Here is a 72089-nt window from a genome sequence, read left to right as displayed (position 1 = left end):
AGGATATGAGTTCAATCATGAATACAATGTGTTACATTTAGAAAAGAAAAGTTCAAAACTCAATCTTCTAGAATGTTTAGAAATCAATAGATTCAAGAATTCAGATAATTTACTGAATACTCAATTAGAATAAAATAAATTCCCGTTACTAAATATTTTTTCAAATGTGGAAACAGGGACGCTCAGGTAATTCAATTCATCACAAACTTAGGTAGAAATAAGGTACTTGAAATCCAGCTACTTCAAATTGTATAATGAGTTATAGTAAGCATTGAATATGTATGATTAGTTAGTAAAGAAGCCATTGTATGGCGAAACACGTGTTGCGTTTTTGTAAAATCGTTTAGTGAAAATCTCACAATGAAGTATTTTTTGAATACGTTGGAAAATATCATACCCTAGTCATGAAAAAAATCCATTAGACACACGGTAAAATGAGGAGACAAAATGTGGGACCTCGACATTGGAATGGATATTGTTATTGCATCACTGATTATTACCTTGAATAATATCGATCGCGATAATTTGCTTATTATCGAGTATTACGAGTTTTCTTCAGACAATAATGAATAATACCTTACTGTAGGTAATATTGAACTTCTTGCGGTGGTAGTGGTTCATGTGATCATTTCTTTTTGCGACTATTTGCAGAATTTCTCAAAAAATCAAGATAGACTACTTAGGGTTGATTTTACATAAATGAGATGCGCACTTTTGCTAAAACGACTTGCTTCATTCCTTCGTGAAATGCTACAAATAATTGCAAAATCCAAATGCTACATATAAATTCAAGAATTGGAATTTCGGTCTGAAAATTTGATTTCATGCCATATTCCAGATTATGAATATCATTCATCGTTTTACAAAACTTTGTGTAAGATAATAGTGATGTCTACTATTCTCATGAAACATTTTTACATTTTATCACCTCACCAACACCTTGCACATCCATTCTGATATTTTTTTGTCAATATCATTTCCAAAAGATGCAATTTTATGTAAGAATGACTTTTTGTCATAAAATTAATAATAAAATATTTTCCTCTTTCAGCAACTCCATCCGTAGACACACTGTATATTTTTCATATAATTGATATATTTCAGTACACTTGAAATTAATTTTTCCTCATCTGTTTAATATAATTCCTGTATGTTATTGCAAGAGAGAAATTAAGGCAAAAACTTGAATAGAACTGGCCGATACTTGATGAAAACTACAACACAGCAGTGTATGCACTCTTCTCATACACCAAATATGAGAAATGTGTTTTTTACCGTGAATTAACCTTATTATACTTTTTATTTTCATAAACGGAGCCTAATACTATTTATCAGTCAAACTCACGCTCTTCCATAAGTACCCTTGATTTGAAAACGTACGTTGATGTTTGTGGCTCATTAAAATATTCGATCATTAGTTGCTAAACTGAATGGAATTGGGGAAATTATACATTCGAAAAAATGCTATGTCGGATTATGAATGGCTCCGTACTCTTTTCTGACTACGAAATTATTAAAAATTATGGTTTTTGTGAATTTGGAAAAGGAATTGCATTTTTTATCAACAAAGGAGAAACCATTATCCGTTAAAAAAACCTCACAAATTACATTATCGTTCAATGATGAATAATGGACGTCTGAGTTACTTATCTCGAAATTTTATTTGATTTCATTCTCACAGGAACGTGTAGAGTAAAGAATTAAGAATCCACAAAATATTTTCCTGGTTCATTTGAAACTTGCAGAAAAATGTAAATAGTAATCAGGTGATCAGATACGTGAATGATAGATATGATGTAAAATCATCTAAAAGAACAATTCGTTCAGGTCAGTCTCAACTTCCTAGACTATACATATGTTAATGGAGTGACACCTATCAGAAAACAACTACTCCCCTGGCTAATAACATGAAGGGCATCGGATTATATTCGACAGGTGTCAGGCAGTATTCTTCACTGAAGTTATTCCTGCATATGCTGTTGGCGGTACAACGGCCGCAATCGATTTTCAATTATTGGAACACACTTGCAGACCAGTTTCAGTTTCGGGCTGGTTGGCCACTCGTCATTAGCCAATATAAAGTCGATGATTTTCGATAATTGAAAATCGAATTTCTTCATAGTATCATTCCTCGAACTAGGCTGAAGCGAACAACAAACAACAGGTTTGTCATCGCCCCATCTGCCTGTGAACGAGGTAACCAACCGCATATACAAAATTTGCCCAATTCTTAGAATGAAGAAAAGCAACTTTTCACATATAATCACCGGGCATACTTGAAAACTGACTATAAATCATGATTCAAGTGTGCCTACTGACTATATGTCAAAAATAATGTATTCGAATATCCCATAGACGGCCCTCATACCTATATTATCGAAACACTATCGAGTTTGATCAATACATCATATACAATAGTATATATATATATATATATATATATATATATATATATATATATATATATATATATATATATATATATATATATATATATATATATATATAGGTTACTGCAGTCAAGCTGGTGGAAAATAATTCCATGAAAATCGAAAGATAATAAGATTAGTACTTTTTGATCATTTCCATATTGATTTCAATTTAAGAGCCACCGGTATACAGTTGTTTCAGCCTATTGGGCATCGTCAGTACCGGGCAGGCGGTCCTCGATTGAAGACAAAATGAGAAAAACCAAGAAAGTATTTGATAAAAATAGCTGCGTAAACGCAAGCGTAACGTAAGTGGAACCACCTATAGGTGTGACACCCAAGTCAACTTGCCAAGTTTTTATGTCAGTGTTGGTGGTTTGACCAATCAACGGATTTCATATCATTTCTAGAAACATGTGGATTCGTTTTCTGATGACATTTCAGGTTAGCTTCCCAAATTTCTGCCACCTCAGTTGCCACCGCAGTTGCCACCGCATTTAGTCAAGCTAGCGTAGAGATATGTAACATATGGAAAACTCTAATCAAGCGAAAAACGACCAACTTCCGCCAAACGGTCATCTCCCCCCAAAACCAGTGAAGCGGTAAGGGGGAAGAGGGGATAGGTGAAAGCACTCGAATGACCTATAAATAGTCAGATCTTGAAGGAATAAGTCCAGTTATCACCCGTAGACGATTGTGGATACTAACAATCAGAAAGTTGTGACATAACTTGGTTTGAAATCTTTTAATTTAAATTTTTTCATTTTTTGTTAATATTTTTATTTTTTTTAATTTTTTCAGCTTTTATTTATATTTAAATTTTTGTTTGTTTGGTTGCTGTTGTATGTTATTTCTTTGTAATTTCAGTTTTTCGTTTGATAAAATTGTTATTTTCGGTTAATCTTTTTGATTTTTTCAGGGTTATCAAATCAATTTATATTATATTAGACAATGGAAGTCCGAACTGATGAAATACACCTCCTTCCTTTCTTTGGTAGATTACCACATTTTTTTGTAACAAGATGAAGTAGACGGTAGCCAAAAACGTTCTTTTCCAAAAATTAGTCACTCCTAAAAATATAACCCTTTCAATATCATCTTATTGTGCAAATGCGTGACCTTAAAGCCTGTTGCTAGGAATCTCAAAGTAACTGCACCCGCTCCTGTTATAAAAACAAATGCACAAGGACCTTTTTCAGTGTGTGCATCTAAGCAATGTAGATAAGATAACTTCAACTGTTGCCGGATCACCTTTGATAATATGTGCCGCAGTGGCAGGCGAAACTTCAGATATAAAAACCTGCGGCTGTTGAACCCGGAAACACCGGACAATTTGTTAGACACATGGAATGAAGGCCTACACACCATGCTCCGTTGCAACTTGTTCCAATGGTAAAATGACTTTCCTAATAATCGTACCCTAAATGAATAGTGAAACCGATACAATAAGGTGTTAAAACAGTTGTTCATCAAGTTGTCTTCCAACCATTGTTCAATTGGAACTGATCTGTGTCTCCGCATTTTCCTACTCTTGATGATCCAAACAGCAGATTGTTATTTTATTCTCATTCCAAATCACAATTTGTTTCATTTTCCGTCATTATAGTATTAAATTCCATAGTCTTCGATCATTCCTTCCTATAATATTGATTTTTTTGACTCAGTGAATTATTTTGAAGAAATTCCATCCACTTATTATCATCTAAATGAATTATTTACCATAGTTCAGACAATGAAAGTCCATATCTCCTAATATTCCCAACTATATTTAATCGTATTCAAAATGGGCAAAGCAGTGTCAAATTTCGAGGATGAGATAATTTCACGAAAGAAACGTTTTGGCTTTCTACTTTTCCATCTTAAAACAAAAACAAGTGGAAATCTTTCAAAGAAAGGAAGGAAGTAGTGTTCGACCGAAAGTTCGGTTTCGGGATTTTCAAATTGATTATCAATGAGTAAAAAGACTAACTGATTAAAATAACCTTCTCTTTATTTTTCCCTCAAAACATAATCCTGGTAAGGAAGTTTCGGTTTCGGCCGAAACTGAGACCGTTGTCAAACTTCGTTTTCGGTTTCGGTCGTAAAAACCAGTTTCGGTGGGACACTAGAAGGAAGTGATAAATTTCGAAAAAGTAACTCAATAGAAAGACATGTAGATCATGCAAAGAAGTAACTTGCAGACCCAAACTGGAAGAAAAAGCCCTCTCGAAACAATTCTTTTATATAAATATTGAATGACTCGAAAGATAACTTCGGGTCATCATCCGAAGACGGTTGTGGATACCGACAATTGAAATGCCGTGAATTTACTTGGTTTGGAATCTCTTAACTTTTTAATTTCATTTCATTAATTTTTTGTTCAATTCGTTTCTTTTTTACTTGTATTCTATTTCACTATTTTTTCATTTCAGGTTTTTTGCTTAATAAACGTCTTTGTAAAGAGTTGATTCGAGAATCAAATACTTTTTTATTTTGTCGGAACTTTCCCACATTTTTTATATAAAGATGCAGAACTAAAAAGCCATAACCTTTTCCATATTACTTCTCGTGTCTCAAATACTCCAATATTCATGTTGTCTTATTTATGTGTCTCATTATAAAATAAAGAGCAATATATCGGTATAATTCGGTATCGTGTCATACACATATCGGAAATAGTCCCAAAAACAACCATACAAAAGTTATAGTTTACTGCAGTGCTTATTTTGGGAAGTTCCATACTTCGGGGAGTAAACCCATACCATTCCATTCTACGATGGTGTAACATTCGCGATTTGGCAAGGAAACAAGTCTGGGCGACAGAGCATTAACCCGCTTTTTCATAAACTTGTCGAATGGCCAAATTTCCCCGACCCACTTATGTATACCAACAACCAAAAAACAAGCGAGACTGACGAATGCGACTCGATATACACATCCTTCTTGGAATGGATCGTAAAACTGTAAGAGAGCGCAAATTTCATTTTATGCAATCTCTAATGTGGGGTACGAATGTTTTGTTATTTTATTTCCGACTCATCTCTTGCGTCTTAGCTGGGGTTGTATCTAGATCGATCAGGCGGGTCGAGAAACATAACAAAATTTGATGCCTTCCAATTGAATACATAAAAGTTAATTGAATCGGATGACTCACATTTGATACCCTGATGATTATATGAGAGATAATTCAGGATGACTAATTCGGGAAATTAATAAATAATTCGATCACTTCATCATTTGCCTAATTTATTGTGAAATTATAACAATGTATGAGCAAAGAGTGATATATTTGTTTGGTGGCATGGAAGTTTAGCTGATATTACTGAAAATATTTTTTTCGTATTAAAAAATTATAAATTTGGCACTATTAGTTGATGAAGAGGCCAGTATATTCATAAAATTGCAGCTGTTGGTATTTTTACTGTAAGTCCAATTCATCAAGGAAAAATAGATCTAGCTCTGCAACTTTTACATTATACAACGAATGCTATATCAAGTTGATGATTATCAAAAATATCGGGAGTTTTACATGAAAATTATTTTTTTTATATTCGCAATTTCGAAAAAGTATTTCGACTCCACAATGGGCGTCCATTTTCTAACAGCCTCTATTTGTCTGGCATGAAACTCTACAATACGGGTAAGTCTGAGTCATTCATTTCGTATTCAGATGGAATAGTAGAAATGATAAAAAACTACGAAGTTACTTCAAATGAATAGCTTTTTCTGATTGATTCGGCCGTCACTTGATCCATAGTAATTTCAAAACCTACGATTTGGTTCTCACAAACTTTATTAAAAAAAAATATATCACGACATGTTTCACTATCACAGTAGCCTCTTCATAGCGAATGACACACTGCAAGTAGATTCTATCATATTCTTTAATTTTCATATAGTCCACCTAATCATGAGTGAGATATACCTACAGCAAGCGCCAAACGTAATGGCGAGACACGCACCCATGCGCACAAACTCATTTTCAATGTAGACTCCACTACAGCTCTCGCAAGACATTCGAATGCTCTATACAGAGGCGTATATCATTGTCTGAATAATTTGTGTTGTGTTGTAAAAATGTGAGTCGGATACGTTATCAAATGTGAAAAATAAATCATCTCCCATTACAGGTAACATTGAATTAATTGAAATAATAACTAGTTTAAATAAATCTTTATTTTATATTAGGTAATTCGATAAGGGAAGCAATTAATTTCTGGGGAACAATTAATTTTTACAAATGACGAAGTAGTAAAATTTTACACCCCAAGAAAGAAGTGGCCTACAAGAGCACCACAACTGATATTCCCGAGTAGGAGTATTCCAATATTGGGAGGATGATTTAGGACTTTCATAAGACGAAAAGGTGTCGTATTACGGTGAAATTGTGGCTTCCAAAACATCTATTCGTAGAATTTTGAAGGAAATTTGTTTAAAATGGAGAGGAACTGAAAATAATAGAAACATTTTTATAGAGAAAATGGACATTACAACATTGAGGATCAAGTCGTCACAAAAATTCAATTATTTTCGTAGCCAACAGCGACCAATTGCGTTTCTTCGTGAAACATACCTCCAGAGTGGACATATATCTTCAAAGAACTGGACGGATGAATCAAACAAGCGGTTATTTAAAAATATTGCTCATTATTGTCCATGCAGGAGGTGACATGGAATGTATACCTGATTTTCCGCTCATATGCGAATCAGGCACAACATCAGGAAATTATCATTCAGAAATGACTTTTGAAAATTATGGTAAATTTCTACAAGGAAAGTTATTACTAAATTGACATATGATTTCGGTAGTGGCGACGAATAATGCTCCATGCTATAATATTCAAATCAATCAAGCCCCCAACTCAAATACTAGGAAGCTTGATATGGTGGATTGGCTGCACGGAAAAAGCATTATCTTCACCCCTAACATACCTAAACCCGAAATATACGAGTTGATGAAGGTAAATGAAAAGCACCATATTAGATACAAATTTGATGAGCTTCTGCTTGACACGTCCATAACGTTTTGCTACTTCTACCCCACCATCCGGATTTGAATCCCATTGAACTCATTTGGACTACTGTCAAAAACAACGTGTCTCAAGAAAAATATAGCTTTCAAATTGGAAGATGTGAGGAATCTGGCGGAGCACGAGTTTAATCAAATCACTTCCAATGAATGGCAAAAGCGTTGCCAACATGTAGTAGATATAGAGCAAACATTTTGGGAAAATGAAACATCCACAGACGTTCAAAAACAGAGGTAAATCCAGTGATTATGAATTTTAATGACGATAGCAGCACAAACACAAGCAGCAGTCAGGTTGAAGAAAATTTGTATTCAGAAAGTGACTGATAGAAGTTTATTTTTGGATAAGTGTATCATTATATAACATTTCAATGAACTCTTTTATCTAAAATACTGAATAAAGTATTGAAAGAAATTACAAAAAGTCTTGTTCCATTTGCTACCTTAATTGAAACTATTTATAGGTACGACACTGGTCGGCAAGGGAGTTATCACAATCCAATAGAAATGTAGTTGGGGGAGTCTATACCTGCGCGATTGCTCGCCATCAGACGTAGCGTGTACTGTACTTAGGAACTTCTTCGATCATAATTACCTAAAACATCTACTCAACTTTTATACCTAAGGTACATACTCAAATTATGATTACCTAGAGCATATTATATCAATTCTACATCAATTATACAATGTTGGCTTCTAAGAAAACAAGTTCAGTAATGATGATCTATTTAAATTCGATTGGTTATTCCGAATTTTTAAGTTAATTAATCTCCAATTCTTCCATATAATCAGTCGTTAAACCATTATTTTCTATGTGTAAAATTTCAAAATCTCGTTAATAATTTTATTTCCTCCAAATAGATGATTTGAATATGTTGAATTTGTTTTCTGATTTATATAGCTCACATGATGTTCTTGTATGCGATTCCTAAATGTTCTGCTAGTCTGGCCAATGTTTACTACAGGAAAAATTCCACAATTTGATTTATATACCCCTGATTTCTTGGATGTTTTGTCTTTATCATTTTCAACTAACTTTCCCAGCGTATTACCTGTTCTATATACAATTTTAATATTACTATATTATTCAAAAATGAAGCTACTATTTCTGAACAGATACATTCTTAGAAATCAGTACCATAGTTGCCGTTCTATAAAAGAAACTTCTAAAAAGCTGTTCAGTTTTCAATTATATACACCTCCACCAAATTTCAACTTCATAATGATACTTCAAATTTTTCAAATTTTTTCCAGTTGTCTCAAATTTTTCATGTACGAATTTGAACAACATATAATTTAAAGTCCATATCTCTGATTATTACGAGACTAACTTGCTATGTCGTGTTCAGAAAATACTTTTCTCGGCCTATTATCATAAAAAAATAGTTAGATCCATGGAAATGTGGTCATTTTAGGTGAAAAGTTCTTCTTACTTGCTTGAATTGAAGGTGAATTGGAAGGAGATATATTCTCATTATCATTTGAAGGAATCAATGTTCATTGAGACTTGATGAGAATTTTGTCAAATTTCATTCTTCAGATATGTGATGAAATCGGCCAATACTTGATGAAAATACAAAAATTATTCAAGTTGGTGTGGAGCGTGTTCATACTAATTCAGTAAAAAAACGCTTGATAAAACTATTTATAGTAAAACACGTGTTGCTAGTGGAAATTTTACAATAAAGTGTTACCTGAATTCATTCTTTAGATGTATTGATATTGTACATGGAATTCACTAAATTTGAATTTGCTAAAAAGTACCATTTTCTAAGCAATTATCTGACTGTTGATATGAATCACACCAAAATATCATGACATCAACTACAGCTGGATTCTCAGTCAAAATATAATTGAAACATTTGATACAATAGAAAAAAATGTATACTTCAGAATGAAAAGCAAATTCATTTGATCAATCAGTCATGTATTTACCTCACGACAAAACAAATTTGAGTCATTTTCTGATTGAATTATTCGATTGAACTTGTGATGCACTGTTTGGAGCATTTGGTGTAGTAATAAACATTGCTGGAGTTGATTTTCAACACCAAACCGTTATTTTCAACACCTCAACTCGGTATTTCAATCACCAAGTGATCATCTTCAAGAGGGAGATTGAACTGTTTGATCTACCTTTCAAAGATGATCCCTTGGTGATTGAAACACGTATCTAGGTGTTGAAAATAGTGATTTGATGTTGGGATTGAATTTCAGTAATATTAATATGATTGTTTCAAAAGTTCAGTCCATTTTTATGTCAAGTATTTTTTCAGGTCCATAACTCATAACTCATTTTTTCTCTATGGATGAAAATTGAACCAAAGCGCTGCCGAAACAGACCAAAACTCAACCAGCATTTGGCAATGATAGTGTAGATGAAAGCACTGATAGACGTCTATTTGAGAGATTTCGTTTCAGAGATTTCAGCCTATCGTGATCCAAGACGAGGATTTGAGGACCTTGGTGGAGAGTGATTCATTACAAACGGTAGGATAGCGACAAAACTGGGAGTCAGCTCCCATGCGGTGTTTGATAGTTTAAAACGTATTGGTAAGGTCGAAAAGTTCGAAAAGTGGATGCCTCACGATTTGAATGATCCACAGAAATTTTCACGTTTCGAAGTCTATTCTTCTTTGCTTTCGCGCAACCAAAACGATTATTTTTTGAATGGGATCGTCACGTGTAATGAAAATTGGATGCTCTATGACAACAGGAGATATTTGGGACAGCGGTTGGACACCGATGAACCACCCAGGTACATCCTGAAGCGAAAACACACCAAAAAAGACCATGGTTATTTTATGCTGGTCAGATTAAGTGTCAAAGTTCTGCCTCACTCAGCATACTCCCCAGACCTCTCGCCAACCGTCTTTTCAATTATTTCAATGACTCTCTCACTGAAAAATCCTTTGCCAATCAGGACTAGGCAAGAACGGCCTCCGTCGAATTCATCAAAACCCGAGCATACTATTATCATGCTGACGAAATTGCTCGACTTGTGTTACTTTGGAAAAAATTTGGCTGACTCAAATGTCGCCCATTTTGGTTGAATTGGATGAATATTCACTGAGATATTACAGTTTGAAGTAGACTGATAAAAACAGACCAAACTTTTGAAACAATTTCATATAATAAAAACTATAATTTGCACCAGAAATTACTCCTGAATAGCATATGTATATCATTTCAAACGGAGCTCATATATTCAGCAAGTTTTTAATCAAAAACTGATTGCAAAGTCATATTTCATTTGAAACTCATAATAGAAAAATCCTCTTCGGTGCACTCTCCCTCCATTTTAGCGGATTCTATGTATTGAGTGGAGTGAGAAATACTCTAGGTAGGTGTTTATCACAATGGATTCAAAATGAATTTTTCCAAGTGAATCATAGGATTTCATCAAGAATATGAATTCTGTGAAAACATTTCACATCATCAAAATCATGGATTATACATTTGACGTATGACTTTAAAACAGCTGAACGCAGCTGAATGTTGACGTATTGAGTCATGTGAAACTATTGTCGCTGTTGCCCATTGAATAATTGGAATAATATCGTGTGAATGGACTGACTGTACTTATTTTCATTGGAATGATCAATACATTCAAACTGATTATTTTGAAAATGAATAATACAGCAAGGACACCCTGTACATATATTGAAACCCACAGCTTTGACCATATATATATATATATATATATATATATATATATATATATATATATATATATATATATATATATATATATATATATATATATATATATATATATATATATATATATATATATATATATGGTTAGAAAGAAATGTCAGATAAAATTAAATTAACATCTGTGATGAAAAAACGAAAAAGGCATGATAAACTAATTGTTATTATTTAGGAATGATGTAAAATTCAAAATTCATTATTGTGAATTATTACTGTGATGCTTTCAAAAAATATTTATATTTACATGAAAGTGAGGTTAACTATTTTTGTACGAAACTATAAAATGAAAATGTATCTAAATTTAAGAGCCAATGTTAAATTATTAGAATAGAAAATTTTCCTGAAAAAGAATTTGAAAATTTGTATATGTTAAAATTGATAGATGGTAACTGGGGAAACGAGATAGATTTTCAATTTTTTTATCAACAACGAGATTCTTCTTGAGGCAACGAAAGAGACGCCAGGCTAAATTTTTCTCTTCGTAAAATTTGAATTATATAGTACATGAATTAAGAATTAAACTGAATAGTAGTGAATACTGATTAGTAATAATAAATTCAGTGAAAAAACCTACCTGTCCAGCCAAGTCGAGTAAGAAATCCATGAGTTCCAGCTTTACAGAAATATCACACCACACACACACACCAGCGTTGGAGGAAAGTAAGGTATTTACTTAAACCATTTATAAACAATATATGCATATATTGATGAAAAGACCTACGAACTGAATAAGAAAATAAAAAGTACTTGAAATCAGAACCGGAAATTGGACTCTGCCGAATTACGGTGACCTGCAATTCATAAACTGACAATTACCACATTTGTTTGGTGTTTCTATATTTAATAGTTCGTTGTTCGGTGTAGATTTAGGACTTTCTTTGAATTAAGGAATTTTCTCTTTTGGCAATTGATAAATTTATATATTTCTGAATCAAACATATTTTTACTTCTACAATTAAAACTGTTCTATATTTCCTAAGAACAATTGTGTCTTTTTCCAAATTTGCCCACAGGTAAAATCTATTAGAAACATCAAAGTTTGGTAATTGTTGTGTTTTTGCCTGAATCCAACTGAGAAGGTATGAAAAATCTCTATACACTGAGGTATAGGATTTAAACTCAACGTAAGAGTCTAGCCGATTAAAATTTTCATAAAAAAAATATAATAACAATGATAATAGAAGTAAAAAAAAATTATATTTTACAAAACCCAAATCAATTGAAAATCATTTATCAACATCTTCATCATATAATATATATATATATATATATATATATATATATATATATATATATATATATATATATATATATAAATATTAAATTCTACAAAAACGATTTGAAGCTTTATATCTTCTATTAATTATCTGCGAGCGCTTTCGACAGTTGGTAGTACTGTCATCTTCTGGCACTCCTCAATAGAGTTTGAGGTATTTCACTGACAATTTCATAAGGACCTTCAAATATTGGAAGTAGCTTTGCACATATTTTTTTTCAAATCAGTTACTCTATTTGCCCTTATCAAAACCAATTGATCTTTTTCAAAGACAACATTTTTATGTGTTTTCTTTTTATTCATTCTTTTTGAATATTTCATATTATCAAATCATCATGCCCATTGAAAAATGACATTTATGTGAAGGTATGACATTTGTTAAACCAAAAAACTCCATTAATGTTTAACTTTTTTTGTCGATTTATATGTTCAATTAATTGTTTTTTACTCATTTTTACTGTAAGTATGATTTTTAATTTCATTCATTGGCAAAAAAACCCCCAACTCAATAATTTTGACTGAGAGACCCCGTTATTCCTTTCTATTATTATATATATATATATATATATATATATATATATATATATATATATATATATATATATATATATATATATATACATATATTTATATATAGTTTGAATCCTATACCTCAGTGTATAGAGTGTATATAGTGTATACACCTCAGGTGGATTCAGGCATAAACACAATGATTACTTACCCAAATTGATCTTACTTGCAGATGTTCCTGTGAAGAAATTTGAAAAAGACACAACTGATTCCAGAAAATTTAGAACAATTTTGATAATAAATGTAAAAAAAATTTGGATTCAAAAATATATCAATTGCCAAAAGAGAAAATTACTTAAATCTGAGAATGTCCTAAACCTACACCGAACTATTCAAGTGTGAATATTTATAGCCTATATCGGTTATCTGTTTTTCGAATCCAATGAATTTTGATGCACAAATCTTGAGATATAAACCAGAAGTTTCATCAGATCCAAATTATTCATCCTTTTCTCTGATTTCTTTAGTTGATATGAGATATTGGTTGATTGAAATGATTTTTTCCAATTATAACAAAGTTGTAACAAAATCGTTAATCTCAAATTCAATGAAAATTTTCAATGGCTTATTTTTGACAGAAACGTTCCTCAATGAAATTTTTATATCACTATATCAATTGACAGACCGTGAAGACACACATTCGAAGAAATATTTATGAATTACAGTGTAAAAGTTTGTGAAAAATTGACAATCGTTTGTCGTTTCACTACTCAATTCTGGTCTCATGTATTTCAACATATGACTTGTGGATAAAATCTCACCATGGATGTCCTATAAAATCCACTCAACTGTCTTGATTATAAGTTTGCTGAAAAACTTTTATTGAGTACTAAGTAGTGTACAAGTTTTCAAGTAATGTTTCTGAAAGTACTAGCGGTTTCTACCGTCTGAATGTGTCCCTTGCGAATCGACGTTAATTTTTCCGTTACGCCAGACTGATCTAACCTCATCCTCTTAATTCCTTATCCCTCCACCGCTTTCCTCAACACCTTCCACAACCCACCTTTAATACCTTCCGTGTCATCGAGCACATGTTTTATTTCTGCGTTGCCGCCGGTCTACATCTTTTTTCTTATTATCTGGTTCTCATCTTCGGGTATATTCATTGAAGCAATTCCCAGATATTTATTTTCCGCACGCCCATAAAAATTATTACTCTGTCGTCCAATTTTATCGGGACGACATCATTTGGTTCAACTATAAAATATTATGTATATGCCTATGCTACGATGATAGCGATATGGTTTGGAAAATGCTGCCCATAAAAGGGTCGCATACGAACTCATCAGTCCGTTGTTGTATAGATTCATTTTATTTCATTTTCGTATACTGCGCTAGGTGGACCAGAAGATGATGCATGTTCCTGGTGGAAGATTTTAGAATATCATGTTTCCGTTCCGCATATTAGACGTATTGTTAAATCTCTAAGTAAGACTTCCCATTTGAATACAAGTTAATTGAAAAAAAAAATCAGTTCTGGAAGTTACGAGGAACATTCAATGAACAAAACGTAAAACGAAAAAAATACGGACATATGATAGAGAGATGGTTCGAAGATATTTTAACGAATAAAAATCAATTTGAAATGAAAACAATGTAGCAGCTCCAAGTTATTGATTACCAAATAAAGGTATTTGTTCATTTACTCATTCATTTGCACTTCGAGAAAGAAACAGGTGAACCCAATATAGTATCTAGTAATAAATACAAAAAACGTTCGATGTCTAAAGAATCAATAACATTGGAGAACGAAATAACTGTTGACCAACTGATGATTATAAAACAAAATTCAATGACTGAATATAATTTGGGAAGTTCTTCTAAAAGCCAATAAAGACAAAAATATCGAGTTTACTTTTGAAGATTCACACATTGAAAAAATATTTTATAATTGAATCAGTGGATCATAGTGGTTTTTTGGGATTCCATAGATGAATAATAAATCTAATTCTACGTTGTACTAGAGAGAAAACATAACATCGAGAACGGATTTCACTTATTCCTGTGGTGAGATAAACTATCGTTGATTTGGAGTGCAGAAATCTCAGTGATTTGTTATGAAGTTTCTCTAGCCTCAACTCATTGAAATTATGATGTGGATTCCACATAACGCTCCCAAAATTCAACTCACAATAAACGAATGCGTTGTGAACAGATTTTACTGCTGCTTCATTATTGAAGTTTCTGCATGGCCCATAGAAAAACACGTAATCAATATGGTAATTGGAGATCATTTTCGAATCAAAATGTATACCCAAACCTTTCATTCGGCCAACTCTTTTAGCCACTCTGTTATCGAGAGTGTATTGGAAAATTATAGAAGTCTTGATTCTAAGTAATGAAATCTAAACAGATTCATTCATATTGAGTTTCTCATTAAAGTTGCAGTATACAAAGAATACTTTGAGACAGTCAATTTTCATATAGCAAATAGTAGGATGTTTCAATATCTGAATTGGAATATTTTGAATATTTTTAAATTATTTATTTCGACTGAAAACAACTACGGACCTAGGTGTGATCTCTTCGGAACATCCGAAATGAATACAAAACTTGCAGATCTGTATCTGTTAATGTTTACAATTCAACTACGGTTTTTGTTTTTTTTAAGGAGAAAACAAAAGCGATATAGGAAATTTCTCAAGGCGCTATCAGGGCGGTGCCTTTGCAAAAGTAGCGATTTACATTGGATCGCTGGAGATTAAATACATTTGGAAAAACGTTCTCAGGAAATTTATTCCACATAAACGCAGTTCTCCAGATGGAAGTGTTCTCAAACAGTACAGTTCGAGGTGTACTGACTTAAACCTCAAAACGATGTGCAGCCATAGTCCTTCGCGAATTTTTTATATGTACCGCTATTAGTGGAATCAAATGGGCCAAGTCACCTCTCGTGAAAGTATCTATAGAAGAGAGACAAATCTCCAACCTTTCTTCGATGTTCCAGGCTATCAAGGTGATTTTCGCGTCTCCAATCAAGCGGATGACTCTTTTCTGGATGGAATCCAACAAATTCAGGGTATGTTTGGGGCCAGAGCTACATACATGAGAACAATACTGCAAAGAAGGTTTGATCTGATCAAAAGTTGCTGAGGTGTGTACAGTTTTCTGATTCGGAACAGTCTTCCAAGCTTTTGAGAAGCAGCCTTTGCAATTCCAGCGACATGCTTGTGCCAAGGATGATTGCCATCCCGAAAGATCACTGTATACCGAGTTTAGTGAGTTTTGAAATGAGCAAGTTATAATCAACATTGTAAAGAACTTTACTGAAATCGAGATGCAAAGAATCGGACTGATTCCGGTAATCCAAGACAGGGACGATGTTTCCAGAGTTCTTGGGCTGTTCAAAATATAAGGTGAATGTTCAACTTTCAGGGTTTTTTTCTTCGAAAAAAATTGTTCAAAGAATTTGCATGAAATTTTGTGTTAAAAATAGAATTAACTGCCTAAAAACACATAGAATGATGACACTCGCATACGGTGATTGTACTCAGAGTAAGAGAAATGTTTTCACGTGGCGCAAGCTTTTCACAGAAGGTCGAGAAGATGTGAAAGACGAAGCTCGCCATGAACGCCCAGTACATCAACAACCGATGAAAATATTGAGAAAGTAGAGGAAATTGTTATGGAGAACAGTCGAATCACTATTAGAGGAGTTGAATATTACTGGAGTTTTATCCCAACACCAAACCGTTATTTTAACACCTCGACACGTGTTTCGGTCACCAAGTGATCATCTTCAAAAAAAAGTTTAATCCTCCTCTTGAAGAAGAACAGTTTAGTGTTGGGATAAAACTACAGTAATATTCATTACTATATCAAAGGTTCCAAACAGTGCATCACAAGTACATTAGAGGAGTTGCTGAGGATGACGGCATATCATGCCATCCAATTTTTTCGATAATTTTGAGCATGAACGTGAGGCAGCAAAGTTTGTTTCAAAATTGCTGAATTTTTAACAAAAAAACGTCGCATGAGCATCGCTCAGGAATTATTGAATGACGTCAACGGCGATCCAGATTTGCTCAATAGGGTCATAACTGGTAACGAATCATGGATGTATTGTTACGATATCGAAACCAAAAACCAATCGTCGTAATGGGAGAACCCATGAGAGTCAAGACCAAAACAAGCACGCCAAGTTCGATCGAATGTCAAGGATGTGTTCAATGTTTCCTTCGACTACCGTGGCTTAGTGCATCAGAATTTCTTGCCACATGGTCGCACGATAAATAAGGAGGATTATCTTGAAGTTATGCACTGCTTGCGAGGAGCAATACAGGCAAAAAGTCCGGTGTTTTGGCTTTTGCATCATGATAATGTACCCGCTCACTGCACATTGCTTGTTCGTAATTTTTTGGCCAAATATAACACCGTAATCATGTGAGAACCCGATCCACATTTTGACGTTATTGAAGGACAGACAGTTTATGGTTTTTGGGAAAGTTTGGCATTATGCATGATGTTCTGTGGTAGTAACATGATTTGACAGATTTTATTCTCGTTATTTGCGAAATTGTGTAACATCAAGGAATGTTCAAAAAACGAACTTTATCTGAAACAGTGAGGAATAGTGATTCAACTATTGCAAAACAAGAAAGATCTCATTTCTGAGAAGTTCACACGATATTTCACATTCAAATATGCTCAGAAATATTCGACAAGAATTTGCAATAGTTTGAATGCAATTCCTGAAACTCAGGAGGCAGAAATTAATGTGAAAAGGTGAATATATTTTCTCTGGAACCTGGTACCTCAGATGTGAAATGATTTCCTGTGAATAAATGGTAGAAGCAAAAAATCATTATAGAATATGAGGGACAATATCTTTCTGAATTCTTCACATTGTATATATTTTACAGATTGAATTATTTCAGTTGAAACGTCAAGAAGAGTACTTCGACCACGCCACTGGAGATGACTGCCGTAGTAGCAGTTGAAAATTTTTTTGGTGATAACCAATGAAGCTAAATGTTTTGAAATTTGTAAGTGATACCTTTATCTCAAAAATGATTTTATGAATAAACATACTCCCAATTTGAATTGGTCAGATTTTTGGAATTGCATAATTTTTCCATTGGTTGATATAGTCGATAAATTGATTTTTATACTTCGTGAAGTAATTCTCTGGTGGAATATGAGAAGCAATATATATGGCTTTTCATTAAAAAAACACTTTGATATCCCTCACTTTCAGTCGATACTCTGCATATTTATGAATGAATGAAAATACTGATATCTTGAACATTTTCACAAATAATTTTTCCATAACTCCAAATCTCTACCTCGAACTTCTGATGTCGCAACAGAACAACGTATTCAGCTGTTGAAAATTATCATTTTGTATCTATTTCCACTGCCACTACTCATTGAAATTTTCATTCAATATAAATTCTGTAGTTATAAGTCTACCAACTGACAGAGAAAATTCTACAAATTTATTTACTATATGGAATGATTCTTTCACCTGCTTTCATCTACACACTCATGGACTATTTATGGCTAATATACCCCTTCAATTTCAGGAGAAACGAGAAGAGATTGAGCGTATCATTTACTAACTTGATTACAAAAGCAAGAAAAGCAACAGCAATTCAGAAATCATCACCATTTGACGTCGTATTTGGAATACCATTGAAATTATATTCAACAGTTTCGAGAAAGCAGGTGGCAACAATTTTATCTGAAAATAATAACTGTTCATTTTACCAGGCTGGTACACCACGCATTGTTAATTCACGGCCAAATCTCCATCGATCCGATGAGAAAGTTCAAGCATGTGATCAATTTCTAAGGATTACCTCTGGTTTTCTGAAAATCATCTGGTAACTCAATTACAATTGAAAACTTCTCAACTACTGATTATTTCTGGCCAAGATGGTTCATAAAGTATTTGCTATCAGCGACATCTCTCAAGATATTGGTACAAAATTGGCAGTATTATTCAGCTTCGGAGCCAAATTAGTGGGCTACAACAGTATCTATAATAAATGAAGCTGAAAATCGTCTTCGGTTACGATAACGACTGCCAAAGTATATATGCAGATGGAATAGGGAGAATAATTCGTCACAGAAATTGTCATTTTAAATTCCCTCAATAAATTGCGTGAAACTCATTATCTAATTGAATTTTTGTAACGACTCCATCCGAAAAATAATTAAAATTAAGTCAAACCTATACTGATTTTGAATGAATCGTACCTACCAAATGGTCGATGATATTCAAATCATTATTCCATAATCAGATATTTGATATCCCGCTAATCGAAACAGTTGAGTTTCAATTGTCTGTTCAACAGGAACCATTTTAATAATTCCAGGCAACTCAAGTTTTGCTTATGATTCATCAGAATTATTCAATTTAATGACCTTGGGAGTGAAATTTCAGGAACCAGTGAATCAGCAATTTATTATATTGACACAGATATTTAGATTCCTTATGGGAAACCAAATGATCCAATAGTGGAACATTTTTTGTGAATTCAAAGACCAATCAATAATTTCTTATTCTGATATAGATGAGTATTTTATATGTCGTGACTCTCTTACTGGAACAGGTGGGTGATTTTTTTGAATATTTCGATAAAACCAGCCACTGAGATGAAGTTGAATTTTTCAGACATGAAAACTATATTATTTTTGAAATGAGTTTTTGGATATCTAGTACTCCGACTTGATACCAAAACATGTGTGAATCTTCTGAAGAAAGGAAGAAAGCAATTAATTTCAAAAGAAGTTGCTCTATACATAGATGTGTAGATCATGCAATGGAGGAACTTTCAGACACAAACTGAAAGAAGAAGCTATTTTCATATCAACATTGATTTATAGGAAAAAAAATTCTTTCGAAACAAATGAAATTACATCAGATATCATTCACACGCCATTCAAATATATGTTCATAGTATGATTTTCACCATGGAGGGTTTTACAAAACCCCGCGACACGTGTTTCGCTATACAATATCTTTCTCAAGCAACTGAAAATCTTACAATAAACTGTATTTATTAATTTTTTAATATGGATTTTTATCAATTATCGGCGAGTTCTATTCACACATATATATATATATATATATATATATATATATATATATATATATATATATATATATATATATATATATATATATATATATATATATATATATATATATATATATATATATATATATATATATATATATATATATATACATATATATATATATATATAAAGTTGAGAATTTTAGCGACTGGAGAAATGTACAGTAGAATGGAATAACGAGGTCTCTCAGTCAAAAAATCAAAAATCAAAAACTCTGCTTTACTTTGCCAAGCTTTCGCTTCTAGTGGGAAGCTTCTTCAGGGCAGTAAAAATGAGTTAAAAACAATTAATTGAACATTTAAATCGATGAAAAAAGTTAAACAGTAATGGAGTTTTTTTTAATGGTTTTCCTTCTGTGTATGTTTTGTGCAGTGAAAATTGTGTCTCCACTGGATTCTCCCCTTGTCTGCTGGAAATTTTCGAAGTAATTAGTTTCCTTATAAGTTCCTTGGTCGGAATTAGCTTATTCAGTTCAGTATTATTCGAAACTTCTCCCAAGTATTATTTTATGATGTCTCTTTCAATTTTATTCACCAGATGTTTCCATTTGACATCATTTTCCTTCTTCTGCCCGTTGTCTATTTTGTGAAAATTATAAATTATGATGATTTACATGAGTTATAATTCAAATTTATAAATTTTAAGTTCGAATAGTTTTGATATTCTTCTCATAGGGCAATGATTTTCTACATTATCTTTCCGTTCGTTTTCCAAAATGGATATTACTCTTGCTGCTTTCCAACTGACAGGAAAATATCCACAATGAGGAGACATTAAAAAGAATTGTTGAAAGTGTACATAAAGTATGAGCACAGTTTTTGCAGAAAATTGCAGGTATTCGATCAGGACCTGATCCTTTAGTATTTCTGATAAACCTTGTTCGAATTGCTCAATACCTAAAATAATTTGTGAGAACTTAAAACTATCATCCGTTTCATTAAATTGGTCCTGAGAAATTCTGAAAATAAATTTGTTATCTCATGTTATCTCATGAAGCAGAAAATCTGCTTCATGATTATTTTACTGCATTTTTTGGGAAATCTTTCTGACTTAGTACTTTTCAATTGATGAAAATTTCGAAAATCGTTTGGGATTATTTATTACGTCTGCCTCGACATTCAAAATGCAATTGTAATTGTCGAAATCTTTCTTTGCTTTCATTGCTTTTGATCTAGTGCGGAGGAGCTTGAATGACTTTGAATGGTTTAATGCAATACAATATTATATGAAAGTGGTAAAAACATATAAAGTATTATTATTCATTTTTCATGAATAATCATTTTTTACAGATGGTACAAGCTGTGTTGGAACAGTTACTTATCATTGAAATTCCTGAGATAATATTCATGTGTATTGAAAATGAAAAATGTTTCAGAAGGATTACTGTTCCTGAACTAACAGAATGTTTTTCCTCCCAATGAATTTTACTGACTCAAGAGCTGAGAGTTGTTTTAATGAGTATAGTTCCGGGATAATTCTCATATCAAGCTAGTGAAACATTGTTTCAGCAATGAGCAGAGCCAGCACAACGACAATTCCATTATAATAATATTATTCGGTTATGAGTTTCACCGGTTTTGAAGGAAAACTTTGTTACGAAGTTGTACTATATTAATTCCGGAGAATATTTGTTAACATTTATAAAATTCGAGAGAATGGAAGAGAAACTTGGAGACTTATCATGAATGTATGTATGATGCGAAAGTTCAAGCCAAGTTATAATAATACAGGCTGCGTCTTCTCTCCTTCACTCGAAAACTTGGCCGGACTTAATCCTGTCTTAGATAAGGCTAACTTCACACCCGGTTTGGCGTTGCTGCTAAGCTACCGGAATTATTCATGAGTTTAAGCTAGTTTTAGAGCCCACTTTCACCAGATGCGCGAATGCAAAGATTTGATGGTAATTTGCAGAAATGAATGCATTCTTGTATCGAATTTGTATTTTTATCACTTCCGAGAAAACTACACTCATTGTGGGATCGAATTGTATATATCTTGAAACAAAAATTTTTTCAGATAGAAAATGCAGAATAGTTACTGAAGTTGAAACATTCTATAAAAATTGAAAAAGTTATTCGGTCTGGGGATCCTTCGAATAATGTCGCCGGTTTTGAGTAAATTCATTAAAAACAAAAAAAATACAGTGTCGCATAGATCGGAAGTACATGAGTTGACTTGTGGTAGTTGTTCCAAATTTTATATTGGATAAACCAGAAAAATTATCTTCAAAAGAATGAAAGACCACAGTGGTAGGTTTTTTAATGAGAAGACCACTACAACTTCTGCAACCAACCTGCAACGGAGGGGCACGAGTTCAATCTTGATCATGACATATTGCATTTGTGAGAGAAAAGTTCAAAACTCACCCTTTTGTAATGCTTGGGAATCAATAGATTAAGGAATTCGGCATTATTGCTCAATGATCAAATACATTTGAATTGTTCTTCTCTATTGAATTTAGTTTGCAATGGGGAAATTGGTGATTAGGATAGGTATTGAAAGTAGATAACATGAGGTTTCAGCTGAAACTTTTATTCATTATTCTCCAGTTTGATGAGCTGTTCTCAGAAAAATGAATATTTCGTATAATGAATTTGTCATGTGGAAATTTGTCAGGTAGTAATTGTCATTATTCTTCAAATTGCTGCAAAAGCATGACACAGAGTTTGTTTAGTCAGTTCTGTGACGCCTGAAGATGCTTTTGTATAGCGAAACACGTGTCGAGGTTTTGTAAAATGTGAAGTAGCAATCTCACTTTGAAGTGTTTTTCTAACACGGGATACGAACTATAAATCTTTTAATTTAGAATGAAATCTACTAATGAGATATAAACTGTCATAAATGTCCTTACGTTCTTCCTAATTATTTTGTCAGATCAATTTTTTTTTTGTTACCACTTGATTCAATCAAAGTTGGGTGCGATCAATTTTCTGAATATATTTTTGAAAAAATAGATATTTGTGGAGTTACTGACACCACACTGTAGGTTTTTTTGAGTTCGGATGAAATTGATCAATTCTTATTAGTAGGTACATTCTGATAGAGATAGTCATGGTGGAGAATGCCTTCTAGATGAGTAAACAATCTCAAAACATTAAAACAATACACTCTTATGGTCTCTTGCATCTCAAGCAGCTTTAGATCTCTATGTGTTTTCTTACGTTTTCAAAATTATATTTCTGGAGTTTTATATCGTCCTCCTTCCGATGATATAAATCACTATATGGACGAACTTGACCAATTTGTGATCAATCTATTACCTTTCTCTGATTTACTCACAAATGACTGATGTTGTCAACTCCCACTGATTAAAAAAGAATCTATGTGGAGTTTGACTCCAAAAAGTTACACCAAGAGTATTCAGAGATATTGGTAACAGTACTCTTCAAATCAATATCAATAATGACGTTCTAAATGGATAAAAAAACACAAAAACAAAGCGGTGTTGTATTTTTCTCGGTATTATTGGCTGTGTTGCCCAGTGAGATGCCACTGGATCTAATAATTTCAATTCATTTATGACTGAATAAGCTCCTCATCACTTCAGATGACTGTATCAGATTGTATCTTGTATCTTAAAAACTAAGCTACTCGTAGTACATGATCATAGAAGCTTTTTTACAGAATAACCGTACAAATTACCTTCTGAAGTTTTGAATCGAAGTTAGGAAACACACTATATATCCGTTCGAAAACTTTCCGTGTTTGGGTATAAGAAGGGTTTGCTCCTCGGAGTACCAATCCTGAATCGGCTGATCTCTCGCCAACCATGAGATTAAAAACTCTGGCTAGTTGACCGTGGTCGCCATTATTATTACTTCAGTATTATTACATCAACAACATCAAAATCACTAGTGGTAACTATTTTAGTATGATTCAAAAACCTTATATCTTCCAAAAAGCGGTTTAATCCGGTGAAATGAAAATTTCCGCATCGTTCAGTTTCTATTTATGACAAATTCAAAAAGGCAATTCTACTCAATGGCACTGAATAGCTGGTGACCTCATTCAGATTGAATAATTCCGTTAGGGGGAACACTATCGATAATGAACTGCGCTTGCGGTACATTGTAGCAGTAGTCCAGAATCAGTGAAACCGTAAACAAGTATTTTCTATTCCGAACATATACAGGTCTATGTGATTTACATTGGTTTGGAAGCGTGAATCTGTTTGGCAATTAACAATTCAAAGCTTTCCCGTTCTGTTGTGCAATGAATGACCATTTCCCATAACTTCACAAGTGATTCATACTTCATTTAACTAATAACACGATTATCGATTGAAACACGAACAAAAATAACTAAAATGACACATACTTGTATGTGCATAACATTTTTACAAGAAATTCGTATATTCTGAAATCTGTTCTGTAGATCAAAATTCATACCTTCTTTGTCATGACACGGAATATGAATATGAAACATGTAACATACTCGAATTCGAAAAATTCTAAATGCTGACCTCTCCCAACTTATCTATACTATAATTTAGATAAATGAGGCTCTAAATTCTCAGAAATGAATGTGACGTTCCTTCCTTAATCTGTCTCTGTGATGTAAAGAAATTATACTGAACAGAAGAAGAAAAATGATGATGAAATATATAGAATCACAACCTTGACAAAATGGTTTTGTTTTAATACAATAGTATTTCTGAGAATTCAGTATCTACTATTATGGAATTGTTCTATATACAGTTGGATTTGGCATATACTCATGTTCATCGTTTCATTAGTTATTCTCCTACTGTGTAGGAACGTTGTGAATGGTGATTGTTTTGAAGGTCAATTGAAAATATTAACTTTCTCAGTATGTCTATATCTTGCCTCGACATCTTGCCTCGATCCCACATCATATCATAAAATATATAATGGAATCATCTGATAGTTGATGAACATAATTTATCCAATCAACACACAAGTGTGATATTTTCACCAGACCGTAAATATACTTCAATTTTCTTACCTGGAAATAAACAAATTCAATAATGGCGAATTATTCAGTTCAGTTCGATCGTTCATAACATATTGAGAGTTTTTGAATTTGTTTTTTTCCATACTCTCCAACAGGTTAAGTTTTAAACCTTTTTTCTGGAAAAGAAGGCGCTTGAATTCATGATTGAACTCATATTTTTCTGTGTTTAAATGAGTGGCATATGTGGAATGTATTTTTCCATTCTGAAAACTATTTTTGTGTTTCTTTATGAGGGCTCTGTTTGTCCTTCCAGTTTGACCTATACAGGGTGTAACTGAATAAGTGTGAAACATTCAACGAGGTGATTCCTCATCGAAAAAAAAAGGATCTCTCATATAAACAAACTTCATTGGAGCATCCCTTGTTACGATACAGCCACTTAAAGGAGGTAGATGAAATTTGTATAACAATTTTTTTCACAAGCACTAAAGAAGTTACAATATTGAAATTGACTTGACGTTTGGTACTACCAAAAAGACATTTAGCTAGTAATTTATTTGGTTTACCCCATGGTTGTTAGGGGTGGAAAACGCAACCCTAAAAATTTAATTCCAATGTAACTGTTTGTCTTATTATTTGTTCACCATTTGAAAATTTATTTTCGATAGCCTGTTTCATTCTGAACGAAAAATGTCTCATCATGCATAAAAAACATATACCTCCTGACGCCTAAAGGAACTTCCTCCAGCAGTACTGGATGCACTTCTCTTAAAAATTGAAAGTATGCCCCACCATTTAATCGAGCAGGTAGAAAATGAGGCCCAATTAAATCATCCCCAATAACTCCGAGCCACACGTTAAGAAAAAACTGTTTTTGATGGTTTGTTTCGACAATAGCGTGAGGGTTTTCATCAGCCCATATGTGGTAATTATGAAAATTAATAATCTTGTCCCGAGAAAAACTACATTCGTCTGTAAATTCTATCGTCTTCAGAAAGTCACAATTTCTTCTAATCATTTCCAGCATCCAATTGCAAAATTCAAGACGGTTCGGAAAGTCTCTCGGTAACAGTGCCTGTACTCGTTGCAGATGGTAAGGGTATAAGAGTTGTTCCTTTAAAATTCGAAATACCGTCATATGATCAACATTTAGCTGAAAAGAAATCTTTCTAGTACTGGTAGTAGGTTGTTCTTCAATCAAATCAAGTACTGCTTCCTCAAGCTGTGGTGTTCGTACTTCTCGATGGCGACCACAATCCTGCGTTCTTTTGTCGAATGAACCATATTTTTGTAATCGTGAAGTCGAGCAAATATTCTATGTGAAGGATGCTACCGTTGAGGATACATTACAGCATATCTTCTAGGAGTTTCTAACCCATTTCCCTGCGACAGACCGTAAACGTAATGCAAATCAGCCATTTCTACATTTGTGTATGCCATTTTACTAACAAGTGAATTATTAAAGTAACAAATTGAGAACAGAACAGCAACACACAATTAGTATTAATTCAATTTCGAAAATTCACAAACTGACAGCGTCGTACCAATTCATTCGTCACTATCGCTAATAGCGACCTACTAGATAGATTAGTTTCGTATTTTCGCATTTATGACGATGTATCTCTGTAGTTGTTCCTAAACTAATTTTTTGCTGCGAACTGGTTTATTTTGGGCAAAAAACCCAAAAGAAATTTTTTGTTCAGAATGAAACAGGCTATCGGAAATAAATTTTTAAATGGTAAACAAATAATAAGACAGAAAGTTACATTGGAAATACATTTTAGGGGTTGCGTTTTCCACCCCTTACAACCATGGGGTAAACCAAATAAATTTCTGGCTAAGGTTCTTTTAGGTAGTACAAAACGTCAGGGTAATTTCAATATTGTAACTACTTTAGTGCTTGTGAAAAAAATTGTTACACAAATTTTATGTACCCCTTTAAGGGGCTGTATCTTAACAAGGGATCCTCCAATGAAATTCCTTTATATGAAAGATCCTATCTTGTTTTCGATGAGGAATCACCTCTTTGAATGTTTCACACTCATTTAGTTACACCCTGTATAAAACATCGGACATGACCTGCATATATACAATCTCGATTTTTCTGAAACTGAACTTTCATCTTTGTTATTCTTAATGTATGTGCCTGAGTTGTGGTTGGTTTTGAAAGCAATATTCACACCTTTGTTGTGAAGAAAATCTGAAATATTTGTAGTGGGTTGGACTTAGAAAGTTGAGGTTTCATAACTTTCATCCTCATCTCTTCGAATTGGGTCAACTTCCTTTAAAGCTTGGCTATATAACTATTTTGATAATAGAGAACGTATTAGACTACTATATCATTAAACGTTGAACTACCAGTATTATCGGCTTACCATAATTTATAATTTAGCATTTTGATATAAATTATTATGAAGAGTAAAAAGTTGTTGAGCTACGGGAAAAATGGTTCACATATGGTCTTGGTAATTTCAAAATAATGCTTTTCTCGACATTCCATTTGGATTCCATGACATCGGTTGTAGATGCACATGTTCACCAGTAGCAGGAGGTTCCATATCCTAATGAAGATCTAGAGGTGATTTCGAATTGGGGTGATATCAACTATGTTCAAATTTAATGCCACGAAACCTCAGGCATTGGTTTCCTTCAAGAAGATGAATGGTTCCGAACCGGTTGGCTGGAAGAGCAATTTCTGCCTTGATTCGTCATGCGCAGACGTTGAATTCTGCCATTTGTTAGGTTAGATTAGTATCCCTTGTACTGAGTAACCTTTCAATAAAAGCATTTATTATATAATATTTTCAGACAGACAAAATCATGTCGCGGGAATTACAAAGGCTACTTCTCTAAAATTTAACACGCTGTTCCGAACCAGAAAAATGTACGCACCTCAGCAAATTTTGATGTTTTATAAAGCTCAGAAAAGACCTTCTTTGTAGTATTGTTCTCATGTATGGAGCTCCGCCTCTGAAGCTGCTGAATTCTATCCAGAAAAGAATCATCTGCCTTATTGGAGATTCCAACATAACCTGCAACCTTGATAGTCTGGAATACCAAAAAAATGTTGGAGATTTGTCTCTCTTCAGTAGATACTTTCACGAGAGATGTTCAAGTGACTTAGCACATTTGATTCCACCAAAAGCGGTACATATCAGAAAAACGCCACGAACTATGGCTGTTGAAAGAGTTTCGAAGTAATGAAAAAAATGGAAAAATAGAAAAAGAACGACACAACATCCTCCTATTGGAATGCTGAAGGTGTAAAAAGAGTTGCGAATATCCCATTTTCCTTCGATGCACTGTAATCCATCTACGAATTGTTACCATTATCGGTATATATCACATAACCTCTGAATTTTCAGCTAAGAAACTTTTTGATAGATGAAATTCGTAATTCGAGTGTATCATCTTCTGAATAGTCAAGCACAATCTCCATGAATAATGAACAAGTGACTCAGTCTCAATGAAATAAATCGCAATTTGTCAAATGCTCAATAAGGGTTCGTCCTCCTGCTGAAACAAATGCTAATCGAAAGCAATTTATCGTAGAGAAAATCTTTAAATAATTCAAGGATCGACAAAGAAAACTCTCATTGGATGCCATCAGGACGTTTTGCAAGGATAACGCGTAACAAGAACGCTTGCAGATAAGCCCTGAATAACGTTTTCCAGCGTAGAGAGTATGTAAATACCGGGCGGGTAAGTAATGAGCAAGTGATTACCTTCCAATCTGTGGAATGGTTGGAAGGGGAGGAACATAGTCTCTGCTGTTCAGGCGAGGCCAAATTGTCAGGAATAGTTAATTGGAAAACAGGGATTTGCACAAACCGGCGTAATTAGGGGATAAGTTGAAATACTGAATTTGGCTACGGCTTTCTGTTTGATCCCATTTCTGCATATCATCCAAATGTATACTGTTACTAGCTCAATATTTTCTGATTGATTTCTATCATAATATGCCAAGTTACGATGAGAAGTAATAAAAAAGTGTTGTCGCCAAGACAAGAGATCGTTGTCTCGTTGTGTCTTTCAAGGTGAAAGGACATTTTTTTCTCAAAAATTGATCTCTTTCATCAAGATGAGTCTTTGAGTGATAGTGGAGCTCTTATAACACCTGGACTGAAAAGTCCCAGGCATAAGTAAGAAAACGTGTTTTTTTTTCAAAAAATCAAGAACCACACAATCATTCCATCGCCGCTCTTACATTTCTATACCACTTTTGTGAAACGATTTATCTTTTGCCTCAGTTTCAGCAGAAACCTTTCCTTTCGAGTGAAATTTCTTACCCGTGAGCATTTTTTTAAGGTCTGCGAACAGCTAGTAATCGCTGGAAGACAATTTTGGCGAATACAGTGGATGTGGGAGCAATTCGAAGTTCAATTCATGTAGTTTCGCCATTGTTTTGAATAACTTATGACTTGGTGCGTTGTCTTGATGAAATAATTTTTTTGCCATATGTGGTCGTCTTTCCGTAATTTCAGCCTACGAACGTTCCAATAACGCTATACAGTGCTAGTCAAAAGTCCCCTCCCCCCCTCGTATCTTTGGAACGGGTATACTTATAATAATGAAATTTGGAGGTTGGAAATAAACGGATGTAGGCTTCTCAACTGGTCATAAGGCCACTGTGACCAAAAATTTTAAATGGGACCCTATGGCAAGTGACAGCTCGTTTGAAAGGTATTGAAAATACCTATTCAGTCATACCAATTTTGTTTGGGTTCCGGCTGATTTTGATTGATAAATTGAAGAAATATGAAAATTATTGTTTCGCATTTAATTAATAAAGATTTTAAAGTACGCCTCTGGTTCATTGTCAAAAAGGTTGACGTGTTTGAATTATCTACTTGTCAAAAGTATTTATACCTTGAAAATTTACCTAAGCTATTGTTTAACGAGACGTTTAAGTGTTTACATAGGCAAAATGGTACGTACTGTAGCCGACAAAGTAGCAGCTATCTTAATAATTGGTGAATGTAGAAACAATTTCCATGCAGCGGAACGACTGTTTAATGAGAGGTACCCCGATCGCCCTATATCGAGGGTTTATTTGAGGGAGCTTCTTCGGAAGTTTGAAGCATCAGGTAGTGTTCAAGATGCCAAACGATCTGGTCGACCAACAATTAGTGATGACAAAAAAATTGACATACTTGGAGAAATGGTAGTGAACCCTACTTCTTCACAGCCCAAGTTGCGTCTATCTGTGAAGTCAGTCAAAGGACAGTACATAGGGTGTTGGCTAAAAACAAATTTCATCCATACAAATTAAAAATGGTGCACCAACTTTCAGATGATGACCCCGACCGAAGACTAGAATTCTGTGAAACTTCAAATTTAGCAATGGTGTCTCATCTCTGTTCACCTATCTTGAGATCAAATAAATGGTACGTTCGACAAATTTTTCGCTAGCGTACCTATAACTGAGGTACTGAAGCAACACCGTCTCACTACAATTAGAACATTACGTAAAAATAAACCTGAGATACCTCCTCAAATGTTGTTGCCTAGACCAGAAAAATCTATCATGTTTGCCTTTAGAGATAAGTGTACACTCATTTCGTACATTCCGAGCCGAAAAAGAAATGTGCTATTACTATCGACGATGCATTACGATGATGGTATTGACAGGGAAACTGGCAAACCAGAAATAATTATGGTCTACAACAAAACGAAAGGAGGTGACGATGTTGTAGACAAAATGTGCGAAGCCTACAATTGCGCTCGTGCAACTCATCGTTGGCCAATGGTCATTTTTTATAGTGCCATGAATGTTGCTGGAATAAATAGTTATATAATTTATAACTCGAATAACCAAACAATAATGAGAAGGAAATTTTTAGAAAATTCAGGATTTCAATTACTTGATCCACATACTCGTCGACGAGCTCAGCAGCAAAATATTCCAAAGATAATCCGTACACGACTTCCTGAAATGTGTGGAATAGAAACTAATAATGTTGTTCCTCAGAACCAAAGTCATGGACGATGTGCGTACTGCAGCACTAAAAAAAAGTCGAAGAACAAAATATTATTGCACAAAATGTAAGAAATGTTTGAGTCTATAGCACCTTACTGGATTATATAGATATTGTCATGAAGATTATGAAGCTGAATATTTGGAGTAATAGTTTCAGTTGTCCATATGAATTTCGAGAGTTGAAGTTTATTTTACCCATTTTTCAATATGCAAGTGACTATTTTTGTGTTTTATCGAATCCAGTTTTTTTTTGTATGGTTACTTTAAATCGATTGAAAGCCTGTTCATAAAATCGACACTTTTCATTACCTCTCCTTTTTATAGTTCAAACAACAAAAATATTATGAATTTGATATATTCACATAGAGAATAAGGTAAACTTTGATAATATCATACAAATTTGTCATAAACTTATTTATTTCTGACCGGGATATTATAAGCTTATATCGTCATAGTTACGCTATCAATAAAGAGGGTCATAACTCCCTTGGGACATTATAGATTTTATAATTCCCTCTACCTTTCACAAGTAAAAATAAATAGAAATGAAAACTGAACCATATTTTATTTATTCACGTCATTACAAATGATAAATGTACAATTTTGAAATGTTCCCTGAAAATTACTTCTGCCACTGGAAACAATTTCTTATTTTGTATGGCTGGAACTTCTGTTCACTACAGTCGAGGTACCTGCCTCTTTTGATGACAAAGTAGACAACATACGCGCCGTTTTATTTCTCAATTCGATGCTATCCTCCAAATACCCCTCCGCCACCGTGGAACTTTTCCAACCTCCGTGTCTTTTTAAGTTAGTCATAGTTGCTCCTGCATTGGCTAGAGCAGTAGCAAAAGTGCGACGAAGGCAATGTCCAGTATAGGAAGATGAGTTTGGCAATCCTAAGTACATTGTGATTTTGCTGGGGATTTTCCCAAACATGTTTTTTCCAATTGGCTGAGATGTACATTTTATTTGTCGGAAGCTCAAAAAAAATCGTTCAATACCTTTAGGACGCAAAGACATATAAAGTCTTAATAAAGGCAAAGCGGAGAACTCTTTTTCATCCACAACTGTAAATTTCTTCGATACACCAGTTTTACTTTCCGGTACGTTCACTACCATAACGGAATCCCGGTCCTCTATATCCGATATCTTCATATTCAAAAGTTCCTGACTTCTGCATCCTCCAAAATAACCCATAATCAAAACAACCTATAACAAAAAAAAGGAAATAAATACACACAAAAAGGAAAATAAGAAAAAAATTACCTTATGCAATAAATGAATATCATTAGGAGCGTCCTTTAGGAATCTGATAACATCTTTAGGAGATAAAACAGCAGACTTTTTCGGCTCATAACTCTCACTCTTCCGTTTCAAAAAAGCCTGTAGTTCATTGAACTTGGTGATATCTCGTTTCTCATGTATAGTCACCATCGATTTTAGCATTGACCATTTAATCCATAAAGAATTCGGACTATACGTTTCTGACTGAAAGGAATAAACACAATTACTACCAAATCTACCGAAAAACATAGAAAATTCCTTACCAGTTCTTGAAAATATGCCAGAAATACAGTTTCAGTGACATCTTTTGGCATAACATTTTTCCGTGTCAGCCAGTCCAGATATATCTTGTATTCTTTTTGGTATACGGCTTCACTTTTCGATGGAATTGATGATTCTCTTGCTTGTTCAGCTTTTTTCAAAATATCCTCCATTATATTTGGGGTAGAAAACACGTTTTCACCGCAAACACAGCTTGATAACAAAGTTCTGTTTATAAACAAGTAACATAGCAACAACCTAGCAACAAGAAAACTCTACTATAATCAACGGTACCTGATTCAAATATACCGGGAAGGTAATGAATTGGTACATTTTTCCGTTTCAAAAATGAACAAAATTTTATTGAAATCGGTCAGAAATAAAATTATCTATGTACCACGGGAATTAATGAGCCTTAATAACCTCAGGCAATTGCTGTCCCTCGGGCCAGAGGCCCTCGGGACGCAAACTTTGCCATCGGTAATTAAGGCCCTCCTAATTCCCTTGATACATAAATAACTATTATTCCACACCAGAGGTTTCAATTTAAATCAAATTTGGTATATCTTTGAAAAACACTTACCTACTGGTAACTGCAAATTCTGAATACCAAGAAAGTACCCTCGTCAAGAGAAGTCAAAACAAGAAGAGACAAGAGAATTATTTTCAAAAAAACTTGTCAACTTGGCAGATACAAAATGAAAAAAAAACATTTTCTTGTTTGTCTCATCTAAAGCGTTTCCATAGGCTTGAAAACGTTTGAGGAAGCTATTGGCGAAACACGTTTTGAGGTTGTTTGCGATTTCGTAAACTGTCAAGTAGAAATCTCACAATAATGCGTTATATTTGTATTCTCGGAAGTGAATGAGGTTGCATTTCCATCAATGACACTCCGAATAGTGATCGACACTTAGCTAATACTCTCTTCAACGTGATTTGTCAGCACAGCTGCGCATTTCCATTCAACTTTTCGCTGGATTAGGTATATTGTGTAACCACCAAATAGTTTCAATGTCTTCTGCACGTTGAAGGACAACAAATTGAGGTACGCGATATACGAATAATCATCAACATCCAGAAGATAGCTGAATTTTTTTGAAAATACTATAAAAAGCTTCGTCGATAATCAACCACTCGATAAAAATCTAAAATATTAACACCAACTGGATGGATCTCTTGCACATTGTTCAAAAAAATAAGCGCAGAACTGAACAGATTTTTTGACGATAGGTAGATGAGTCGCTTGGGACCATGGAATTGGCCAGTGAGATCATCCGATCCTAATCCATTAGATTTTGTGAAACAGCTGTGCGTTCGAGAAATGAATTGTAAGGGAGGAATACCCAAGAATTTGAAGATTCGGATTCCAGTGGAATTAGATCTGCCAAGAAAGCAGTCGACATCCTCATTTGAAAGTACTTGTAAGTGATTCGAATATATTTCAAAATATTCCACATGATTGTTTTACTTTTTCAAAACTATTCATATCAATATTTCCACATATTGAAATTTTTCTGAACTCTCATGAATCTCTTGAGGTTTTAACAGTAGATTCCTTTCGTTAAAATTTCTCCATGTTCTGCGGATAATTTTATCACACTGTAAAAAACTAATGAACAAACTGATAGGAACTTTGTTTGAATAGTTTTGTTCCATCGTTTTATAGGTATTTGAAACTTCTGTAGCGACAAAAATGTCATTATTATTAAGACAATGTAATTATAGCCTGCTCAGAAAATACCGAATAGAAATACCACACTGAAGGGATATTTTCACAAATAAATGCTCATGAGTTTGAAACTTGACTAGTTAGGTATACGCAAGATTCACATAGAAAAAAAGCAAAATTCAACAGCTTTCTGAATTTGTGACAATACACAGAGTATTAGCACAGGGTGTCCTTTGTGAATTTCCTGATTTTTTTCAGATTGTTCAAATTGTTATTGACTGATCCTCGTACTGAGAATTGAATAAATTCATATTATTATTATTACTTCATTTTGAATAATAAACATTCAGTTACTTTTTCGAACAAACAAAAATATTGTTTTTTTTCACCACCCTGTATTGAAGTTATGGAGATTACGCTAACAAAACCAAATATCGGTACCATAATATTCCTTAACTCAAAGATACCAGCATTTTTCCGATTTCTGAAAAAAAAAATTAAATTAATTCTTATTTCGAAAACGGTAACAGACAGGTATGAAAAAATATCGAGAAAAGTTGTCGGGTAATTGTTGAAGAATCCAAAAATAATATTATATACAGGGTATTTCATTTGAAAAATCGAAGTTGTTACTAGTTCCTAATAGAAGTGACAACACCGTATTATCGAAATTATTTCAGTTGCGTGAAATATCCGTATTGGAAATATGAATGAAAATTTGAATTGAGTTTTCTGAACACTGTTACGCCTCTGTGTAATGTCTGTGTCTGGTTGTCAAGGGATACGTACCTATCCTCGGAAACCAATAGGATGGGTCCTGTTTTCTTTACCTCTCGCTAGAGAGTACCCTCGTTCAGACAGTATGGTTTTAGCATAATGTACGAAAGGTCTAGTTTAGTAAGAAGTGTTAGTTTATTGTGGAGAATATCAAAGGTTCTCATTTGTATAAACTTACTGATAGTGTTTCTCACATCAAATTAAACTGATCGAACCATTGTCATATTCGACATTCTGTGAAATCTGTAAACAATGTGTGATAGAATAAAGTGTGTTACCTAATTACCTACTTCGCATTATTCAACAGTATAAGTCCACTAAAAGGATGCCAGCAAGCCCAAAAACCAAAATTGGTACCCAACAGTCCGAATATGCTCGCTATTGAATTTTCAAAGTAATCCGGTGCCTGGTTCACCAGAACCGTCTAATGTGTCATCCACTGTGAATCAGGCTGTATATAATCTGTATATAATTGATATCAGCATAGCCTTCATTTGTCTATTCAAAAATGTGCCTCAAATTTCGTGACCAATGTTTATTTGCAAAATATTTTGAATGAAAACTGGAAGCGTGGCTACTAATTCATCAAGACCTTCTCGTCACTTTCAATTAACTAATCCGCAACATATGACTGATTCGCCCCCATGCGAAAAAGGCTTTTATTATGTGATTAAGGGAGCGTGAGTACGGTCCTTTCGAGGTGGCCATTACTAGACAAAAACCGTCAAATTGATAGCTGCCTCCATTATTTCGAAGTGGTTGTTAAACCAAAAAAGACCGTAAAAAGAGACGGAGCATCTATAGTGGAGTGGATCGCTGTAGGCTGTTTTTGTCGCTCCGGATTTATTATTCATATGGACGCGTATTCATTCGAAGAAGGGTGGATGGGTTTTCAAGTCCGCTTGTGACGGTTGAATATCTACCAATTCCATTCAGTTACAATAGTGAAGTCAGAGAGGTTTTCGATGAATGACAGGTTGCAAACAACGAAATTTCAAATGTTAATATCAATTAACGAATTCTGAAATACCTGAAAGTCTATTTCATTAGGTTCTTGTCTACTGATAAAGGTATCCTAGCGACGTGTTTTTTACGCAACAGCAATATATTGCTTTGCTAATGACAGCACACTTGTCTCGTCATTCCATTTGGATTCCATGGCATAGGCTACGGAGGCATATCTTCAGTGCCAGCAGGAGGTTGCATATCTTAATGAGGATCTAGAAGTGATTTCGAATTGGTGTGGAAGTAACCAGGTTCACTTCAATGTCACAAAAACCCAGGCATCGGTTTTCTTCAAGAAGATAAGTGCCTCCAAACCATAATAATGTCAGGTCAGACAGTTACGCTTTCTGATTCAATGAGTTTGTTGGGGGTTATAATGCCACGATCATGTCCCTGGAATTGCAGAGGTTGCCTCTCAAAAGCTTGGAACACTGTTACAAACCAGAAAACTGTACACACCTCAGCAACTTTTGATGCTTTATAAAGCTCAGATCAGACCTTTGGAGTATTGTTCTCATGTATGGAGCTCTGGCCCAAAACATACCCTGAAGTTGCTGGAAAGTGCTCAGGTAACTTAGCACATTTGATTCCACCAAGAGTGGTACATATCAAAAATACAGGACGGAATGTGGCTGCTCATCGTTTTGAGTTTCAACTTAGTACACCTCGAACTTCACTGTTTAAGAACTCTTTCATCTGGAGAAATGCATTTATGCGAAATAAAATTCCTGAGGACGTTTTCCAAATGAATTTAATCTCCAGCGATTCAAATCCCATGTGAATTGCCACTGTCTCACAGGCACCGCTCTTAGAACGATCAAGGATTCATATATAGTATTTCATTACTGAAAAAGCGGTTCGACAGAAATTTGTTCATGAACATAAATCTCCTATGACTGTTGAAAAAAGCATTCAATTTTACACAAAACAAAATATGAAAACAATTAGAAACACAAATAGCTTTATGTCACACTTATTGATATGATGTTCATCTGTTTATTTGGAAAAAGTTGTTTCAACAATTTTTTGTGTAATTCGATGTTTATATGGAAGTAGTTGTTTCGATTGTGAATAGGTGTGCGCGGTGGGGGGTCGAATAGATCCGCTGTCGTCCCAATCGCGTTGACAACGGGACATGAAACTCATCACGGGGCATTTTAATGGTTTCCTAAGCAAAGCATGTTCCTCTATTCATTTGACGTACTGTCGGACAACGGACAGTGTCTTGGTGTGTCATGATGGAACGAATCTAAAAATGAAAATAATTATAAGTAGATGTCTAAGGCCACTTGAGGACCTCCCCCCACCAATTGACCTTCACCTTGAATGACGTTATATGATATTGAGTTACGTACCAGACGATATGACCTTTAACATTGTTGTTGACCTTGAGATTCGGATCTGCCCTAGTTGGTGACCTTAAAGTGTGAGTTTGAAATATACCTCGAGACCTTGATCTATACATGTTCAATATGACATTGAACATGCGGTTTAACCTTGAGATTCAATCTTGCTGGATACGTGACCTCGAGGTTGAACCTTGATTGATGTCACATCATATGATATCACCCTTATCCATTTTTTCTCCGAAACATGGCCTTGGACTTGCTATGATACGACTGTCATGCATTACCTCAAACCCCTCACTCTCGTTGATGATGATTTTCTATAAAGGCTTAGTGTTACATAAATTCTCTACAGTTCAGACTACCTAACGTAATTAAATAGTTAGTGATTATTTATTGAGTTGTGGCCACGACAGCAGGGAGTATTTACCAATCCAGGAAGTGAATATCATCGTCACAAAGGTGAACATATTTTATATTTTTGAATCGTAATTTCATTATATTCATGAATATATAGTATCACCATTAAAGTGCGCACCATATGGGAAACTATTTTTTCGAAAAGTTTCAATGAAGTTTAACTTCGGCACTTGTTTGTGCTTAAAATTTAACTTAAAATGATGCAGCCAACTGCGACCCACTGACGTTCAGTGTTTGTCAAATTAAACTTTTTTTTTTGAAAAAAATTGAAAAAGTGCATTTCTAGACCGAACTTAACAAAAAGTTACTTGAAAAGTTGTGTCTACGACAATTTTATATCCATATGGCAAATTTTATGCAACTAGGATAAAGTTAACGTTTTGCACAAGTTCGGTTAATGATCATCAATTCATGTATATATAACAAACTAATCATGGAATTTAACTTTTCTGATACATTTTCACTCATACGCACATTTTTAGAGAGAAATTAAAAATTTGCTATAAAAAATTTAACATGACTGGTGCAACGTTTCAATCACTTGGTTATTTTCTTAAACAAACCTTTCGAAAAAGCATAGGCAACTAAAAAAAAATGCAAATTATTTCGATAGAGCTATTATTATTTTTATGAATTCTAAACAACAATAATATTATAGAAAATACAAATGGGTACAAAAAATTACTTATTGATCTAAATGAGGTTGTCAAACACTTATAGCCTACATTTCAGTATGTCGTCCTCCACGTTCAATACAAATTATAGTCCTTCTACTGACATCTGTAACTGCATTTTCAATAAATCGGAGATTTATATTTGCACAGCACTCGCGAATGGTATTTTCCAGATGTTGTATGTCAGTAAATGGTCTACTTCGGTACACTTTTTGTTTCAGGTAACTACAGAAGAAAAAGTCTAAAGGCGTCAAGTCGGGTGATCTAGGTGGCCAATAATGTTTCCAGTTACGTCCAATAACTTTGCCTCTGAACATTTGTTGAAGGGACTGTTTTACAGCAACCGTGTTATGTATTGGTGCGCCTTCAAGCTGATACCATAGGTCGTATTTAATATTTAAAGGCATATTATCTAAAACTTCACTAACCTCATTCGAGGTTGAGGAACATTCCATTTTCTTCTCTCTCTCCTTGAAACCAGAATAAAAACCCCAAACGGACATCAAAATCTCTTTCTTCTAATGTGTTGAAAAATTTTGGCTTGTAAGGCCAAAATTGATTCTTTAATAAAATCAAACAACACTTTTTCTCTTGTAATTGGTATTTTTTATAATATCGGTTATGCTCGTTTGCCCGTTTTCAATCACTTTTGAACAAATGTTAAGTTGGGCCTCCTCATCATATTTACTTGGAGTGTGCTTTTTCTCAAATTGATTTGCTACGGATCCTGTTTCTCTGAATTTTGAAATTATCCTTGACACAGTAGTATGTTGAAAATTTTTTCCTGGATGCCGTTACTGGATGTTAGCTACTTGCCGGTATGTTGTTAGCTACTTAAAAATTTTATTCAACGTGATTAAGCATCCTTACCGCTCTAGTTAGTGTTTATAAATAATACTGTAAATACCGAATATTGAAATTTTAATGTAATTTCAACTCTAGTAATTTTATTATTACTTATTGCAGTTTTTGAGTTGTGTCTGCTTTTTCAAAATTGAAGGTACTGACGTTTGTTTAAGAAAATAGCCAAGTGATTGAAACTTTGCACCAGTCATGTTAAAATTTTTATAGCACATTTTTAATTTCTCTCTAAAAATGTCAGTATGAGTAAAAATTTATAAGAAAAGTTGAACTCCATGATGAGTTTGTTATGTATACATGAATTGATGACAATCAACCGAACTTGTTTCTTGAAATAAAGGGGATATCTGTCAAAAATAAGCAAAACGTTAACTTTATCCTAGTTGCATAAAATTTGGCATATGGATATAAAATTGCAGTAGAAACAACTTTTTCAAGTAACTTTTTATTAAATTCGATCTAGAAATGCACTTTTTCAATAAAAAAAAAGTTGAATTTGACAAACACTGAACGTCAGTGGGACGCAGTTGGCCGCATCATTTCAAATTAAATTCAAAGCACAAACAAGTGTCGAAGTTAAACTTCATTGAAACTTTTCGAAAAAAAAGTTTCCCATATGGTGCGCACTTTAATGGTGACACTGTAGATAATTTGAAATATGTCATTGAAAATTTAATTTTGCTATAATTCAACAAAGTGAAGCTTTGGAGCAGAAACCTATAACAGCTCTGGTTATTGATAAAGACTATATAATTGGAAAAATGTCAATGTATTCCACACGATATCGTAAATTCATTCAGGTAGTTTTGGAAGCATGGCTTCCAAAACGTTTCATAGGGGTCAAAGTTCAAATGATTATGCTGGTGCTAAAACCCGATCATTGATGAACTTCAATGAATTGGATTGAAAATTTTGAGAGTATAACTACAATTTTTTTTTTGTGAATAGTGGAAATATGGTAAATAAATATAAAATATGAATCAACTTGCTCATATAGACAGGGTCAAATTACAAATGGGCATATTTATTTTTTTCACAATATAATTTTTAAATTAATGAGAATGCAATTCTTGTATTTTCAGAGCTCTCCATCCTATAAATATGTGGGTCAACATTCAGCACAAGAGTGGCCAGTGGCAGTGGATTTGGATTCTGCCATGAGAAAAATGGCTTGGGAATTGGCTGATCTAAGTTTTGACGCTCTACATCCATCAAGTTATGATTTGTGAGTGTATGTTATGATGCTGAGGAGAAGCGAAAACTTTTGGAGCTTAGTGAGAAGTATGAACTTGGTGTGGCATTGTGTCATAAATATTCGTATGGAAGCAGGAATTTTGACGAATTATGTGAGCTGCTGATTGAGGCAGACTTAAAACAATTCTTTGACGACATATGCACCTACCTACCGCAGAATATCAAAGAGAATTATCAATTGGAACCACGGTGGTTTGTTTCCACCATCTGACTACTACCTGACAAATATGAGCTGAACCAGCGCAGTATCACTGATCTGATACCGTAATAAAGAAGCTTCCTCAGCAGTATTTCGTGATCCACACAGTCGAAAGCCTTCGAGAAATCGCAAAATACTGCAGCAGCAACCTCGCCACTATTGATTCCAGTATAAACTTTTTCAATGGGTGAGAAAATTGCATCATTAGTGCCTTTACCACTTTGAAAGCCAAACTGTTCTTCATTGATGATTTTATGTTTTGACAGAAATACAGTTATCCTCAGCTTGACTAGTTTTTCTATAAGTTTTCCTACTGTGGAAATTAGGGAAATAGGCCGATAATGCAAGGGGTCGTCCTGATTTCCTCCTTTATATAGTGGTATTACCATTGGTATTACCAATGATACCTTCAGGAAATCAGAAAATTTTCCTGATTGAAATGATGCATTAATAATATTGGTCAAAAGTTGTAATGTGTTATCTGTGAGATTTTTCAAAATGTTTGCTGTAATGTCGTCGTAATCAGATGACGCCTTTTTTCCAATGGAAACAATCACCTGTTTCAGCTCATGAATATCACTGTCATATAGAATGCACGTTTCAGAATTGAATTGAATTGTTCCATTGGGTCGTTCTGAGTAGTCAATCTTTCAGTCAGTTTTTCTGCAATAGAGCAGTCATATTCATTGAGAACGTTTGGTGAAAGTGAAACTTCATGTACTTCATTAGATTTACCTCTTAGGTCATTAATTACTTGCCAAGTTTCTTTCGATTTGTTATCAACTTGTTCGAATCTATTTTTATAGTTACTTTTTTTTGCTTGCCTGACAACCTGCCTACAGATGCTGCGGTATCTATTGAAATATCTTTTAAATAAGATATCATCACTGAACTTCCGAATATAGTGCAGCGATCGCATATTTTTTGCTGAAATTTTTATACCACGAGTAATTCAACGTTCTTGATTCTCAATTTCTGAATCGGAAATGAACTATTGAAAATATTCACCAAATGATTGTAAAAATTTGAGAATGAATCCTGGTCATTTTTCACAATATCCCAATTGGTATTCAGGCATGTATTATAAAATCTTCTATAGTTCTTTTTACTAAATAATCTGCTGAATCTGTATTTATTCTGGTTTATTACAAAATTCACTTTACAGTAGCATAAGTAGCATAATATAGCTTCGTGGTCGGACGTACCAGCTGAAGTAATATCACAAGAAATATATTGTTTGTCTAAATTCGTACATAAATAATCTATAATTGTGGCAGAATACTGAGAATTTCGTGTAGGGGACTCTATATGCATAGTCAAATTGAATGAGGTTAAAAGGTTATTTAGAGATTGGGTCGTTACAGATTTTTTGTCTGCGAAATTAATATTTAAATCTCCTGCTATCAGAATAGTTGCATTTAACGAAAGTACATTGAGAAGCTGTTCTTACTTTTGTATAAACATATTTACATCAGATGTGGGTGTTCTATAAACACATAATACATACATGTTCAATATTTGTGAATGTAACAAGCAAAATGCAAATGAATTTTCTTTTAAGTAATCATTGATTTCTCCACGTTGACGAATTTTACTTTCAGTGAGTTATTTTGAAAAATCATGCTTCCTCCATGTAGGCTCTTAATTCAGCTGTTTCTTGACATTTCTATATAATGAGGTAAGTTAAAAGGTTTATTATGAGCAAGCCAATGTTCAGTCAACAAAATCAGATCTGGACGATTCAAATCCTCTAGGAAAACAGATAATTCGTTATCTTTGTTTCTGGCTGACTGAATATTCAATAACATAAAGAATATTGAATCAAGGTTGGTTGTGGTTTTGCGTATCAAAGTAGGGGTCTGATGTGTGGGAGTAGTTGATGGAAACATTGTAATTGAACTTGCTGTTGTGGAAGATTCTGGTTGGGTAATGTTGTCCAGGATACCTGTATGTTCTTAAAGGAGCTCTGCTGTATTTCCTAGGATGTCCAATTCCGTGGGTATCATATGCAGAGTTTGTGTTTTCTTTTGTGTATAGTTGTAAAGAGTTGTAGAGTTTTGAGTTACCATTATATTGTTTGTAGTTTCTTGACTGGAGATATTTTTCTTCATATTGTCTTCTTGGTTGGTGATTGCGCGTTTCTGTGGCCTCCTGTTTGAACAATAGGACTGAGGTGTTTGACACTGTACCCGTGTCTGCTCAGTGGATGTCTTTTCGTGTTGTGTATTGGCACGAAAAAACTGAATTGGTCTGCGCTCTATGTTTACCTTCGAGTGTGTTTTCTGTGTCATCATACCTTCTTCATTACTAATAATTTGCTTGGGTGTTGATATCCTCGATTTATTGTAACATGAATGGGAAACATCTCTGATCAAGTTATCTTGTCCAAAGTTATCGAATACAAATAAAATAATTGGCCGGAAAAGATTTTTGTTTACAGCATTCGAAATTAACCATTTTTAGTTTCATGGCAGATTTCAATTTTGAATAATTTAAAATAATAGTACGCCTATGGTCTATGATTCTACTTGGTGTTTTTGTAAATTACTTATCAACTGGTTTTTAGGGATGACATGTTCAATCGTGTCTCCTCAAAGGCAATTCCAATAATGGCAAATGATAAAGGTCCTCTAATTTCCTGGGTATTACCACACAGTTTTCACTTCCAATAAATTTTTGTTCAAACAAATTTTTTCCCAGCTAAACAGTGATATAATTCATAACTTTGTCTGTTCGTTATTTCTGGATGAATTACAATTTTAAACAGAGCACATCTTTTAATCGTAGCACCTGAATTCTCTAAAATAAATAGGTGTTTTCTCTAAATGAATAGGTGTGAGCCACAATAAACCCTTGCGGGTTGCGGTGGAGGATCGAATATACCCACTCACTTCAGACCTAACCTAACCATACATTTTATCTATATTCTTCATTTTGTCAATTTGACTGTATTCATAATCTTCCTTTTTCGAATATTCTCGAAAAAAAGAAGCTTCACACTATATGACTATATGACGCTATATGACGCCTATCGCCTACTGTGATCAAGGTAATGAAGGATAAACTAAATAATATTCGTCTGCTTCCTACTAAGTTTTTCATTCGTTACGACTGATTTTGGTTTGTTAAACCATTCTCAGGTAAACTGGTTTAACTAACCGAAACCGGTCGTAACGAATAAAAAACTCAGTAGAAATCAGACATAAGTTATTCATTCTATATTCAATATGAATTTCTATAAAATGAATAGGTCATCAATCGAACAAGTGTGGATCTATGTTCCCCTGTCGAAATTATGACTTCACTTCATCTTAAAATAACGGTTTGGTGTTGGGAAAAAACTTCAGTAATATTCATAGTACAGAATGAACTTTATTAACTCATCACAAAACATATTCACACTATAACTACTCAAACCAATAATAATATATTGTGAGTTACTAAAACACATCGGTTATATCAAAATTAACAGACATGGCACCAATAATCTGTCATATTCATTTATATTGATGATATTTCGGGATAAAAAACGAATATTTTCAGCTCAAATGAACAGCAGAATAGGTATGAAATTTACTTCATATACATATTCATATCATAGAAATACATTTGTAGATTTGATCAAGATTTAGGTTAATGTAGCATGACAGACTTTTGTTAAATATTATATTCCCTTTGAATGTAATAACTGAAATACTACAATTCTTCATTAACATAAATCGTTTTGAATTCCTGAAGGTGATTAACCTTTCATTTCAGGTAACTTGAAGTACACGAAACAAGAACCCAAGAAGCTGAAAAATGAAAAGGTCCAGATGCACCAATGTATTCCAATATACTCGACAGCGATGGGAAATACAGTAGACGTGACTATCATCAAGAATGTAACAATAATAGTGTTGAGAAACGTGGCTGCCGATTTCAGATCACTTGGAAAAAGTTCAACCATCAGCAAAGAATATGGTCCCAGTCCAAAAAAGTAAACCACTACATAAGTTATAATAGACAAAACTGGCAATAATCGTATATTTTCAATGAAGCTGATATTGTTAGTTTTAGAGAAAAAATATAATCCATGAAGAATTAATGAAATGCCAGTTGAGCAAAAAGAAAATAGGAGCAAAGCCCTCTTTCTCATTCTCTTATTGATTATTCTGATCAAAAGAAATACAGATAGAGTTACAGTGCACCCGATGAATAACAGGATTACCAGTATATATCCAGCTGGTTGTGTATGAGCTTCCATGAAAATGGGTCCAAGAAATGGCATAATCACAGCAACTCCAGATAAATGTTGTGTTATATTTGCTACCAACGCAACTATCATGTCTTCTCTCAGAGCTGGTGTTTTAAACAGGTTCAAGAATCCACTTTTCTCAGATTCCATCCTAGACTTTGATACGTCCTCAATTTTCAAATAATCTTGCTCTATTTCTTTGTTGCTTTTATTGCTTCTTAACTTCCTCAACGTTTTCATCGTTTCTTCTTCCTTTTCCTTCATTGCTAGGTACACTGGTGACTCAGGTACAAAAGTGTAGAGAAAAATTAGGCTAATAACCAGAGGTACTGTACACAATATCGAGGTGAAATACTGAACTTTTTCGAAGTTTCCCAAACTTGCCATAAGGATTACTATGAAAGAATAAGAGTAGCTATTTGGCAAAGCCAAATACATGAGAGGCATAGTTTTTTCTCTATTGTGATCTTCTACAATTTCTCTCAAGTATAGCTGTACTGCCAATAAGGCTGACCCTGCGAATACTATAAATATAGATCTTGCTATGTAGTAAAAATTTATATGTGTTCCGAAAGCCACGGCAATATTCGCAAATACCATTCCTATAGACATGTACTTCATAGTTTCTATTCTCCCTATAAAATTTGGCAACTTTACCATGAAGAAAATCGAAGATAAATACATTACTAGCGGTAATCCTATTAACAATGACATTTCACTTATTTCAATGGGTTCTCCCAATGGGTTGATATTCGTGTCATTATTTCTCAAATCTGGCAAGATGAGTGGGGTCCATACTAGATTGAATCCAATTGTCTCCATGATGAGATATGCTGAAAAAAACGTTTTATATGGTCATTTTAAAAATGATACTGAAACATATTTTTAACATATATTCAAATATTTTTTGGGAAAGAAAGTTTTTGGCTTTCTACTACTCCATCTTTGTACAAAAAGAAATGTGGGAATCTTCCAAAGAAAGAAAAGAAGTAATCAATTCGAAAATAAGTAACTCTATACACGGATGTGTAGATCATGCAAAGAAGTAACTTTCAGACAGAAATTGGAAGAAATAGCCCTCCTTTCAATATAAACAAGATTCCTTCTGGCTGGGATTCAATCAAATAAGTTATTGAATGTCATTACGATGAAATAAGTAGATCAAACTTATTCCGTGACATAAAATATCGTAATATGAATGAATTGTGTGGTTTTCTCTTTTACTATTTTCCAGATTGATACTGAAGAGCTCTGAGGCAAGTGTCTCATGGCGAAACATCGATGTCTACCAGTGAGGATGACAGTGTTCCGTATAAGTGAAATTTAATCATTCATTTAGTATATTGTGTAGAAATCCTATGAATGATATCTGATATAATTCCATGACGACGAATGTTTGAAATAGAAAATGAGTAGAGAGAAGTGTTTTTTGTATAATTCAGTGTTCATTTGTAAGTATTTGTTTCGAATGAGTATTTCTTCCGTGTAATTCAATGTTCGTATGAATGTAGGGAGGGCTTTTTTTCAGTTTGTGTCTGAAAGTTACTTCTTTGCATGATCTATACATGTATGTATGGAGTTACTACTTTTAAAATTGATTACTTCCTTCTTTTCTTGGGAATATTCCCACATTTTTTTGTATCCAGATGGAGTAGTATAGAAAGCCAAAAACTTTCCCAGAAATTAATCACTCCTAAAAATATAACCCCTTCAATATTTAAATATTCTTTCACGACGAGTGTTGATATTGTTTATACTACTCATTAGAATCATAACAACAAGAATATTCCTCAACTAGAAATGAGAAAAAGATAGTATTCATCAAGAATGAAATAGCTTTTTCGATTTTTCATATTGTTTTACTGAGACTTCTGACCCCAGTTTCCTAGGGGCAGTCTCTCAATATCATAGACTTCAAGGGTCATTCTTTCAAGGAACTTGAGCATTTTTCAGATCAGAGCTTTGCAATCACAAAGCCAGTGTTCTGCAGATTCAACGGCAACTACGGTCTGATTCACCAATTTTTTTGTAAGTATTATTATGTATATTATTCTATTAGAATAATATGTGTGTTAAGAATCACACGTTAAAAGGTAAGACCTCGTTAATCCTTAGCTCACACAAGTTTCGACTTCTGAGGGTTGTCGTTCGTAGGGGTGCGACAGCTGGTTAACGGAAAGACAGATTTCAAACTTTTTTTTTCAACAGTTCCTGTTATCTGTTCCTGTTAGTCAACATCATTTTTGGGGGGATTTTGCATCCATATCAGTTCATCATTACAAGTGAACGGCTTCATATATCGTTTGATTCTATGTGATTGAATATTCAAGAAACACTTTATTGTCAATATGATCAGTAGATCATTATCGGTTTCAAACCTCAAAAAAATTCATAGCATATCGTGGCTGAGTAAGAGGCGTTGAAGAGAAAGTTGTAAAAATAACTGTTCGAAGTGAGTTTTAGGTTAATATTCCACCCGAGTAGTTTACCTCTATGGAAAAATCAGTCTGAGTTCTACTTGGAGATGCTTCAAGTAATTCTTCTGTTAGAATTGATAGTGAGACGTTTTTTTCCAGTCCAGCTCTGGAGACGATTCAGAATCTTTTACGTGATTTATGCTATAACGCTTTTCGTATTGTACTCCAACATAGAATTTGATAAGTAATGATTTGAGAACGCACAGGTTTATTGAGTGCCCGCTACATCTAAGCGATGAGGTGGGTTAAAGGGCACAACAGGAGTAAAGGTAATCGCATTGCCGACTCTTTAGCCAAGGAAGCGGCTGGACTAAGAATTTTAGGACCAAGTGACACCCATGGCCTGATGACTTCGACAATTGCACAACTAGTCAAAAGTTACACCCATGCTCAATCTCTAAAGAGATGGGATGAAATCAAAGGATGTAATCTTGCCAGGATCACCTTGGGCGACCCTGGGAAGCTGGCGCCGAAGAAATATCTGGCGATGACCAGGAAAAATCTACGCCTTACAGTAGGATTTCTGACTGGCCACTGTCAGCTAAGGAAACACCTACATAATATGGGGCTAGTGGACACACCTCTATGCAGGATGTGTGAACAGGAAGATGAGACTGTCAGGCATGTCCTGTGCGAGTGCCCGAGTTATCGTCAATAAGAGAGTGTGTGTTCGGCGAGTCTTGGCCTACTCCTGCCGATATAAAGGAGATGTCTCCCAGCGACCTGTCCACCTTCCTGGAAAGGACAGGATGGACGACGACCTAGGAGGACAACTCCTCGGGAGGATGTACAATGGGTCACATGTGGCCTAAGTGCGTGGGCTTACACTCACCCTCCCTACTCTACAGATACAGATACATCTAAGCGATTTAAATAATTAGTCGTACTGAGCCCTGTAATGTAGTAAACAATGCCAAGAAATGATCAGAACCCTAAGTTAAATTGGGGTTTTCTATCGACTTTTTTTTTTGCTTATTCTCACTTTCCACAATCCGAGAAAAAATTAAAATTCTTATGGAGAACTTTACATAGATCGATAAGAACTCTTATTCCCTCTAGCAAAAATTACTTCCAATTGCAATTACTTGCAATATAAATGTTATATCAAACACTATCAATAAGAAAATGATTGATCCTGATTGATATTGATTGATTTTCAAGAAATCAACTGGGAGACTGCTTATTTTCATCTAACATCCTCCTTTCAGCCACTAAAGTTGATAATTGGAAAAAGTTGTTGGTTCAGGTTTTGAATATTTATTTTTCAACTCATTATTCATTTCTCTTTTCTTTATATTAGTTATCTCATTCTCCATTTAACAATTCAGTATTACTCTTATGATCAATTTCAAGTAATATTGAGGATTCTTAAGATGATAGATAGCATGCATCAAATGTTCTGACATTAGTTTTCGGAACATGTTATGAATTTGGGGAGTATCTGAAAATCACTATGAGGGCTTGAGATTTTAATGGATATCACCGAAAGAAAATTAACGGGGTATTTTTTAATGTATTTGGCAATGTTTTCCGAGTAAATTTGTTGAGTATTTCCACCTCAATTATTCATAATCCTAATGAAAAATTGTACTAGAAAACTTCAATACAGGTGCAGAAAGGCAAACTCCTATAAGATACTGCGGGATTTTTCAGATTCTGAAACATGAAAATACACAATGAAGTTGATGAAAAAATGGTAATTTCCTTTAAAATATGTTTTTGTTTTTAGATTTACATTACAGATAAAAAATTCAACAGAAAAAGAAAGGATGAATTAAAATTTGGTGATAAGAAGTAATGAGTGTGGAATGTGAAACTGTAAAATCGCTAATCGTAGAGAAAACAAATCATTTTTACTTATCGAAATGAATAAGTAAATCGATTGAACATTAAGTAGGATATCAATGATAGATCTGTTTGAAAAATCTGTTTAAAATCTGTTTTTCCGTTAACCAGCTGTCGCACCCCTACGAACGACAACCCTCAGAAGTCGAAACTTGTGCGAGCTAAGGATTAACGAGGTCTCACCTTTCAACGTGTGATTCCTAACACGAGTTGGACGATAGCAAGTGAAAATCGATCGTTCAAACTGAACCACCAATCAACACGGCAGTCAATTCGAGTGAGTGAACAAAGCACCCACGTCGAACTGCCTGGCTACCGACCGATGAACAATAAAAATGAAAATAAGAAATTGTGACAACCAGAAAAAAAGATTTCTAACCAAAATACTTCACTATAGTTCGATCATTACATTGAGAAATAACTGGTCAATTTTAGAATATATTTATATTAATAATGGCGGTCGGTAGCCAGGCGGTTGACGTGGGTGCTTTGTTCATTTACTCGAATTGACTGCCGTGTTGGTCGGTGATTCAAGCCCTAGTCTGAACGATCGATTTTCATTTGCTATCGTCCAACCCGTGTTAGGAATCACACGTTAAAAGGAAATACCTCGTTAATCCTTAGCTCGTACAAGTTTCGACTGCTGAGGGTTGTTGTTCGTAGGGGTACGACAGCTGGCTAAAGGAAAAACAAATTTTCAACAGATTTAAACAGAATTAAACCAATCAACCAAATACACCCATAACATTAGTAAAATAGCAATACAGATACATTGAAAAATATACGAACTCTTCAATAGGATCGGAAATGAGCAACATATTTTGAAGGTCAATGGCTGAAGGGGCCCTCTAATATCGTAAACGGTTTTGCCAATCTTTTCAAACAATCGTATACCGCTTCTTCCCCTTTTCAACCAAACTCTGATATTGATAATAATCACTTTCTTGATATATCAAGCTTCAGTGAAAACGAAGTATACGTGGCACTAAGGTCGCTCAAGCCTTATGTCATCTGGACCACTGGTCCAGATGACATTCCAGCTTTTATCCTAAAAGATTGTGCACTTGTGCTTGCTCGTCCTCTATTTATACTAATTAATATCTGCTTGAGATCGGCTACAATACCAAGGATCTGGAAATCATCAAAAGTTTGTCCCATTTTCAAGAAAAGAGATAGACGAGATATTTAAAATTATCGGCCTATCACAATTATTTGCAACTTTACGAAGGTTTTTGAGATTCTGCTGGAGCGAGTTATATATCGGCATGTTAGTTGCAATATAAGTATAAACCAACATGGTTTTTATGAAAAATTGTTCAACGGTCAACAATCTTCTGACTGTTACCCAACATATTGCTGAATCTATTGACAATAGGGCCCAAACTGATGTTATTTACACATACTTTTCTAAAGCCTTCGACAGTCTTGACCATGGCATTCTACTGAACAAACTAGTAGCCTTTGGATTATCTCCATCCTCAATCGCACTCTCTTAGTTCTATCTACGGGATCGAAAACAATATGTTCAGCTCAATGGTTTCGAATCTACCGAATATAGTGCTTCTTCCGATGTTCCACAAGGTTCAAATCTGGGACCGTTGCTCTTCAATATATTCATTAATGATATTGCAGATGTTATAGATGTGTATTTCCTTTTATATGCCGATGAACTGAAACTATACTGCTTCGTTGAGAACATAGATGATTGTGTGAACCTCTCAGCAAACGTAGGCCGTGTTGTAGATTGGTGTTATCGAAATAACTTGTCGCTGAACCCGAATAAATGTAAGGTCATGTCCTACAGTTTGAAAATGAATATCTTGATCTTTGATTATTCAGTAGAAAACGTTTCCCTGGTGAGACCAGAAACATTTACTGATCTTGGCGTCACATTTGACACTGCGCTATCATTTAATAGGCAAATCGATAATATTGTAACCTCCTCCTGTTGTTTGTACAGATTAATTGCACGTAACAGTAGTGATTTCAATGAAACTTCGACCTTAAAAACTTTATTCTATGCTTTCATAAGATCAAAGTTAGAATACGCGTCAGTTGTGTGGAGCCCCTTTTATCAATATCACATTGATAGAATAAGAGCAATTCAACGACGATTTTTAAAACTGCCAAGCCTAAAAACCGATGGCATGTATCTTCCAATAGGAACAACCTACTCTGAATTGCTAAAAAAGCATAACTTTTGCAGTCTCGAAAAAAGGCGTGATTATTATAGTGTTGCACTAACCTATAAAATTATCAAAAGCATAGTTGACTGCCCAACATTACTGGAAAAGTTTAATATTTGCATTCCTGGAATCTGTTCCAGACACCCGAGTACTTTCTATATAAAAACATCTCGTACAAATGTTCTAGAGAATTCTCCGATCCATACCATGTGTAAAGTGACAAATTCTGTTAGCGATAATTCAGATATATTTAGTTGCAAATTGTCAAATATAAAATCCCACTTCCTAAAATAATTGTTTTGTCACCTATAATGAATTGTTTGTAGTGTTTGTAGACTTTACAGTCACTTGTTTGTGATGTATCTATTATACTCTGTTATTCCCTGCTCTGTAATTGGGCTATGTTCTGTAGATTATTGTATTACAAATAAATAAATTAATATGAAAACAGTTAATGGAAATCACAGAAATTTTTCAATGTAAATAATTTACATCACTGAGCTCTGTAATATGATGGAAATTAGGACACAGTACATATTGAAATATAATACAATATATTGGTATGTGATCATGAATCACAAAAATATACTTGATTCCTAGAATGAAAATAGAGCATTAATTGGTTCAGTTCATTCAGAAGATATGGGCAATCAATATCATCATGAAGTCAGTTTTCTTGAAAGGAAACAGGTGGAGTATTATCTTTTCAGTTAGAGATTGTACATGAAGTATTCACAAATGTATTTTTTGTCGAAACATCTTGCGTAGAAAAACTAATAATTGGGAAATCTACTTACAAAAATTCAATATTACTTATCTGACATTCATAAAAAAATCATTTGTAATTTACATTCAAATTATGAGCACACAAAACAAACATAAAAATGTTATCAATTTTCATGTCTTCGAAATAATGAGAATTTCTCATGCACTTATAAACTTTCTTATAAACTTATGAACTTGGATTCGAATAAGTTTGTCGCTTTCAATAACTGTTAGTCTTCTGACTAACTGTTAGTCAGAACCTCCAAAAATTGGCATTTTTTCCTCACAGAATTATAAAAAAAGATGTTTGAAAAATGTTTTGCTTTTGCAATTTCATGACCGTATACCACTATTTCATATATCCATTTTCTTAACATTTGAATTTTTTTTTTTGCAATTTCATGACCGTATACCGAATCTCGTCAATTGAGAACAAACATTCTCTTGCCATTCGCGATAAATATAGAAACATCTAGGACAAAAATCGATATAGGTATTCAGTTTATATTCACTTCCTCACGAGCAATACAGGGTGTTTCAAATTCGATCCTCAACATTGGGATCTCGGAAACTATGAGAGATACGAAGATGATTGAATTGGAGCAAAGTTGCGCATTTACCTGACTAACAATATGCCGTTGAGGAAGTTCTGAAATTCCGAGTATATCCGGAGATATCTGGAAAAAACAGAAATTTCGGAAAATGGTTTTTATTTTTTTGAGTATATTTTTCGAAGGATTTGAAAATGAATTACACTTGACCATTGGCACTTTTTTCCTGATACAAAATGGTGTTTAGTTTTCTGGCCACCATCATCGTCTTTCGGGATACAGATTTAAATACATTTCCGATGTCCTAACACTGTTTCTATCGTATTTTTAATAAGATTTGTATCATTTCATATTTTTCTCCATTCGTGAAAGCCATTTCCAAAAATTCAATGACTTGTTCACTAACAAAATTTTGAATTGAAGGCGTTATATTTTTGGGAAAGGAATTTTTGGCTTTCTACTATTTCATTGAGTGTAATAAATTGAAAGTCAAATCAAGAAACGTCAAAGTCAAAGCCTAGTATGATAAGATTTTTATTTTAATACCTCCAATTTTTCGAAAAAGAATTATAACTCGTGATACATCATTGAAAAGGTAAAATCTGGTTCTATTCATAATAGAAAGAATCCAATGTAGCGCCTATAAGAAAAAAAAAAGTTGATGATGGTGGCCTGAAGACGAAACGTCGGATATAAAATCTGAAAACACCATTATGTAGCAGGGAAAAAGTGTCAATATGGAAGTGAAGTATATTTCTGAATCCTTCGAAAAATAAAGTCAGAAAAAAATAACAACCATTTTTCGAAATTTCTGTTTTCACCGGATATCTCCAGATATACTCGTGATTTCAAGTTAGGTAAATGCGCAACTTTCTTCCCCCCCATTTAACAATCTTCGTATCTCTCATAGTTTCCGAGATCCCAATGGTGAGGATCGAATTTGAAACACCCTGTATATCATGCGGATTAGTTTTAATGTCAAATTTATATTATTTGGAACCTAATTAGAGAAAAATGTTTAATGCTGGTATGAAAATGAAGGTCAGAATACTTTTACGGTTCTCGAAAACAAATACACAACCACAGTACAACTGAAAACCCCAAAAAGATTCAAATAAAGACACCAGTTTTATATTTCGAGTACATTTTCAACATATACTTTCGAATACTTTTTTAGAAATAACTCAAAAAAATCATCCTGTGCTCAACAATATCAAGAAGAATATTACTTGGTTACTACGAATTCCGATCGCTTATCCCTGATAACGAATATCCGATCAAATACAACAACCCAGTGTGATAAGAAGTGTAAACGTAATTAATTGAATGAATAGGTAGGCCAAAGCAAACATAATATTGAAGATGCATAGAAATTCTAGTGTTCTCATCGATTAGCTTCTGTTTTGTCGAAATCTCTCGACGCAGAAAATAAGATCAGCTCAACTTTGAACACATTTCGATAGATGGTGCAGGAATCGTATTTCGTATCAAATCTCCGGTTTAAACACCATATCAGAATATTCCTAAATGTCAACAACACTGAATATTAAAAAAGCATCTTGACATTGTCACGATACATCACTTAAAGTGCACTCAGCACCTATGTTTCGGAAGGTCATTTTGATTTCAGACAGGTTGGTTTTGAATTGAATGCTGAAATTTATTGGATCTCTCTATCTAGAGACCGTAGGTCGAGAGTAGTTGACAAAATATGTCACATAGATAAGAAATTCTAGTGATCACTCTAGGAATATTGTATGCATCTTGACAATATAATATTTGTCGTTTATTGACAGAATTTCACTCTGTCATATTTGAATCTTTGGTGAGTCCAATTTTTGTTTCAAAATGAAGTTGTCACTATGGAAAAAAAAATTAAAATATAATACACCATACCGATGAGCTGGTGATGTTTACAATGAGCCACATCTATAAAGATTGATTCAATTCAGTACCGTGTTAAAAATAATTGCAAAATTTAAGCGAAGTGGTTCTGTAGAAAATTATTTGAAGAACACGAGGAAGACTGAGAAAAATTATCTAGGAATTATGCACCCAATTAATTGATACTCTAAAAAAATTAATATTGATATCACGATAAGACGATGATTACTTTTTTGTTTCCAGAAGGAGAAGAAAACAACTTTTTATTTTAATGTAACAATTGATGTACAGATGAGCAACCTTGTCTTCAAACGGAACAAAATTTACGATGGTAGGCCTGATAATATACTGGTTTTGTAATCGAGTGTCGCGATTTGTACTAACACGAAACTAACGTTTGGTGCGAAATTCAAACAGCTGACTGTTTCAATTTCAATGAAAGTAGACCTTTCCCTGACGCTCACCACTTGGACAAGAGAAGTGAAGAATGCTTCTCATTTATAAAACACCATATCTCATTTATAAAATCTCATGAGGAATGCCGGTGAAGAGGTATGCAGAAGAAGTGTCGTTTTTTAGCAAGCATGGGCATGAAGAGGAAAAACTGTAAAGTAAGCAGTGACTTTTTTGAAACTATTCATTTTGGACATACTATTAACAGTCGCAAAATTTCCATTGCATATTATTACTTGAAATTCATGAAACTTACATTCGATTTGAAGAATTTTTAATTTTTCAGATTCACTTATCGAATAAAGTTAACCGTTCATCATTTCTTTTGAGAATCGTGAAACTATTTTGACTTTGCAAATTTCTGCTCAATTTTTCATATTGTCTGTTCTGTTTCTCAAAATATGTTTTTCCGTTAAACAGCTGTCGCCCCTCTAGGAACGACTACTCTCCAAAGTCGAAACTTATGCGAGCTAAGGACTAACGAGGTCTTACCTTTCAATGTGTGATTCCTAACACAGGTTGGACGATAGAAGGTGAAAATTGATAGTCCGGCCTTGCGCTTTGAACCATCGGTTCACACAGCGGCTAATTCAGTGAGTGAAGCAAACCACCCATGTCTACCCATCAGGCTACCATCGATGATTTGTCACCGGATTAGTTTCGAAATGAAAAAAATTGACATAAAAACTGGTGCACATGACATGTTGTCCACGAAAGAGTAAATATAATTCAAATATCTTGATATTTCAAAAGATAAAAAACTACTTTTGTCAGGGACAAAACACAAGCACTTCATAAAATACCTTAAGGGGCTCTGCGAAAGTAGTGATTCACATTGGATTTGAATCGCTGGAAGTTAAATCGTCCTCGAGAAGTTTATTCTACATGAACGCAGTTCTCCAAATGAAAAAGTTCTCAAACAGTCAAGTTCGAAGTGTCCTAAGTTGAACCCCAGAACGATGAGCAGTCACAGTCGGTTGCGTATTTCTGAAATGAACCGCTCTTGGTGGATCTTATGTGTCAAGTCACTTCCCGTGAAAGTATCGTTGGAAGAGGGACAAATCTGCAACGTTTCTTGGATTTTCCAAACTATCAAGGTTGCAAGTGATGTTCGCGTCTCCAATCAGACGAAAGGCTCTTTTCTGGATAGAATTCAGCAACTCCAAGGTGAGTTTGGGGCCAGAGCTCCATACGTAAGAACAATACTCCATAGAAGATCTGATCTGAGATTTATAAACTATCAAAAGTTGCTGAGGTGTGAACAGTTTTTTGATTCGGAAGTGTTCCAAGCTTCTGAGAAGCAGCTTTCGCAATTCCAGCAACATGATTGTGCCATTTCAACCCCCAACACACTTATCGAAGCAGAAAGCGGAATTGTTTGACCTGTAATTATTATATCCGGTTCGGAAACATTTATCTTCTTGGAGAAAACCGATGCCTGGGTTTTTGTGTCACTGAATTGAACCTCGTTATTCTCACACCAAATTGGAAATCATTTCCAGATCCATATCAAGAGTTTCAACCTCCTGCTGCCAGTGAAGATGTGCCTCCGTAGCCAATGTCCTGGAATCCAAATGTAATGACGAGACAAGTGTACTGTCGTCAGGAAAGCAATATATCGGATTCTTCGTTTTTTCTAATGAGCCGTTTATATACTATAAAAAGGGGGTTGTAGACAATATGGATCCCTGGGGAACACCAGCAATGATAGTAAAAGTATCCGAGAGACATCCATAGACGGCCACTTTCTCCTAAATTGATGTAATTATTATAGGTTCTATAATAAAAAAATCCAACGTTTGACTGATTTTTTTTTCAACATTCTGTGAAGAAATTACATTTCTCAATGTAAATTTTGACAGGTACTGACTAACGGTGACACTTTATGTAAAATGTCCAGGTCATCGTTCATTTCGGTTGTGGATTCCAAATATCGTCAATGGTATAATTGAACATGGTATCTATTTTACGTCTTCTGTATAAAAGACAATACAGCATATGGATAAATTCAGACGTAGTAAATTATGCTCATGAAGCATAGTGCTCATGAAGTGAGTTTCCAAGCTACCTATATAATTTCGATATTGATAATTTAATATTCAATATCATTTATGTGACAAAAAAGCAATAAAAGATTTTTGAGATGAAGAAAGTCAAAGTACAAGGGAAAGATTTAATTTGCAGGTCATTTGTGCACGTTATCCTCCGCCCTCTATACTTTTGGCCTTTTGATTCACTGCACCGTTGTCCGTTTTCCCGCTTGATTGGAGTTTCTATAAGTTATGGTTCGTTGAATGCTACTTTGTTCAAAATTCACGCAGTTTCCTGAAACTTCTTCTTAAATCAGTTCTTCATATTTGTACTATAAATTGATGGATGTAGCCGTTACTACGTGGAAGGAGATCAGGATGAAAAGATAAATGAAAATTTCTATGTTTTTTACCACTTTTATTTGTAACTAACGTTACTGCATTTTCATCCTATATGGACATTTTCAAACTCAAACAATAAACTCTGCTACTTCCAAATTACTCAATTTTCGTCGTTGGGCGTTTTTTTTTCGCTGGTCGATAAAAACTTCCAGATACTGTTTTCACTGATTGAGGGAAGTCGCATTCTAATGGTATCAGGTGAGGAAAGCAAGAGTTGGGTCTGATCAGTTTCAATACTAGAACCTGGTGCAGATCCTGGAACACGATCTGTTGCATTTCCATAAAAAAATCAAACCACCAAAATCAGACGATGACATATTCAATTGAATCCACCAACCAGTAACCGTTGGAAATTGCCATGAGGCTGTGAAGTTCCAGTGAAGATAAACCAGCAAATATGATAAGCTTAGGTAAGGTCCAAAATGAGTGGGTCTATTCGGCTCTCCACAGCAACCCGCAAGAGTTCATTGTGGCTCACACCTATTCACACTCGGCCAAATAAACCCAACCTCCTAACGAAGCCGATTAATCTGTATGGTGAGTGGTCTTTCAAGTCAGATGGTAAGAGTTTGGCTCTGCCGAGCTCTAAGCTCTTTGTGCCTGCGGGGCAGGCACAAAGTATATGCTCTGTTTATGAGGTGGTCTGATAGTCAAGTTGCAATAATCTCACCTAGATACCCACGACAACCTTCCCATATAGAGATTTTGCACGTCAGCTACACCTGATGCCTTAGATTCAGCCGTGCAGGGATTTTTCGCCTCTGGTTTTGGTGAATCATCACTTGAGCGCAAGGTATAAGGTACCCCGCTCTTGAGGAGATGACTCAGTCGTTTCCTGGCTACACCACCAAACCTTTTTTTTAAGTTTCAGTTGTTGGATCAGGATTTGGTCAGTTGAAAAGCTCTCGCTCCTGAACTAAATTCACAGGGAGGTCAGTTCGAGTCGTAAAATCGACATCCATCTCCTTTGTAGACTCGCTCCTGAACTAAATTCACAGGGAGGTCAGTTCGAATCATAAACTTGACACCCATCTCCTCTGTAGACTTGCTCCTGAACTAAATTTACAAGGAGGTCCGTTGGAGTCGTAAACTCGACATCCATCTCCTCTGTAGACTCGCTCCTGAATTGAATTTACTGGGAGGCCAGTTGGGGTCGTAAACTCGACATCCATCTCCTCTGTAGACTCGCTCCTGAACTAACTTTACAGGGAGGTCAGTTGGAGTCGTAAACTCGGCATCCATCTCCTCTGTAGACTCGCTCCTGAATTAAATTCAAAGGGAGGTCAGTTGGAGTCGTAAACTCGACATCCATATCCTCTGTAGACTAGCTCCTGTTCTGAGTTTACAAGGTTTACAATTTACCATCAAGTAGTACAAAATTGAGATGAACCACAGGAAAGTACAGTATATCCACAGAAAGTTTGAAGAATCTCAATTGGAGTCGTTAGCTCGACATCCATCTCCTTTATAGATTTAGCGTCAGAAAAAATTTTTAAGTTCACTCTGTCCATAAAAGTCACACGAGTAGCTAGGGAAAGAAGATCAGTCACGGGAGAGCCCCACATTACCGTGACAAGACGATGCTACGACGAGAGGACGCCCGGTATCACGAAGGTTCCGTAGAGACAGATGATAGGCTCTGTGTCATTTATCCTCTCGGCACGGATACACACACATTAGGAATAAGCCATCGTTGGGATGCCATTCAGTTAGGGAATAACAGAACCACAAGTGATTCTGTCATTCCCGTATCCAGCGGGGCTACGTGAAAGCGGGCATCCGATGGCCGGTTTGCTCAACCCCCACATCCCAAACCAAGGCACTCGCTTGGGATGTGATTCAGGCAGTGAAAAATGATCAAGGACAGCCGACCCGCACAGCAAATAGGGTCAAGCTGAGCATATTTCATCTCTGCAATTTACCATCAAGTAGTCCAAAACTGAAATGAACCCCAGGAAAGTACAGTATATCGACAGAAAGTTTGAAGAATCTCCATACATGTTGACCAACGAAGCATTTGGCTAAGCTAACTTAGATGTCTGCAACGTATAGAAACTCCTATTAAGCTGTAAGACGGAAAATGGAAAATGGAAACGCTGCATAGAACCGGAAAATGGAAACAAAAAAAAACCAAAGTACCTCATCAGTAGTCTCAAAATATCTGCAACCCAGTTATCACCCGATAACGATTGTGAATATTGATAATCGAATTGTGGAGTAGCTTGAAATAATTTTTTCTCGTTACTTTTTATCTCTATAATTTTTACATTTTTCAATAAACGCTTCAACATTCAGCATGACCAATTTCTTCGTACGCCTGAAAGTCAATCTAGATCTTCACACACTAAATCAGAAATGGGTAAAGTTATTGAATTTTTGACCTTCACATTCATAAACACATACATATACATTTTATTCTATCAAAATCAAATTACCTGTTGCTGCAGAAAAACGGAAAATTAACGTATCCTTTTTATTCTTCTTTTCTAATGTGGGTTCTTGATTTTTCTCATTGCGAGTAGTTGGTATATTACCACTTTCCTCGAGAATTTGGCTACCCTTCTGTGTTTTCACTTCGATCATTTCTTCGATTCAAATCCACCTTGTATCACCAGAAATGAACATTGAATTGAACTGCTTTATATTCCACAGCGTAGTTGTATACTTTGATAATCTAATCTCTAGAACAATATTTAGTAAGGAATAAATTAAACTGCATCAAATGACATTTTCGAAAACACTATGCGAATATGCAATGATGCATATTTGCCAAGTGCTACTAATTACATTATTCTTTATTTGATGAAACAAAAAAGTATGAGTCATGCTGTTCAAAGTTTTTCAGGCAACAGGTTTTCTCTACCATTCACGTGCGAAGGTCTTCAAGAGAGGTTTCAAACACCTTAATTATCGTATTTGCAAAATGAAAATATGAAAATGCTAAATTATATTGAAAGCAACTAATTTTATGAACCAATGAAATAGGAGTGAGTTGAAAACATTGTTCGAAAAAATCTTGCTAAGGGTAGCTAGCACGTCAATAATTAACAAGAGTTATTGAATTGATATCGTGATAACTTCTAATATATTCATTCAGATTATGAAGTATAAAGTTTAATCATAATGTGCATAAAATGTTGGGAACAACTAACGATCCAAATAGCTTTCCAATTAATACATCATAATGTGTATAATGAGCTATCCTTAATATTCAGACATACGCCATCGCAGACTCCTCAGTACACTTCGAAAAAACAAACGATTTTTATTGAATTAATTCGTTTAACTTCGAAAGGATCAGGCAGTGTATCTCGACTTCGTATGAAATACATCGTCACATGTCAACCACTCCACACAAAAAATAAAAGTAAAAAACGCAAAATAAAATTTTGACGATTTTCAAGTGTACGCTCTCCAAACAGACAGACAGACTATCTGTCGGAATAATTCGTTTCATACTATGCAGCGATTCAACACGAAAAATATCGAAACAAAGAAGTCAGTTTTTTTAGACTTCTACATCATCTCAATGTGAAACAATCACAACTAAAACTGCACTAGACAATTTGTTTTATACCTAAATATGTTTATTTATTGAATTCATGAATGTTGAAATTCAAGTTTTCAGGCCTTATCTATATATGTCTGTGCAATCAGTTACATTCATAAATTCAATCTTTAGATACATTTCAATTGAAAAAAGTTCTGCAGTGCATTCATCGGTCAACAGTAAAATGATTTTACACGTCGCCATTCAGTTGTTCGTGAGATAAGTGATTCGAAATTTGAAACAAAGGTGAATGACACTGAATCCGATATTTTCAACAATGAAACAAATCAAAATTCCTTTTGGTTCAACGGATATGGGTTCAAGGCTATAGTTTTGAATTGAACCTCAATATTTTTTTGAACTATTCGATAGAATAGGAACTCTTGTTTCAATGGTATAACATCAGTAGCAATCTCTATTAATTATGGTGGTATAAAAACTATCTTCCCCGAACTAAAAAGACGGTTGAGTTAGGTGTGGTCCAAAATGAGTACGTCTATTCAACCCTCCACCACAACCAGCAAGGGTTTATTTTGGCTCACACCTATTCCCACTCGACCAAATGAACCCAGCTTCTTAACGAAGTCGATTTGTTTGTATGGTGAGTGGTCTTCCAGGTCAGATGGTAAGAGTATGGCTCTGTCGAATTCTATAACCTGATTTGGTCCTCAGAGGAGTAGGCACATAGTATGTGCTCTGCTGTTTGATCATTTCCCAAACAGTGGCGCCACACACTGTCTTCCGACAGTGACCTGTAAGAAGGCCTGTTAGACATCGTAGTTCATCCCTACTGTAATCCAACAAATGTTTGGTATCAAGCTCTGAAGGGTGAATGAACTCCTTGGAGTGAGCCAATCCTGGAAGATTCTGCCAGAAGTCCATTAATCTTCTTGTCATACAGATGTGCAATCTTTGTTTGGCAAAGCCTGAAGCGATGCCAATGAGGTTCTGATCCGATGAAGCTGCTTGCAGCACCCTCCTTTGCAAAGGAGTCAGCAGCCTCATTGTCTTCCAGGCCAGTATGGCCAGGAATCCAGACCAGAGACAATATGTTAAGTCTTTCTATCGAGGAGAGTCGTATTTGGCAATTTGCTACCAATTCAGACATTACTCGGTAGGAGCCGAAAGCTTTCAACGCCGCTTTGCTGTCCAAGAATATTTTTATTGACTTGTGTACGATGTTAGATTTTTCCAATCTCTCCGCACATAACTCAATGGCGTAAATTTCTGCTTGAAATACAGTCGCATAGGTTTCTAGGCAGGTTGATATATCTGTCCTGGTTCTGCGACTGAAAACATCTGCACCAGAACTGAAAGGTGTTTTTGATCCATCTATGACCCAACAACTATCTGCTATTGATATTCACTTCTCCCGGACGATCCACTCCATTCGACTTGGGAACAGTTCGAAGTTGACACTTGAGGGCTTTAATTCAGAGGTAATTTCCAGAATGCTGTGACTCCTAGTGTCCACCAACAGTTTGTTGCGCTCTGCATCAAATTGATTTGTGCTATTGGTAATGTGCACAAGTCTATATGCAATCCAACCCGTAGTTTTACAAAAAAAAAAAACTTCGACATGTCTGGCTTTGTGTGAAATTTTTCATAAAAGAGCGTTCCAGGTAAGTTCTTTATCAAGAACAATGCCAAGATATTTCACCTCTGTTCCAAATGGAATTACCTCACCATTGAGGGAAAGTGGCGGTACATCGTCGAATTTCCTTCTCCTGGTGAAGGAAATTATCACCGTTTTGCTGGGGTTGACAGACATCTGCTCCCTCAGGCACCAACTGTGAACAACGTAGACCTTGCCAAGATTACAAGGTCATTTGCATAAGCTTGCAGATCTGTTTTTCTTCTGTCTAGGGCATTAGGCAGATTATCCATCAGGAAGGATCGCAGAAGTGAATATAGTACCCCACCTCGAGGATAGCCTCTGGTGACCCGGATCCTAATGGCCTCGCTTTGAACAGTCATAGTTGCAGTTCTATTTACCAGCATGGCATAGATCCAACCAGTTATGGGGATTCTATACCTTTCCTAGCCAGATATGATCTCATAGATTCAGATATTGCATTGACAAATGCTTCTTCAATATCAAGAAATACGGCAACCGCGATCTGCTTGTTGTCAAGGGATTGGGAGATTTCCTCTGCAAAGTTGTTTAATGCTTAATTTGTCGATTTACCGGTTTGATAAACAACAATCAATCAACATACTGGTGATTATTCAGGGGGATACATATAATGCCACCCTCCTGATGTGTCCGTCCAGTATCCTCTCAAGTCCTTTGAAGATGAAGGATGTAAGGCTGATTGGTCGTACCGACCACCCTTGCTGCCAATCAACTGGGTGGTATATAGTTTCAACTGCAAATTCTGTGATAAACTTCTTGACGTCCTTCCAATCGTTCTTTTTTGGGCGTTTAGCGCCCTCGAAGGTGAGAGGTCTGTTGTTATCAAGAGTCAGATTTTCTGGAAGGTATTTTTCTATCAATAGCTCTGGAGTTTCTTCACTAGAGGTTGTGAATGTACCATGGGGTCGTTTAAGCAACCCAATATCAGCAGTCGGCTCTCTAGAGAGAATCTTGTGAATTATTGTGCTGTAAGGTGAATCAGAGATACTCTCAAAGAAATTTCCCCAAGACTCTCAAAAAGACGGTACTATGATGTAATCTACGGAAATATTGTCGAACAACTCGATGCAGTACAAAAAATTGGAAAATTGACATTATTCAGTAATTTTGTTTTTCATTTCTATCTTCATCCATATCGAAAGTGACATTTTCAAACTTCAACATCGAAGTGTTCCACTTGTACTACAGAAAAGTCAAAGATACTATGCAGTTCAGTTTTCTGTTCAGGTGAAAAATCAGATGTTTCAAAGCTACTTCATCTCATTATGAGTTGAAATTACTCAATCACTTCAATTCCAGTATTTTTTCAAAAAATGTATTTCTCACTACATTGAATTGTTTAATATTTACATAAGTGGCTTCATAGTGCCATCATATTGAATTTGAAGGAAATGACTATAAATGGTCACTTATGTTTTATCATCGATGAGATATTTTTATATAGCACCAAATCTACTGATGAAGTATTTTTGAATTATTCTCAATACCAAGGATCTCAAAAAGCTTAAATCAATATACATATATCCGTGAAACGTTGGCAAAAAAGTAAATAGATTTTTATGGTTTATTCACCCTTACCTAGTTAGATATATAATTGCAAACACAAAATCTTTGTTCTTCAAGCCTTCATAGATAATTCTAGTTAGTCAATCAATAATTTATATTTCCTTGCTTTCTGCCAAACGAATATCTTACGGGGTTTTGGCACACCATGAGATATTTTGATCGAAATTAAATATTCAAATAAGATTCGAATTATTTTTCTTTGATACAAAGTAATTAATGGGTATGTGGTTAAGTTCACATCGGAGGAATAAAAAGCTCTTGCTAACATCACATTTTTTTACTCAAAATATTCACCCAAAATATTTCTTCGAATGAAAATATATAACGGTATTATTCAAAACGAGCTAATTTCAGGCATTCCACTGAAAATTTTAAAAGACATTATACTGAGAATTTTTTTTCACTTTTGATACCATTATTAATGAACTATCTATATTTCTAAATACCCATCATTCCTCGCGGGGGAAAACCAAAAGTTTCCTTAACAATATTTAAGAAAACTCTTAGAATGATGTACATGGTATCAACAAATTTCGAGTTGTCCTATAATGATTCAGTGTAGAGTATTCAGAACGGAAAGGAACAAGAATATGGCGGCCTGTCTCCTGATTATTGTTATCCATTCAAAATTATTTTTGGTAATGACTTTCATGAATTTATTGGTGAAAAGCAAAACAAAAATTTTTTTCCTGATGTCCTCAAATCTTTCTGAGGTCATCTGAAGATGTCGCGTTTTAGGTATCGAATTTCTACAAAAATGTAAAAATGTGAGAGTAAGTTTTTCAAAATAACCAGTAGATTGAAAAAATATCATCAACTGAGCCAATTTCGTGGAAAATTTTGAATCTCTACTCTATAAAACCTGGAGTAGAGATTGTGAATCTATAAACTGTGAATTATTGTCTAGTGAACATTTCATCAATGATAGTTTTATTTGTGGAGATATGGGATCTTTCACCTCGTCTATCAGCAAATATGTAATAATGGTAATGATAACATTTAAAATCTACAGGTGAACAATTCAAATCTACAAGATCAACAAGTCGTCAGTGTTATTCTCGCTGAATGAATTGAACTTCTCTTTTTATTTTCAATATTCCTAACTAAACATGATGAGAAATGAGTACAATCTTCTCTACTGAAAATAATAAAGACCATCATTTTTTTTTCACCGTGGTGTGCGCTGGTCAGGCTCTATCCCCCGAAGCCCCGATACATTCGGGAGGGCGTGCCAGCATTATCAACCAATGACCACGCCCCACACCGTGGGGAAGGTGATCATTGGGTCCGAGAATCATGTGCCCTGAGCAAGTGCAGTGAGCCAAGAATGACAGACTTCTGCATCTGTGTGGCTAAGATTTCTGCCTTAGTGCGGCAAGCCGGTATGATTTTGAAATTCGAGAGAAGGACTCCAATAATCAGAACAACTATCTTGACAGAGTGATCTGGCAGGAGTATGCGGAATTCGAAGAGAAAAACTCGATATTTCATCCGTTTTTCCTCCTCTTCTCGGACGATATTCGTCTCGTCAGGAGCTGAAAACTACATGACAAATATCGTCTTGCTCTGGTTGTCGAGAAGAACTACATCAGGCTTATTAGCTTGTATGAGTCCCAACGGATTCAATATCTCCCGGAGCGTAGGGCAACACCGGTGTCTCTTCAATACCGTAAGAGTGCCGTAGATGGTAATATAGCACTCTTAGAGTCGCGTTATGTCGATGGATATAGGCCGAGACCGCATATGCTGGACATGCTGATAGCAAGTGCATTAGGGTCTCGGACGCCTCGCGGCAGGCCCTGCACCTTGGGTCAGGAACCTCTATAGCCATCATGCGACTGCGATAAACTAAGGTATTGAAGACAACATTCTGGCAAACCATGATGAACCCCTCAGTTTCCGACTTCAGCCCACTCGATCTGAGGAAAGCGAAAGTCAGGCGCTTTGATAAGCCAACGTCTTCAATGTTATTGAAGAAGACCACATGCATTGGCTTATCCTTGTGTTTCCGCAGAAGTGAGGTGATCTCTGCGGCTTTTATTTGAGCTTTTTGCTGAACGGGTTCCAACTCGGTGACAGAGTTGTGGTCACCTCGTCACATGGTCAAGGACCATGCAGAGAAGGGGATCCGAACTCCTCACAACTTCACAGGCTATATCCTGTACCATTCTGTCATGAAGACACTCCAAACTCAAAAGTTCACTTCCTACCTGTTGTCGGGGGAAGTACAAACGTGGGGCGGACGATTTGGGATGCAAACTCCTATTAAGATGCATCATTTTTCGGGTCTTTATGTTGAGTTGATACAGCTTCTCTCGAGTCCACTTCACTACTCCAAACGAGTAGAGTAAGATTAGAATGGCAAGCATATTTGTTGCAGCAACTTTGTTTCTCCCCGACAGTTCCGATGACCAGTTCTGTTGAAGTTTGTGCTGATACTTGCCGCGAAGAGAGTTCTTCACTGCTGTTACCTTTTGTGAGTGGCGTTGTTTCACCCCGAGGTAAGTTTACGTCTCTCCGGCATCCAAATGGTGTAGGATGCTTCCATCTACGAGCTGCACATCCTCTCCTTGGTCCCCGTAGATGGACCATTGCACATTTGTCTATTCCGAATTTCATACCAATAGCATGCGTGTACTCTTCCACCACCCTCAAGGACTGATGGAGATCCTTCTCTCCAGAGGCATACAGTTTAAGATCATCCATATAAAACAGATGGGTGACCTTGTGCCTTTGGTTTCCGGGGGTGCCACAGTTATACCCTCTAGTATTTCTGAGCGCAACGGATAATGGCAATAGTGAGATACAGAAGAGAAGGGGACTGAGGGAATCGCCCTGAAATACACCCCTTCTGAAAGTGACCCACCATGTTTTGACTCTGGCTTGACCAGATGTTATGGTGAGTTCGCCAGAGTGGTGAATCGCTTATTATTATCTCAAACAACTTTTTCTTCACCAAGTAAGGAAATCACTCGTACACAGAATCAGAATGATGTTTTATGAAACGGAATTGGTTGGTACTTGTTGAAAATACATTTTGACGTATGTATTTGAATATCATTTTATTGTGATATTTCTACTGAACAGTTCACAAAACCACAACATGTATTTCACTATACAATTGTTATTTTATTATGGAACACGTGTTGCGTTTTTTAAACGATTTGGTGAGAAATCTCACGATGAAATGTTATCTGAATACATATTTTTTGTAATCTGTTTACTGAACCTTTAAAAAATACTTTTCAAGTAGAAACACTGTCTTTTGACGCCCTTTCCAAAATTCTAGTTAGCATGAGATTATGTAGGTATGCCAATCTGTGTTAGTGGTGTAAGAGTTCAATTGTTTCCAGTTATTTGAGGATGAAAAAAAAATTAAAAAACAAGTAAATGGATGTTTTTGTCAGTGATTCGAAATGCACCAACGAATTGTTTCTAACTATTACCAAAACTAATGAAGTTAACAAGGCCTTGCAAATAGCTATGCTAAGAAGACATTCTCAAATTGCAAGCGTTATTTTGAAATAAGTATATCATATTTATTTTAAAGTAATGATGAAATGAATGCATTCGTACCAATAGATGTACAGGGTGGAAAACGAAATTTATTTCGTTTTTATTTCTCATTGCTACAAAAACATTGAATAATTAGAATCATGAAAAATAGAGTTATTATCCTTATTCATATATTCCATAGTCCTAATTATTTTTTTATGATGAATTTCATTCGTCTGCCTCAGTGAAACTTCCTTGGAACAAACACATCTTTCTTCAAATGTTCAGTGCTTTACTTCTTTACAGGTTAGACGTCGTTCAGACGCTATACCGCCAATCGCAACTATCTCGTGACGTCATAGTAATTTTCGAAGAACGCTCACTTTTGAAGTTCTGCATTCCAATAACGGTAAATATTATGTGTTAGAATTTTTTTTATTCTGGATGACAAGCATAATCAATATATGTAAAAAAAAGCAGAAAGTTTTGAGTGGAATGTTTTTGTCTGATTTTTTCTTTCATAACGTTGTATATGTTTGCAACTAGATGGACAGTTACAAAATATCATTTTTCATGGAGCAAGAATTGTCTAGTGTCGGATACAAAGATCTGAAAATGCTGAACTCCTCGAAAGACATTGTTCAATTTTTCTGAACATCTGATCTGATGCCTTGTCAGACATATATTACGTATTATTTCTTTTTTTTCTGTGGCACTTGAATATTCGATAATGTGATACCGACATTAACGCTACGCTTATGATTACTTTTTTCCATTTGATTTTTTGTCCGAAATGGTTTATCACAATTTCGTAGTAAACATATTTTTACGTAAAAAACTACATGAAATTCGTAAAGTTAGAGAAAAATAGATTATTGTGTTAGTACTATTCAAATATTACCTTCAAACAGATAATTCAGGATAAATATTGCACAAGTTGTTTTATTGAATCAATAATTTTCAATAAAATGAATGGAATGATTTTATCTCTTAATTCTTATCACCATAAATCAAGAAATGATTTATACATGTGTCTGAAACAGAAATGTTCATTTCACTATTGAGTCTTTATTTGAATTTCCCAGAATTAACAAAAAAACAATACATGAAAGTCCCGCTGGATACGAAAATAAGTATATTGAGCTCTAATTGAAAATTTTTTTTCTCAACCTCCTACACAATAGCATCTGGTAAATGCCTACAGAAATCGAATACTTTCCCGACTGAAACCATGAAGGAAATTGAATTATATTCGATAGCCATTACCGCAAGTTCCCTGACGGATATACTTATAGATGCTTTTTATTCATCCAGAAGCAGGACCTCGGGCTTCCAGTCCCCTGGCCGTTCTCCTATTCGCCACCTGGGGACGCGCCCGACGTATTACATTTAGAAAAAAAATATTGAAACTCAATCTTTTCGAATGTTTGGGAATCAATAGATTCAAGAATTCGGGTAATTTACTGAATGATCAATTAGAATTGAATAACTCCCCATTACCAAATATTTTTTCATATGTGGAAACTTTTATTCTGTTTGCGAAGCAATCCCAACAAAAAATTTTTTTTGATGAGTTCCAACTTGAAGATTGTAACATGCTAATTATTTGAATTTCCATTATTTATTTTCACAGATCTGTGATTCTTCTGATCGGTATGGTGCAGTTGTAATACAAACAAATCATACATAATCAGAATGCTGCAAAGTCCAAATTTTTTATTTTGTTTATTTTCATTCTGGATCTAATAAAGTTCGAAACGTTGGCAGAAAACTAAATTATTCATCTACGAAGAATTTTCGATCCCTTTCCTAATGATGACCTTTTGAAAAATCAGCATCATCATTACTCTTGAATTCGAACCTACTCATGAATAACGTCCAAGTAATACAAAATTCTGGCATAATTTACTAGCAGAATTCGACTGAATCTCCATTTGCGACTCCGGCCCATTTATAATTATTATTTCGATCATTCACAAAGTGGGTGAAAGGCACGGGTCTAGTAAAAGTTTCTTGTTTCCAATGTTAAGGCTCTGATGATGACATCTGTAATAATCTCCGTGAGCCTTTTGAAAAGAGGCGAATTCTCAATTACAGTACCAACTTTCAGATTGGAAATCTATTCATTCCATTTTGCTCACGTGCGCAACAAAGGTAAATAGTCTGAGTGCCATCTTCAAAAGTATCACACCATCTTGATTATCAATTTTTCCAGTAACCATGATTTACAGTTGAAACTTCAATGACGGAAATGTAATAAAATGAGAGAGCAGATGCATCGTCGGTTAATTTACAAAATGATCTGGATTCAAAAGCACTCCACTCTTTACTGATTCAGTTGTTGAAAATTCTTCGTCTGTCAGTAACTGATTCTATATTAATGATCCATAACTGCCTTCACATTGCTCCTCCAGAGAACCCCCCATGTGATGAATTCCATCCACATTCATTTTTCACCCAACCCCATTTTGAGCTGATTCTGTTTGTAAAGTCTCACGATATTTCTTCGAATTCATGGAAGTGTTAATGTCTTACAATTTTTCCTTTGCCCCAACAAAACTACTACCTCTATCAGAATATGAAACACTGCAAGGTCCTTGACGATAAAAAATCTCTCAAACAGAAAGTACGCCGTTGATAAAGAAGTGTTCAAAGTAGAGGAATTCAACAGTCATACACACAAATGAACTGACATACGCTTTCTGTCCATGAGAGTATCATTTGCACTCAGAAGTAATAATAGGGCCAATGCAATCCACACCCATCTGTATGGAACCTTTAGATTGACGAATCCTACTCGAAGGTTAGTCTGCTATAATAGGATTTGAGGCAGAGGACTTCAACTTGGAACAATGACTGCGCAGGAGTGTTACCGACTTCTGACTGAATTTTTTCCAACGAGTATGGAATATTTTTTCTTATTGCATTTCCTGTGCTGGTGATCGACCTTGCGTTGAACAAGAGTATACGTTCGACCAAGTTATATTTCTTTGGCTGAATGATAGGATGTTGTTGACAAAAATTCAAATTAGAATGAGTCAGTCTGCCTCTTACCATTAAAAACTCATCCTGAATGGAGGGTTTCAGTTTACGTGATTTTGGAGAATACTGATTTCCTACGTTGAGTCGCTGAATTTCTTCTTGAAAATAATTATAATTTTAACGGATGTCGTTTCCGCTTTTAATGAATCCGTGAATGATATGTAATCTCTCAAGGGAACAATTTTCAGATATCCAAGTTCCCATACCGTGGTCCTTAGAATAACATTTTACCAAGAGAAACCTATAACCAAATTGTGTAGAAGGTGATTTTTCACTTCTCTTATAACAAAAATTCGCTTGCAACACATAGAAAAATCTTGATTGAAATTCCCTTTCTCCAAATACCAATATCTTTCCCTAATCAGCTGAGAAAGTGTAAAACCGGTTGACAAGTAATTCGCTAGATTTTTATCTTTGTTGATGTGAAAACAACCCCCATTATCACTATCAACGGCAATTTAATGGTCAACTCAAAAGCTTAATTACAGGGTGGAAATAGAAGTGATATGTAAATGGTGAAGGTGGTGAAAATGTATCACAGACTTATGCAAAGCACTTCCGCTCCATTGAAAAATGACAACACTATCAACAACAACTTCACTGGTTCGAAGTCTTCAATCGCTAGAAATAGGTATCGGTGATTTGTTTCGACACTTTTTTTCCGAAGCAATTTCAACTTCAGAAATTGGATAGAAATATTATTAGCAATATAATCAAACGTATAGTTCATCTTATCATAACAACTACTGAATATATTATTGTAAATCATACCCTAAAGAAAATAACGCCGGCCGCCACTGGTAGCCATAAATCAATTTTGACGTAGCTATGACCTCGCAAACGTTCAATGTCAGCCGCCGCGCCGTTCCAGGTGTGGCGTTGCTTCGAGAATAATGCTACCGGCTTCGATGGAATTTCGTGGAATATTCTGGCGCTTTCAATTGCCAAATACACTGTGTCCAAGATAAGAATGAACAGCATGGAAATATCGGAAACGGTAAGTTATACGGAATCGATTAAATCAGAGAAAAGTAGCATATTAGCATATTTATGTGCCTAATAATACGGCATTTAGAACGTTTCGGGAAAAACTCGAATTCAAGATTTTCGTGTTAATTTTCTTCTAGCTTTATCTCCAAAGGAAATGAAAAAACAAATAGCACTTTGCAGAGGCCACTTTTTAAGGACTACACGATTACACAGAATTTTTCTGCGACTTTTCGTCTGTTAAAATTAG

At 34.8% G+C, this 72089-nt stretch overlaps 2 protein-coding genes and 1 long non-coding RNA gene across 4 annotated transcripts; all 3 read right to left on the bottom strand.

Moving 5' to 3' along the window:
• Window positions 1-30328: 30328 nt before the first annotated feature.
• LOC141485403 (uncharacterized) lies at window positions 30329-33198 on the bottom strand. Its single transcript, XM_074182008.1, has 3 exons — window positions 32531-33198; window positions 32250-32471; window positions 30329-32192 (listed from the first exon to the last, which is right to left on the bottom strand). The coding sequence occupies exons 1-3, from the start codon at window positions 32699-32701 to the stop codon at window positions 31629-31631; spliced, it is 957 nt and encodes a 318-aa protein (XP_074038109.1). The 5' UTR covers window positions 32702-33198; the 3' UTR covers window positions 30329-31628.
• A 1340-nt stretch (window positions 33199-34538) lies between these two features.
• Window positions 34539-60198, bottom strand: LOC111506579 (facilitated trehalose transporter Tret1). Of its 2 annotated transcripts, none has more exons than XM_074182007.1 (2): window positions 59999-60198; window positions 34539-34681 (listed from the first exon to the last, which is right to left on the bottom strand). In XM_074182007.1, exons 1-2 carry the CDS (start codon window positions 60144-60146, stop codon window positions 34650-34652), a joined length of 180 nt encoding a protein of 59 aa, XP_074038108.1. In that variant the 5' UTR covers window positions 60147-60198; the 3' UTR covers window positions 34539-34649. The 2 variants fall into 2 exon arrangements, with proteins under 2 accessions (XP_074038108.1, XP_023017469.2); XM_023161701.2 differs by lacking the exon at window positions 34539-34681 and adding an exon at window positions 44086-45803 and having other exon boundaries at window positions 59999-60191.
• On the bottom strand, window positions 36937-37913 carry LOC141485404 (uncharacterized). The gene is made up of 2 exons (XR_012467179.1): window positions 37335-37913; window positions 36937-37228 (listed from the first exon to the last, which is right to left on the bottom strand). It is a non-coding gene; the product is annotated as an uncharacterized lncRNA (long non-coding RNA).
• Window positions 60199-72089: the final 11891 nt, after the last annotated feature.

This window comes from Leptinotarsa decemlineata, unplaced genomic scaffold, assembly GCF_025532065.1.
Source record: "Leptinotarsa decemlineata unplaced genomic scaffold, Ldec_3_MD MMD2_tig00026328_RagTag_RagTag, whole genome shotgun sequence".
In the NCBI taxonomy this organism is placed as follows: Eukaryota; Metazoa; Arthropoda; class Insecta; order Coleoptera; family Chrysomelidae; genus Leptinotarsa; species Leptinotarsa decemlineata.
This window is presented reverse-complemented; position numbering and strand designations above follow the sequence as displayed.

What these genes read in the sequence shown, in the direction of transcription:
- LOC141485403 (XM_074182008.1), bottom strand. Translation starts at nt 32,701, where the DNA reads ATGGAGGATATTTTGAAAAAAGCTGAACAAGCAAGAGAATCATCAATT. An exon ending in TGGCATATTTTCAAGAACTG is followed by an intron (nt 32,472 to 32,530) that starts GTAAGGAATTTT and finishes TATTCCTTTCAG; the next exon opens with TCAGAAACGTATAGTCCGAA. An exon ending in ATATTCATTTATTGCATAAG is followed by an intron (nt 32,193 to 32,249) that starts GTAATTTTTTTC and finishes TTTTTGTTATAG; the next exon opens with GTTGTTTTGATTATGGGTTA.
- LOC111506579 (XM_023161701.2), bottom strand. Translation starts at nt 60,146, where the DNA reads ATGATCGAAGTGAAAACACAGAAGGGTAGCCAAATTCTCGAGGAAAGT. An exon ending in CCGTTTTTCTGCAGCAACAG is followed by an intron (nt 45,804 to 59,998) that starts GTAATTTGATTT and finishes CGTTTTTTTCAG; the next exon opens with CATATCTCATCATGGAGACA.